Source organism: Danio rerio, chromosome 19, assembly GCF_052040795.2.
Source record: "Danio rerio strain M-AB ecotype USA chromosome 19, GRCz13ab, whole genome shotgun sequence".
Lineage (NCBI taxonomy): Eukaryota > Metazoa > Chordata > Actinopteri > Cypriniformes > Danionidae > Danio > Danio rerio.
This window is the reverse complement of record NC_141039.2, coordinates 14,576,211-14,648,299: the sequence shown is the minus strand read 5'-3', so window position 1 is coordinate 14,648,299 and position 72,089 is coordinate 14,576,211. Positions and strand designations below refer to the sequence as shown.

General features: G+C 36.0%; 1 long non-coding RNA gene across 1 annotated transcript; it reads left to right on the top strand.

Annotated features, from left to right (window-relative positions):
• Positions 1-12,459: 12,459 nt before the first annotated feature.
• On the top strand, positions 12,460-60,780 carry LOC101885092 (uncharacterized). Its single transcript, XR_015516602.1, has 7 exons — positions 12,460-12,579; positions 56,506-57,085; positions 57,725-57,762; positions 58,036-58,110; positions 58,408-58,574; positions 58,892-59,081; positions 59,476-60,780. It is a non-coding gene; the product is annotated as an uncharacterized LOC101885092 (long non-coding RNA).
• Positions 60,781-72,089: the final 11,309 nt, after the last annotated feature.

The window sequence follows — 72,089 nt, the reverse complement described above, 5'->3', positions numbered from 1 at the left end:
GAGCTGGCTCCAGCGGCTGACTGATGTAGCTCTCATAATGACTCATCAGGATCAGCTGTGGAGCCAAGCTTCACCAATTCAACTGCCATTTCATTGGCCCGTTTTCTTAATTTTTAGATTGATTGCCTTACAATATTCAATTATAAGGACCTTTCACTGCCTTGATTTACCAACAAATTTCATCTTTGATTTACATAAACATGAAAAAAACATAAACCAATTTCCTCATTGTTCCACTTCACTTGCTATTCTTCAAATATTTAATTCCAGATTCAATCCTTAATCTCTGATTTACTCTATAAAGGTTGTATCTCTATTTTTTAAGCTTGTTTTGCCAATTTATTATCTTCTTTATGTCCTCTTAAACCTAGGTGTGGATGAATCTATATAAAACCAATTGATATATAACTGACAAATCCTTGAATCTATCTGTTAGATACTAAAGAAATATCCTGGTGTGCCCATGTTTGATTGGTATTGTAACCAGTATCAATCAAAGCCCAAAGGAAATGACCTTGTGTCATGCAAGTACATTTGTTTATGCAACCAATGGCATTGCATTGCGTCAGCCAGTTTTCTTGCTTCAGGCAAATGCCACGAGTGAAGGCTAATCAAAGAGGTTGACTATTATGACCTCTGGCAAAACTTGCCTGTACCACTTTTCAAGCACTTCCTGAATCAGAGTATACTAAAATATACAGTACATACTCACAAAATTCTGAAATTTTCCTTGGTTGTAAACTCAGAAAAGCACACTTCTAGACTTTGACCATATATAAGAATTTTGCCAGTCTCCATCCCATGGGGAATTTCCAGACATGCAATGCTCAGCTAAATAGTGAACATTTCAGCATCTGTCAGTCTGTCAACACTGACTAAATGTCCTAGTGTTGAAGATATCCTGCGCAATCTCACCCTTTTTTGGCTGTAATAATATATTATATTTGCCCTTGTGTTTTTGAAGGCCATTGTTGATTTTGATGAGGATGGTGTTGGACAGGAAAACGCTACATGTCCTCAATCCTCATCTCACATTCACACACTCTCTCCTGCAGTGTCTCACATTTCAGCAGAGGGTTTTTTTCTGAGTGCAGCATGTTTTTTTGCAGATAACCGCCCATGCATGGAGACGTTTGAGCCTCCAGGTAGCAGTGTGTGCAAGTCTCAGCACCCTCTGGGAGTATCAGCGCTTATCTGTTTCCTTGTCACACTATCAGTGGGTTGCATTGACTTTGCAACTGCTATCTTGATGCTTGACACTGACTGGAGAATTTATACTAATTGGTTTCAGCTTTTAGTGTAATAGTGACACATAAAAAAGAATAATTGCCAGAGTTGTGCATCAGTGGTGGAAAGAGCACTGAAAAATCATAAGAAAGTAAAATTACAATTACTTGCTAAAGATGTAGGGCTATAAGAGTAAAAGTATCTGTTCTACTCAAAGTATGAGTAAAAGTATCACTTCTAAAAGTAGTCAGTATTGAATATTGTGCTATGAAAATCCTTCCACATTAAACCCTGCAAATTTTAAATGTAGCCTCCCTCAGTGCTGTTTCCTTTTAAGGGTGCTTGTAAGTATAAGTTATATTATTTGCTTTTCATGGACTATACAACTTAAATGTGAGAATGTACATTACTTTGATATATGCACATTTTTCACAAAAAGTGTGATGATGCATCTTTTAATTCTTGAAAGTTTTAATATTTAGATTTTTTTTTTAAATGAATGAATATTTATATGTATTTATGTATGCAACACAGGCTTATTCTGAAAACGTACCATTATACCCATTTCTGGAGATAGCCAAATACGTCTCAAGAGCTGTGCTTTTTTTTTTTCAGTTTTTGTTATAACGAATTCACCAGAGAAGACCTTCCTTCCCTAAACCCAACAAATAGTGTTTTAAAAAGCACAGATTGACCCGCCCACCCACTGTCCTAAACTTAACAGATTTTACCACATTCTCACTTTGTTATTTACTTGCTTATTTTATTTTTTTGGCTTTTGTTTGCATTGTAAATGTTTTCTGGAACCGTTCTTCTCTGGACTCTAACCCTGTTGTCTTAGTTAAGTCCTCTCAGTGTGACAAGTCCACTGATGTATGGGGCAATCTAACTGGACAAATTGGTAACAGCGGGAAAGCCAGGTAAGCAGTCAGCTGGTAGCGTAAAAAGGAACAGCGCCATACTGCCCATAGCATTTTATTTTAAAGATGAAATGCAGCCATATGTACTTCTGGCTACATAATTCACAATCTCCAGAAACGAATATAGGGCTACACTTTCAGATTGAGCATATGTTTGCACTATATCTTTGCATCTAATAATAAAAACAAGATACCGCTTGTGCGAGGCATTTGAAATGCAGTGTCTATCGGCAGGACAGTAATTTGATTTTATTCTTTCTTCTGGCTGCCGTTATCAGTCTCATACTTTTTTTTTTTTTTCTTTTTATGAAAGTCTAAAAAGAATATTTGTTGTACTCTCTCATTCACTGTGCTCTGAGTTTACCCATCTATGACACCTTCCGCTACTGAGAAACCTGGAAATATGAAAAGGGTCCATAAAATCTAACTGTGTTATGTAAGGAATTAAGTACATCCAGTTGGTTATTATACAGCTGTCTTGAGTACTTGATTCTGATATGATCGTGACATTCCAAGGTGTGGTATTCTAACATAACAATTAAAATAATGCAGACTCATTCATTCATTTTCTTTTCGGCTTAGTCCCTTTATTAATGATGGGTCACCACAGCGGAACGCTCCTCCAACTTATTCACCGTATGTTTTATGCAGCGGATGCCCTTCCAGATGGAACCCAACACTGGCAAACACCCATACACTCCTTCATTCACACCCATACACTATGGCCAATTTAGCTTCAATTCACTTATAGCGCATGTCTTGGGACTGTGGGTGAAACCAGAGCACCAGAGGAAACCCACTCGGACACAAGGAGAACATGCAAACTCCACACAGAAATGCCAACTGACCCTGCCGGGGCTCGAACCAGCGGCCTTCTTGCTGTGAGGTGATCGTCCTGCCCACTATGCCACCATGACGCACCATAACACAGACTCATCTCTGAAATTCACCTTTACTGCCAGTGAATTCATTCAAGTCCATATACTTACATCCACATAAAAAAAATGAACTGCTTATTTTGTCATACTATGATTTTTGACTGTCTGGTGCTGTCTTGTTGTGTTTTTATGTTGTCTTGTTTTGTTTTATCTTGTGACTGAATAATGTGCAGGTTTTTGTATGGTCCATCAGTTTTAACAAGGTGGTTTAATTTCTGGACATCTAGGATGGTTGTTTTTTAAAGAATTTTAACCGCCATTGCTTTGTGCTGAACTGCCATTAAGAATGTTTGTCTTTATTCTATAATAACAACCTCGTGGATGTACATTATCTCTAATATAAATCTCGACCGGCTTATCAACAGCCTGACCTTAAGCTGAAAGTAACGAAAACCTCTAAATGGAGCTGATGGAGTATACCATAACCTATAATTTATTCAGTCATAAGATGGTGTCAAACAGTCAAAATAGCAGTAGAGGCAGACAAGCATGTAGATGTAAACCCATTCACTAACGGTCAAGATAATTCGAAGAACCTGGATCAGTGATCTTGGAAAAACAAACCTTGGAATGTCGGAACTTACAAATCAGAATCCAATATTTAAGACAACTGTGTAAAAAGATATGTTGATGTTTTGGTAATGCACTTTGAACCCAGACTAACATACAACCTCAATACCTTCCAATACCACAATTGGAATTCAGTTAATTTTAATACAAATCCTTAAGTGTAATGCCAAGTTCAGACTGCATGATTTTAGAAAGTTTTGAGAAACCTCAGATAAATTGCTGAAATCACAGGCAAATTGGTGCTAGTTCATGTGAGTAACAATCACACAGTGTGAACTATCAAAGACGTGATCTGTAAGAACTGCAGATGCTAAATATTTGTAGCTGTCGGAGATTCAAATCATGCCCTGTGAAATGTGTTCTAATTGAAAATAACTTCTGAGATTACCTACAGCCAACTAGTATGGGTACCTGCAGGCCAGCGGGGGGATGGGGAGAAGTTGAAAAGGCTTATTTTTGGTCTATTTGGACCCAAGAAATGAAGGAAAAACTAGAGGAAATTTGAAAGGATGACCTGTGTCTGTTTGACATGTCATCTGAGCAATAAAACAACCGGGTCGAAAAAGAAAAGTTTAAGAGAAATTGCTAATTCCTTTTAAACCAGGTGAGCAAAATAAGTACATTTTCTACCCCTCTAAAGGCTTCTTTCTCAATATGTAGCTAATAAAAAAGTTGACAAAACAATGTTTTGCAATTTTCCTATTGTAAAGTTGTGCCGTGTGAAACCCCCTGTCGCAGTGTAAACACAGAAAGGGACAGAATGTTACACCAGATAGTCATGCAGTGTAATAACATTGGTGATGCGTGGTGATTAGAAATTGTGCAGTCTGAAACTCTTTATATTTAAACTTGGTCATTTAGAAGACACTTTTGTCCTAAGTGACAAATATGAAAGGCATTAAGCAACTCTGCATAAGGAATTAATATACACAAGAAGTGCAACTAGTATAAAGGTACTGATATTGTTAAGAAAAAATAGTTTTTTTTAGGATCTAGTAAAGTGCTCATGGAAGAGATAAGATTTTAGATGTTTGACAGTTACCAGTGAATCAGTATTTCGTTGGATTAGGAACATCATTGCTCTTACAAATGACAGAAAAGAAAAAGCTTCTGGAAAGTGAAACTGTTCTGAGACAGCACTCACTTACTGATCAAGTGGAGGCCAGCTGGAGGATAGCTTTGTCCAGAAGCTAGTGTCAAGAGATGAAAAGAGGTTTGACATGGGATTTTGGGGCATCCTGAACTGGAGCATTCTGGATCATTTAATAAGATTTAAGCTGGATGATGTTGTACAGCTGATCTCTGCAGTTACCAATGAATCAACTATTTGATTCATTATCATATATAAAAGTAAAGCTGTGTGTTTATTAGCATAGCAGTGATCAGATAAACCATGTGATTGAATGACGGGTCCCGGTGATGTACTGTAGTGTGAATTGAGTAGAGTAGAGGTCCAAGAATCAGTCCCGGAGGAACCCCTGTGGCCAGTTGGTGTGCTTTGTGCACCTATGTTAACCACATTACACCAACCCCTCAACATCAAACATGATAACTTCGTCATACTAACTTCTTCAATCTCATTATCTCAACCTCATTAACTCAATAACAACCCCTCAGCTTGCGAATTTCCTTTTAAAGTGCTTCAAGTGTCAAGCACATTAATACATTTTGTTACCTCAGCCTCATTACCTCATCCTCCCTACTAATCTCAGTATCATTAGCTCAGCTTCTTTGGAATAATTTTGTTTAAGAGGCTCAAATGTCAACCCAGCCTCCACAGGCTCATTTATCTTCCCACTTTTAAGCTGCTGAGAGGTGCTTTAAACCAATGAAGCAGAGATAATATCAATCACAAATAAAAGAGTCAATCAGTGAACAGCTTGAAACATGAGTATTTGTAATGTGAGGGAATGAGCTCTTTTTCCTCAGTTCAACCACGGACATTTTAGAGCAATAACGGGAGACAAAATATATAACTCTGATGTGTCCCCTGAGGGCTCTGGCTCTACTTCACATTACATGCTCATTCAATTACCTTCATCAGGATCAAGGGTCCACCACACACACACACATACACACTGAAGAGTCCGGCATTCAATTACAGCTGAAGGCGATATCTCCCGACTCTGTCTATTGTTCATTCATTGACTCTTTGCAGATAGTTTGGGACCTGAAATCTCTGTAGTCCCTATAAAAAATGAGCTTTCATTCCATCTGACTCCATTGGGGCATCTATTGTTTTCTTCTCTGGTCTTTTGTGAAATAAAGGCTAACATTGTTGCAACTGATAATGAAGCGTAATGTTGCTCACATCACACTCTTTTTAAGGTCCTACAAGGCTTATTAAGCTCTGTTCGTGGTATTTTAGTGAGCATTGTTAGGTTGAAGGGGGCCAGGAATGCAGACAGCGAGTGGCTGGGTTTGAAATACCACTGTGACACTGCAGACTTTGTTAGTATCCGCATGGCATCAAAATGTTAAGCAAAAAAACATAAAGCAAAGACATTCTTACCACAATGGAGTTTCCTAGGGTTAAGACTGAGACAAAGGAAGTATAAATGATTTATTAAAACACCAAATTGCCATCACGCAGAAATCTGCCTTTACGCTGAGAATGAATGCTCACTGGGAAATTTTAGCTAGACCCCCTCATGGATTGAGTCAGCATATTCTGGAATGAGTTATGAGCTCATGTTATTGAAGTTAACCTCTTCCAGCAGACACAGTGTCACTAAATAATACAACAAATTGTGTCTTTCTCTTATTGTGTGGTGGCGCAACAGTCTTTCTTATTTTTTCATGGGCTGGTTTGCTTTGTGCATCTGTGGTTGTTGTTTTGTTTTTAGTAAGTACAATAGGCACATTGCTACTGACCTTATTCTTCATTGTGGAAGTAAGTTATTTTCTGCGATTGTTGTATGATTTTAAATTCATCAAGCAGCACCAAGCAGCATAACAAGCAGTTTTATTTTTTATTTCTAACAATCAATGTAAGTGAATGAGCCCGTAAGTCTCAAGCAAATAAGGTTCCAATGGCTGCTCTTACTTGAAAGAACGAGGTCAGTAAAAACTTTCCCAAAGCATTTCTCCAAAAAACTTTTCCACATTTTCACAAGAATGAAAACATATGCCCCAAAGTTCTCCTCACTCTACAAAGTCAACAGTTTACTTTTTATGAAATGTCAACAAAACTGTTCTAATGAGAAATCATCAGTATCTTTTGATTTGTTTAGCCTTTTTAGCATTTCGTTTAGGCTAAGCAATGCAAATTAGTGTAACTAAACATTTCCAAGAATGCTGCAAATGTGAGGTTTCAGTGCTTTTTTTGCCGAATAAACTGTTATTACTGTCATTTTGATTTATTTGTTTAATCCACTCTTATATACATGTTCTGATTACATGGTTTAGCATTCTGAAGCCACCTAACAAAAAATTCATTGTTGTACCATTTTCATTTTGCCTATTTTTTTTATTCTACAAAATTTGCTTATAACTATAGCCATCCTTCATAAATGTTTAAAGAGCCCATATTATACATGAAATAGGGTAATATCTTGGTTGTAAGGGTCTCCAACAACAGTTTAATATGCATGCAAGGGCAAAAAAACACTTTCATGGTCTTATAATCTGCATTTATTTTTATCTAATTATCCCAGCGACTCCCGTATGAATCGTCCAGTGATTCATTTGTTCCCATACCCCTCCTAAGCGCGAAGCTAATCTGCGCTGATTGGACCGATGACAGTCTGTTGCGATTGGTCGACTGCCTTCAGTGAGAGAGTGAAATGCCCAACAGCTAATCAGCAATATAAAAGTAATCACAGTTCATACACGCTCGATAGTGTAGGCGTGGATTTTAGCTGCCAGTGGGTCAATGTAAATACAGACGACTAACTATTTTATTGAGCAAAAACTCCAAAAACAGTTGAGATCTTCTAGCTTGTCTCACTCTGCTCTTTTCACAGACACACACACACACACACACATATTGCCCTCGTCCTGCTCCGGACAACAACATGCGCGCACACACACAAACAAACACACACACACCTCTGGACGACAGAGCGCACACACACACTACCCTCCTCCACGGAGCTCTGTAAACAAAGTAGCACGCGTCGCGTTTTTAACATGGCTTTACACCCGATATGAGAATAAATCGAGTTAACCTCATAGTACACGCGGCTACAAGTAACAAATCACAACTAAATACATTTGCAAGCTAGAGTAAACGAGGCAACTTTAATCGCACATACTTACACTTGAGAATTGGAGGAAGAAACCCATCCTGACATGTCCAGCAGTAAGTTACTCTTTACTGATCCTTCCTTTAACAAACGCCGATGAAGTATTCTTTATAGCATGTAGTTTCCAGAAGTTTCCAGTAGTTTCCAACTGCTTGGCTATAATGCTGAGGTTTCATCTTTGGGTAGAGACTCAATAATATCCATCTGCAGTGTGACTTCAATCGACCGGCATGTTTGTGTGTGTGTGTTTGTGGGTGTGTGTGTCTGGGTTTCTATGTTAGAGGGCGGGGCCGCAGGTTTCAAATCTCCCAGGTTTGCGCGTGCACGTGAATAACTTGGTTTCGTTAGTACGTCATGGCGAAACACCTAATGACTCGTTATCAAGGCGACTTGTTTGTAGCACTATGAGTCGACTCTTTTATGAGAGCTGCCAGATCCTCCAGAGCTGCTGGATTCTTCAGGGGTGTCAGATTCTTCTGAGTCCTACGAATGGCCAGAGCCACCACCTAAGTTTCATAAATGGCCAGAGCCGCCACCTGAACCCACGAATGGATACCAGAGCTGTGTGACCACCCCCAGTGCCGCCAGAACCGTGTGACCTCCCAGTACCACCAAAGCCATGTGTCTTCCCAGTGCTGCCAGAGACGTGTGACTTCCCAGAACCATGTGACCTCCCAGTGCCGCCAGAGTCGTGTGACCTTCCAGTGGCGGCAGAGCCATGTGACTTCCCAGTGCTGTCAGTGACGTATGCCTTCCCAGAGTTGTGTAACTTTCCAGTGCCGCCAGAGCCGTGTGACTTCTCAGTGCCTGTTGAATCAAAGCCTGGCCCGCTAGGGTTGTCTGAATGGTCAGTTCTTCCTGAACTGAAGTTTCCTGACCCACTGGGGTTATATGAACTGCCAGTGCTTTCTGAACCAAAGCCTCCTCACCCACTGGAGTTATCTGAACCACCAGTGCCTCCTGAACCTAAAACTCCTGATAGACTGAGGATATTTGAACTGTCAATGCCTGCTGCTACACTCTGGATTGTATATGGAGCGTCTGGAAGCCGCTCCTAGGGTAGGGGCTCTGCAATCTAGCAGTTGCAGATTGATGGAGAACTACAAATCCCATCTCACACACACACACACCAATTCTAGTTCTCTCATTGATTGCAAACACAAAGCTGAAGCTTGTGAAGACTCAATACCAGAATGATAAATACACCCCACACACATTGCTGAATCTTGCTAACTGTTAAACTGTAGCATAACGAATGTCCTGTCTAGTCTTTCTGTGTTTTGATTATTGCCTTGTTTTCCTGTTATTGATTCATTGCTGCCTGTACTGACCGTTAGCCTATTTTTGACTATGATCTTGGATTACCTTTATGCTCCTGTTTGACCATTCTGGCTACTCCTATTATTAAACTGCACATGGATGCTCAACTCTGTTGTCAGTGTCCTAATGTAACAGCAATTATCCAAGCAGTCAGTCATATTACATTTATTGTATACTGTACAATACATATCTTACTTTATAGAGTTGTATTTTTAGTGGCAACTTTCTGATAATTCAGTTTACTGGCATTAAACCAATGTAATATCCATTCTTGCATGGCACTTTTAGTTGAACTGCTTTATTTGTTCTGCATTATTTAATTGTGAAATGGTTAAAGTAAAAGGACAATATTTTATTAAACAGTTACCTTAAATCTTTCCACTAAAAGACATAAGAAACAGAACTTTTCTATCTATTAAAATACTGATTATTTATTGGTCAGTTATGTTTTATTATTGCAGAAGTAAATTTCTAGACCAGCGGTGTCCAAACTCGGTCGTGGAGGGCCGGTGTCCTGGAGATTTTAGCTCCATCCTTAATTAAACACACCTGAACCAGCTAATCCAGCTTTTATAAAAGAAACTTCCAGTCAGGTGTCTTAAAGCAAATTGGAGCTAAACTCAGCAGGACACCGGCCCTCCAGAACCGAGTTTGGACACCCCTGTTCTAGACAATCAGAAAAACGAGCAGAACTATCTGCATTTTTTTTTTTTTTTTTTTTTTTGCAATCTGACAGAATTTCCTGAGGTAGATTGAGCTAAATCAACTTTGACTTGCTAGAACAATTAGCATTCGTGTGTGAGTATGTTTTGGGCTTCAAACTTCCTCCCCACCACAGTTTACTGAATTTAGCTGCCTCGTTGGATCCAGCGAGAGGCAAATAAAGGTGGAAGAATACACTCATCTTGTCCTCCTCCTCTCTGAAATGTAGGTGGCTTAGCTTGTGATAAAGCTGTGTCATAGCCAACAAGTCTCAGGAAAGAAAAAAAGAAACAGATTATGTTTGACAGGAGGTGAGAGGAATAGAAAGGGATCCTATGCCTCTCTTGTTGCCACGAATGGGCAATCTTGTTTTTTCCTATGCTAAAAATACAGGCCAGAAAAACAGACTCCCTCTGTGTCTGTTTAATTTCTCTGTCAGTAGCTGCAGAAGCTGAGGGATTGTTAATGGTTATTCACTTCAAATGACCATTAGTGAGGCACCCGCTGATTTCTCAGCCTCTTTGAAGTAGAGGTCGAGTTTTGGCTTTTATAAAGTTAGGACATGTCCACACTAATACGTTTTTGTTTAAAATTCATATTTCTTTCTGTATTTTGGCATTCTGTCCTTACTAAGATGGAGTAAGATTGGTGTTAAAAGGGTCTATTATGTATTATGTGCATATTATGTGTATGTTTTAACTGCTACTGTAGTTACAGAACAGGTTGCCCTGGCATACTGTACATTCGACTGCATTTTAGGTGTAATACGAAAGTTATGCTAAAATAACTTTTGTTCCTTTTTGTGCAACTGCTGAGCATTTACCACTTTATGAAGGATTTGCACAACCAGTTTGCTCAATAGCTCGCCTTCTATAACATTGGTCTTGAGACTTGGAGCGAAGCGGAATTCTAGTTCAATAAAAAGATGGTTTCAGAAACCAGAAAAACAATGTAATAGCATGTGGCCATGCTTTTCTCTTCTAGTTTGCGTTTGAAAACACAGATAGATTTAAAGAAATATAAGTAACGTACTCCAGTCGTCCATTTTAAAACGCTCATCACGTTGCCTTTTGGGGTATTAGAGATTGTCTGCATTTTAGAATAGAAATATCATGCAAACTGGTGTTAAAAACATAATGCAGAAAAAAACAAAGCCATTGTTAGGTAGATGTAATTTTGATTTAAAGAATTGCCCTGACCTTATTAGCATTTTAATCTAACAAAATACACTACGAATTACTTTTTTAATATAGCATTCAGTAAACTGCAGTGAAAAACATTTTAACAGTAACCTTACCAACCCTTTGTGTAATCAGTGGTGCTGCTTGTCAACAGGAAAGGCAGACAATTGTTTGGAGCCTAAGGGCCAAAAGGGGCCCCTGAGGGCTGAATCGTGCATTAAAAATGAATACCTTCTGGCTACTTTGTGTTCTGGATGGTAAGGCAATGATAAATTTTCAGTAACCAGACTCCCTACACCCAAGTTCAGACTACACAATATTTGTTTTGGTTATGATAGTCAATCTGTCAGATTATGTGATTTTTGTCTAAACCTTTACATGTTAATGTCAAATAGCCAGACTACACATTGCTTTATTATTAGTATTAAATGACACAACAGTGGGTGGTGCTTGTTTTTTTTACTGCAAGTTGAATGGATGTAGTAAAGTGTGCATTTCGTTCAGAAAGATGGGGAAAAGGGTTTGAGGAGAGTTAGTAAAATCTAACAGACTCCCCCTGCTCACCATTTCTGTTTGTTGTCAAAACTGACTGTTGGCGGGGCGTGGTTAAACATGTTAGTCATGCCTAATTCCTAAGATATACGTAATCTGTCAATTTAACTGAAAAAAAAACCAAACAAAAAAAAAACAGCAAGTGCTTTTACAGATTTCAATTAACAATTAGCAGGGCAAACTTTCTTTTAACTTTAACTAAACTTTGTTTCGCTTATGTGTGTTTATGTGTTCATGTGTGTTGTTTAGTGGCCCGTTTCCATTGACTGGTACAGTACGGTACAGTAAGGGTCGGTACGGGTTACCTTTATCATGGTTTGCATTTCCACTGCCAAAATGGTACCTTTTTGATGGCCGTGGTGTACGACAGAAAGTTTGAGATGATGACATTTTTACTCAAGGAAATGTCAAAGTAAAGCTGTATAGGTCAATCACATATCATATTAGAAGCACCTTTCACAAAACAGATGCTTTATACATGTTTATTACTAATCTTTCTATAAACATGATTTGAGTATAACTCTAGATGAATGATAGGGCGAAATAGCCTACTGTAACTTCTGCAATTATATAAAATAAATAAATTAATGCAACATATATAAACACATACAGACCCTAAAGCAGGTCGCACACCAGAAGCGCCGCTCGGCACCGCGACACGGTGCGCACATGACAGTTTAAAGTATCACACACCAGACGCGCACATTCAAATGATATTTAACATGAAACTAATCAGATAGCTTTCTGTGGCGCGGCTGAAAAATGAACTGCGTCCTGAGCCGTGGCCGGGCGCTGCCGACTTGCGGCGCCGGTGTGTGTATCCTGATAGAAACCTATGTTTAGAATTCTAAAATGCATGGCGCTGCGTGTCGCTGCGCGGCGCGCCGCCGAGCGGTGCTTCTGGGGTGCGACCTGCTAAACAGTCTCTGATATGTTACCAACTACAGAAGAACTACATACAGCATACATTTAGATCTTGTTTCGGGTATAAAAAAAAAAAAACACAACTTATAGCCCAGATAGTGCAAACCTCTCATCTGTGTCTTTAATCTTCACTAGCACATGTAACCTCTTGTTAGAAAGTACTTGATGATAATAATTAAACATGGCAGTTTGTTTATTTTTTATGTTGTAGGAAGCATCATTTGATGCTCTGTTTTATCCAGCTTCTCCTTTGTTTTTTCACACGTCACTCTCACGTTTGTCCCTTTCAGAAAGGATTGGATAACAGAAGTGCTTCAATGATGACGTGCACATAAGCTCAAGAAGTTTGTTATTTTTAAATACAGACACGCATGTGAGAGTGAAACCTCTCGCACTTTTAGACGGGCTTGTAAAAGACAACAACAAGACACAGCAGATTTTGTTCTTCTTGGCTTTGTTGCTGTTCATCGAGATGAAGACAAGGTTTGTTTGAGCTCGGGTCATAGCTTGTTATATGTATATACTATTACAGTGTAATGTCTCGGCTGTGTATTCAAAAATGGCGCTTTTTATTTGTTTTCATTTTCCTGCTTCTGCGAGTGACATAAACTAATAGCGTTCAGCTGCAGGTCTAGCTCTGCCTTTTGGTACCCTTTTTTCATGCTAGGTATCGTTTGCAAAGGGTAACCAAAATGTGGTACAGTACGGTTTGCTTTTACGTACCCTTTGATAGTGGAAACGGCCATAAAAGCGTAGAAAACCAAACCGACCCATACCGTACAACTAAGTGGAAATGGGCTATGATTTTCACTGCTGAAAGTCCAAACACTGAAGAGCAAACCCATCAATGTGCAGCTCCACAAGCCCCAAACCATGCAAGCCAGTGGTGACAGCCGGTTACCTTTAAATTTACATACATATTAAAACTATAGAAAATTTTGCACTTTATAGAAATATAAAATGTTTACATCTCATATTATTTTGTTTGTTTTAGAGTATTAATTTTAGTGTGATTTCCCCAGCTAGGACATGTTTCTGAATCAACATCTATCCTGATCCTGGAACAACATTCCAATCAACCAAACAGATTTAAGGGATAACTTTACAGTTTATGTTAGGTTAGGGCTTACAGTTTTGTTTATGTGCTTTTACATCATTGTTATCCAACAATTAATCCCTTTTGGATTTTGGGAATAATTTACTCTTAGGGTTATTTTTAGGGTAGAAAGTATGAGGTATGAATGATGTTTTCGAAGAGGGATGATGTTCCAGCATCAACATAAATGATCCAAGATCACATACTAGTTGAATGAGTAATACAAAGAAAAGCACAGCAAGATCTAAAGAGCATGCTGTCTCAAATATACTCAACAACCAAACTATCATGACAATTAAACCTTATTAACTCATTTGTCATGCTGATAAATAGCAGATTAAAGGTTTACTTAAAGTCTACGAGAACCTTTTTTTCAGTATGTTGATGTACTTTAAACAGAAACTGAATATTGAGTGCGAGCAGGGATTCTTTTTGCACATCATTTGTGTTAAAGAATATTTTGGCTGAAGCTCAAACTGACATAAGAGTCATTCCTGGCATTTGGTAATATTTCAGCTTGAGAAAACTCATTTTTAAAAATGTATTGATTGTATTTTTTAATAGCCTACACAATTAGGCACAATTTAAACTTTCAAAAATCATATTTTCTCATCTCAGGCATTAAAGCCTTTATATTATTTTCTGTTTTATTCTTATTTGGACACCCATTACTCTCAACCCTGCAACGGACAAAACTGAGTTATTAGTATTTTACAAAGCTTTTGTTATAAAACCAATATTTACCTATTGCTCATATGTCACTCAAATCAGTTTAATGGCTAAAATCTAACATTTTAAAATAAGTTTTACGTTTATATATGATCTAAGTTACAATTATACAATTAATGTATTCTGTTGTTTCTTAATTTTTCTAAAAAGTTTTTAAATTTAGATGTCTTACCCAAACCACATATTTACAATGTTAGGCCTTAACATGGTGGTTGGTATAATTTTTTTTAGATTTCCTTATTTTATTTCACATTAAATATAAAATCTGCTGCTGATATGGGTGCCATGTCTACGTAACCCCAGAAGAGATGTAGTGGAGATGAAAAAAATTGGCTGGGTGAAAAAAAAAAAAATGGGTGGGAGGAAAATATATATGTATAAGTTTTTGCGCTCCCTCGCAAAAATGTTTTGTGCTCCCTTGCAAAGTTTTGCGTTTTCTCGCAAAGATGTTTTGCGTTCCCTCGCAAAGATGTTTTGCGTTCTCTCGCAAAACTATTTCTACACAAACAATTCCTGTTTACTTCACTCACGTAAAACCTCCAGATTTAGCTGAAATTCTCACGTATTTAACCATTCTATCCCACTTTCTTTACATTAATACTGTGCGTCGATCGTCGCCTTTCATATATACCTCTGAACCAGTAAATGCATGTTTAAGCGCTGACTGACAGACGCGCTCTGTACAATAAACTGATCCCAGATCAGCATCTGTACGCGCCATTTAAAGTGACACCTCTGTTATCAAACAAGTGAGCAGCAAATGAATCTCATATTTTGTTTTGTTTGATAACAGAGGTCTCACTTTAAGAATACACAGATCTATAATGAAAGCATTCCATTAGAAACTGTTTGTGCTCATTTAAGAGAAAATTAGCTGTATAAAATAAAACATGCAGGACGGAGATGTTTATATTATTCAGTGTATTTGTCTGTTTAAACATACACCCGCTCCTTTGTGCTCCTCTGTAAAAGCTGATCTGGGATCGGTTTATTGTATGGAGCGTGTCTGTCAGTCAGCGCGTATACATGCATTCACTGGTTCAGAGGTTGCATATGAAAGGCGATGATCGACGCACAGTATTAATGTAAAGAAAGTGGGATAGAATGGTAAAATACAGGAGAGATTCTGCAAAAAACGGGAGGGTTTACGTGAGTGAAGTAAACAGGAAGTGTTTGTGGAGAAACAGTTTTGCGAGAGAACGCAAAACATCTTTGCGACATAACGCAAAACTTTGCGAGGGAACGCAAAACCTTTTTGCGAGAGAACGCAAAAACTTGAAAATATATATTTTCCTCCCACCCATTTTTTTTCTTTCACCCATAATTTTTTTTCACCACAGCCACATTTTTTCTCCTTCACTATGTCCCTTCCGGGGTTCCGTACATGTCTAACATATAATTGCATCAAAGTTTAAGTGAAAACACTGCTTCAAAAATTCTATCAGTGACAAAAAATAGTTTTAGTAAGTGTATATTTACTGAAATGTTTTTTTTTTTTTATTATTAAATATTCTTGATAAATTAGGTGAATATCTTAATCCTGTTACAAGTTTACAACCACAAAACAATGACATGTGTAACGGGGCTGAGTTTGATGGGGCACACTCCCTGATGGGGCTGATTTTTTAAAACAAATTGACCTCTGCTCCTAATGTGTTTTAAAAGAGAAGACCCACATGGCAGCAATTAAACAAGAATATGTTATATTGTTTTGACATTAAAAAAAATATATGAAAAAAAACAATCATAATCCATCTTAATTTTACATTAAGGGTTGAATTGTTATCCTGTGTTCACACAAGACGCGGAACGCGCGGATAAATCGCGCTATTCGCGCGTAAATAGCCTCGTGAACATTTGATGCTGCGTTCACACCAGACGCGGCACGCGCGTCAAGCGCGAGTGATTTACATGTTAAGTCAATGCAAACGCACGAATAGACATCCTGCGGCGCGATACGAGCGAGAGAATTGCGCAGTGCGCATGGCGCGAATGGCGTGGCGCGAATTGAGCATTTCGCGTGTTTGCACGCTTAATGCGTGTTTCGGGCGAATCACTCGCGTTGGAAAATCTGAACTTCAGCGGACATTCGCGCTGCGTTAACCAATCAGGAGCTTGCTCTTGTGGGGGCGTGATTGTGACGTATCGCCTGTTGTTGGTGTCCCAGGGGAAATCCCCCAGCAGACACCGACAAGAAGTTTATCAAACTGGGCTGGGCTCAGTCAGAAGCACCGCTGAAAATCTCCATCAGCCAGGTTAAGTTTCTATGAGCCTAGCCCCATTCACACAGGGCGTCAGCGTCAACGCTTCCCATTCACTTTGAATGGGTGACGTCAGGCGTTGCCGAACTGCATTGTGGATCCGTCGGCACCGCTTCAGAAGCGTTCCTCGCTGCAGAAGTTGGGACTAGCTCAACTTTTCAAGCGCCAACGGAAGCGTCAGCCAATCAGATACTCAGGACTCAGACACGGCTCTAAACGCGTTGCGCGTCTGGTGTGAACACAGCATTAAGTTTGACCCTATACCGTTCCTCACTATAATAAACATAAAAAATGTAAATAAATTTAAATAAATCTTGCCTTCCTTTGCATCATGCAGTTAAAGAGAGCTGAATGATGTCACTTTCTGTTTGTGATGTCATATAAGAGTGGAGTCTAAATTGCTATTGGTGGAGAATAGCCGGTGTGATGGGATTGAGATTATATTGAGGGACATAACTTTGTAGCCGTTTTCTTTATATTAAAAAAAAATCGTATTTTTTATTTTATTTTTATTTATCACCAGAAAAGAACACAAATAAATGGTTGTAATACTAAAAAAATAATTTGACACTGTGTGCATTCTGTTCAATTTTTTTCTACACACAATTTCAAAGAAGTTCCTCTGGGACATGACAAAAAGCTTGGTTTGTTACAGAGATATTGTATTTTTTTATGCTAAAAATGATTTTAATGTAAAAAAAAAAAAAAAGATTCAATATAATGTACAAAGTAAATCAATGAAAAATGCTTTTAAAATTTAATTTTAGTCAACAACCACTTTAAAAAAATAAGGGAGACTGAAATATTACAAAATCCTAGGAATGACCCATTAAGAGAAATGCCACTCCAAACATGGAAGTAAATAGCCAGACTTTGATTAAAGACTAACAAAAAACACTTTATTTCAGTGGATTACCTTGCAAATAATATTTGTTCACCTAAAGAATACCAATGTGCACTAATAAAATAAAAATAGTACATTTTGATTTTACACAAACCTTACTGCTGCTTTCTCCCTAATATCATTTTCCCAATGTGTTTATTTTTTTTATTGAGTGTAAAAAGTACAGCATATATTTTCCCAAAATTTCAATCTCATATGTTTTATCTTCTCGCATGTTTTATCTACTTATCTAAAGAACTCCTGGGTTGTGCATGAAATCACATCCAATGCTGTGTATGTTTATACGAAGTAAGTTGCAGGCTGCGGTTCACTGTTGCACTTAAAAGATATCCCCTTTAGCAGAGCAGAGTTTCAGTAGTTCCACAATGTTTACACTCTTCTCAAGTCAACCTGCGAATGGCTTACATATAGTTGTCTCAACACGTAGCATCAATCGAATTACACACCCCTTTTTTAAAGCGGTTTAACTAAATTACAAACACTAAACTTGTTGGCTCAGCCTCTGCGATCATAAAGTGTTGATGTAAGTAGAAGAACATAATCCTGGCAGCCTTTTAAGGAGCTGAGGTAAGTGAGTTCCTCTTTCTGAACGCTAAAATTTTCAAGTGTGACAAATAATGTTGCGCTTTGAGAAAAAAAAAAAAACTCAGCATTATCACTTCAATGTATACAATGACATAAGATATCACTGCTGCCTCTCTGCCTGCCACTGCACTCATAAGCTTTCTTCATTCTATGTCCTGTTCAGTGTTTTTATCTCAATGTATTTTTAGTGCTACAAACTGTTGGCTTCAGCAAAGTGACGCAGCAGCCAGTACAAACACAAATATTCAATGGCCTGTGGTGAATCAGACTCCAAGATAGCTTTGTATACTGGGAACAATAACAGAAGTTCCAACTATTCCTATCCATCTGCAGTGTGAGCAGATGAAGATATCCAGGATGAAAGGCTTTGAATGGCTTGAATTGTTTAATAATGGTGACCTTAGAGGGAATTGCAGATTTAGATGTATAAAGGGAATTACACATTTTTTGATGTAATCATGTCAGTCTTAGTTAATGTTCTGCTTAACCAGAGTAAAAACAGGGTACAATAAGCTTTAAAAGTCAGTCAGTATGCAATTAACATATATAAAAAATATATTTTATGACCCTATAAAGATCTCATTTATATCAGTGTCCTTGAACAGGGTTTACAAAATGGAGGTTGTAAGGGGAATTGCTGTAGCTCCTCAGTTATTGTTAAGCTAAATAGGTTTCATAGTGTAATGTTGAAATATACATACAGTTTAAGTCAGAATTATTAGCCCTCCTGAATTATTAGACAGCTTGTTTATTTTTCCCCTAATTTCTGTTTAATGGAGAGTAGATTTTTTCAACACATTTCTGATTTATTTTATCTTTGCCATGATGACAGTAAATAATATTTGACTTGATATTTTCAAAGACACTTCTATACAGCTTGAAGTGACATTTAAAGGCTTAACTAGGTTAATTAGGTAAACTAGGCAGGTTAGGGTAATTAGGCAAGTTATTGTATAACGATTGTTTGTTCTGTAGATTATCGGGAAAAAAATAGCTTAAAGGGGCTAATAATTTTGTCCCTAAAATAGTGTTTAAAAAATGTAAAACTGCTTTTATTCTAGCTAAAATAAAACAAAAAAGACTTTCTCCTGAAGAAAAAATAGTATCAGACATACTGTGAAAATTTCCTTGCTCTGTTAAACATCACTTGAAAATTATTTTTAAAAAGAAAAAATTGAAGGGGGCTAATAATTCTGACTTCCACTGTCTCTGGGTGCACAGTTAAACAAAATGAAACTAAAGTAGCAATATTTCTTATCAAATTCTTATTTGTCAAAACAAAGTTTCTGGTTTGAAGAGTCTATATTTTTATAGCCTATGCACTTATAATCTAAGCCTAAATTTATGAATCTGTCCCATAAAATTATACGTTTTTTAGATGTTAGCTTCGGTATGTTTGTCTTAAGAATATCTATAAGCTAGTGTGCTCCAAAACAGTGACAAAATTCACACACAGAAGATACAAACTTCCAAAACTTGCAGCTTGTTATTTCTGCTTAAATGGATCCAGGATTTTTTTTTTTTTGACATCGCCTCATACTTTAGTTTATCATCAAATCATCTGACCAAACAAATGCTTCAGTGTCTGAAATTCCAGCCTGATCTCATGAGAAAATGTAAGTATTTTACATTGTGTCAGTTAAGTGGCTAATTGTTCAGTCATCCGAAATCGTACAATTTTAAAAAAGGAGGCGTGGCACCTAACCCCACCCCTAAGCCCAACAGTCATTGGGGGATGAGCAAACCATACTAAATTGTACAAATTAGATTATATGACTTCATACAAATTAGACACTATGATGTATGTCAGATTAAAGAAGCGGGTCGCAGTTAAGTAATTTTATATGCAAGCAGTGTTTTATTATTTGCAATACATGTAGTTACATCATGCTCTTTATATAGTGAAAATAGCGGCAGATAGAGGCTACATTATAAAACAGTATCCAAAAATACCATATTGAGTGTAAATAAAGATATGTATCCATTAGATGTTCTCTTATTGAAACCATAATGCTGGCAATAGGTGGACTATTTTCTGATTATTGTGGTCACCGAAGATCATACACTGCATTCATACACCGGTTTAAAGTTCACTCTGCATTACACACATAGTTGAAGGACATTATCATTAATTACTTGGACTATAAATACACATTAAATGGCGAGTCTTGTTAGTGTTGCTACAAATCAAATTAATTTTTCTTGTTTTTGCCTTTCTTGTATTCGACCCTCACATTGTTTCAAGAGTTCACACTTAGATATTGTTTGACAACTGTTAGCAGGTTTGGCATGCTGTCCAGGGAGAGAACCCTGAGCTCGGAGATAGTTAAGCCCAGGGCTCCCGCCAGGTCCATAGAGCATATGAGGGGAGCAAAAGATCAGTTGGTTCTCGAGAGCTCCCCTGAGATAAAGGAGGAAAGGAGGGGAAGGGGTGGATGGGGGTTACTTTGTAAAAACAAAGATAAGGGAGTAGATCTAGCTAGGCTACTTATAGTGAGTTTGGATTAATCTGATTGGCTAACTAATGAATGTAGATGGGTGGCCAGCTGCAGTCATTCATATCTCGTGCTCCTCTCAAAATTAGTTTGTGAAACTTTACTTATCGTTTTTTTGATTATTTGCTGCCTGTCTTGACCTTCTGCCTGTTAAACAGATTATGCTCTTGGATTGTCTCAGTTATTGTGAATTGCTGGCTTTCAGCCCCTACCTTAATGATCTAAGTGCATTAATAAAAACTGCATTTAGATCCAACCCCTAGTCTTCAGGTCTCTATTCACAATAGACTACAATCTTGCTCTGTATAAAATTCTATTGTTAAAGTCTTAAATGATGCAAGTTAAAATGACTTGTAAAATTAAAAACGGATGCAACATATTTTTATTATTACTTTATTTTATTTATTTATTTTTTACAGTGAGTGGCATTCAAATTGCTATCAGATGCAAATTGTAATGTTTACAATGTAATGTTTTGAAATCAGTATTAATAGTCTCTACCAAAAGCTGGGCTATTCAGACTGTCTGTAAAGTCAATAAATGTACATTAAATTATTTGCAACAAATACAGGAATATTGTCAGCATTTTGCTAATATTGCATCATAATAAAAGTTATTAAAAGTTTGAATGTTTGACATTTCATGTGAAGAAAAGTCTGCACACTCAAAAAAATTATACATTTATTCTCTGCTTGGTCTAGCTTGAACATGTGATCAACTGAATTATCATTATCATTTATCTTTGATCAACTGCTTGACACTTTACTTTGCTTGTGTTTTTTTTCTTTTTCTTTTTTTTCTTTTCTTTCTTTTCTTTCTTTTCTTTTTTTTTTTGAAGCACACAGACTTTTCAGTTATTTCATTCTTTGGGATTTTTTATTTACTTTATTTATTTTTTTTATCACACCTATTGAATTGTTTTGGAGTCGCAGTGAGTCCTTGGATGCTTCTTTGAAATTTAATATGACCATTAACTTATATCAGAGAACAATGATCATGCATATGTGTATATTATCCTATATTAACTATAACATTAGCTTAAATGTTAGTGGGTTCTTCAAATGTGTTTGGTTGACCAAAAAGTCTAGAAAATGGTGCTTTATTCTTAATTAGGCTCATTAATTTCTCATTCTACAAAGTACTCTTCTCAGAAATTATTACTTAACTTATTACTTTAGAACTACTCAGATTGGATTAATGGTCATTCCAAATCAAGTCTGATTTGCAATTATTGTTATATTTTATTTTTATTTTGACATATATTGGTTCTCTTTAGTTTTACTAAGATGGGGTAATGTCTGGCGGAGGGTGTTAGAGATTCTGTGCAATTAAATGTAGAATCATAAAATTCTGTAATATGTGATTAATCTTTGGCCATTCTGCATAGTCCCTGGTCAGACACTCCTTATTAAATTCGTTTTATGTATGTCAGATGGGATGCCAGGAGTGCTTGAACCACCAGCTGTTATTTTAGTTTGAAGGTTGGCAAAAAATAAGTTTTAAAGTCATCAAGAAATGAAGCTTTGGTTACTTTTATCAATTAAAAAAAAAGTTATTTTATCAAGGTCAAAATAATTGATAAGTGCTGTGAAAAAATAATAATACTGCAATCATATTGCAAATATTCTCATACAGACTAGATTTGATTTTTCAGTGGAGGTTGGAGACAAAAACAGCAGGTCTCAATTTATTTATTTATTTTTTATCTAAGTTATTTGTGGAAAACAAACATTTTTGCTTTGGGCAGGATAACTTTTACCTCATCAGGGAAAACTACTGACTATCTGTTGCAAGATAAACAAATTTTATACAATAACTTGTACTTTTACTCTGGTAAAACCCTGACTCCATCTATTATATTATTGGTCACACTTTACAATAAGGGTCATTAGTTAATGTTAATTAATGCATTTACTAAGATGAACAAACAATGAACAATACATTTACTACTGTATTTGTTCATGTTAGTTAACGTTAGTTAATGAAAATACAATAGTTCATTGTTAGTGCATGTAACTCACGGTGCATTAACTAATGTTAACAAGCATGGACTTGAATGTTAATAATGCATTAGTAAATGTTCAATTATGATTAATAAATGCTGTACATGTGTTGTTTATGATTAGTTCATGTTAGTAAATGCATTAACTAATGAACCTTATTGTAAAGTGTTACCATATTATTATGTGAATATTAAATCCAAAACAACTGTCGCCTAGTCCAGCAAAATGTAAATAGTTTATTAGTGTACTTTTTAACTTAATGTAATATTAAGATCATTTTAACTAAGAGCATATTACATTGCTGCAATGCTCACCATTACCGCCTGAAATATTTTAACCTTAAATACTTTTAGCATATTGTAAATAATTCAAGTTCTTTTCCAGGCTTCTTTTGCTAGTTTCTCTTGGAAGCAGCTCTAGCTTTACTTTGGAGCCATGTAAACTAAAATATTCCACTAATGTCCTTATCTGGGTGGAATGATGTGTCAGGGGATGGTTAATGGCGTGGTGCTTTCTCCGGCTGCGGACCACCCAAAAACACATGCAGATCACAAATGAGCGGCTTATGGCTCACTTCCGACCTTCTGAACAACCACATCACTTTTGTTTTTTATAAGGGAGGCATTTGTGACCTCTCTAAAAGGAAATTGACAAAGTTTATAGACGCATATTGTAATCAAAATCTTAAGTCTACTGAAAATGATACTGAAATAGACAGACTTGTGATTTTATGGCGCTGACTTTTATAGATAAGAAAAGAGCAACACTTGAGTGTTCTCGGTTTTAACATCCTGTTTGATTCAGCAGTGATGCATTCATGAATGTTACATTGAAGTCACACCTAAGTAGGAGTAAATGTTGGATGAGAAGAAATAAAAATCTAGCTCCTATTAGAGTTTATTCTTTGGATATTTTGCTAGAATCGTTCACATTTCTGAGCCCACTCTGTGGTTTAAATATGATGTTGTATTGGAGGCACAAATGAAACAAATGTGGATAGATTAATATGATTTAAAGTTGTCAAGCACTTCATGTGTTTGGCATGTGTTTATGCTAATGCTGATCCTCTGCCAATGCTGTGAAAATCTGAATAAAAAACAGTCAGGTTTTAGGTTTATTTCATGTAAGTGATCCATACAGTAGATATTAGAAACCAGTATCTTCTTTAAAATATTCTTACGTTTCAGTTTGGCTGGGCTTTTCGGTACATTTACATTTATTTGTGTTTTTTAAAAGGTTCAGGTACAGGTACAGACAAAAATGATAGCATTCACATGGATAAACAACTCTTGTAAGAAGTCACAATCACAAAAGCTATGTAAGTTTGACAAACACAGAGTACAATGCATTTTACAAAAACCCTCTTTTGGCATAAAAACAAAGTATCTATTAAATACCCTTAGTTAAACATGCAGAAAAGGTGTGGCTTTTTGTTTCTCATCTACAGTAATTGCATTGTAGGGGTTTCCCTTTCAAATACCAATATTTACAGGAGAAGAGGATTTAAATAAATCATGCATAATTTACTGAGGGTTGTAGAAGTTACTTTACTTGTATTTGCTTCATTATTTAACATCAGGAGGCATTACATAAGCAAAAACATTAGCAAATAACCTCAGCTTTTGGTTTAAAAGCAAATTATGCTCTGGATAAAACCTCCAGGGTATTTATCATATAGTGCATTTAGAAATGTTCAATGGTATGTTGTAATATCACTCTATAACTGTTAAGATTTTAATGATATTATTTCTTTTCAAATCCCGGGCCTTTATGAATAATGGAATGTTTTTTCCGTTCTGCTGGCATCCAGTGTTGCCAAATTAATGACATTTCAGACCCCCTTAGCGCCAATTTTTTTTTAAAAAGTGACTAACACATTTTTAATTTGTTGTTGAATGTTGAAACAAAATCATGAAACAAAATGTTACTGGAGATTTTTGAAGACACTCGTGTGTCCATGCTGCACCGTTTCTGCTCTTGTCAACGAGCTGCACTCTGCGGGTGATGCCGTTGACCTCTCCCCCACCTCAGAGCACTCACAGGAGGCCCAGTACCACATAACCGTATCACACACCTGCAGCATTGAGAGCAGTACATTCCTTTGCATATCGACAGCAAATGTTTTAGCACCGCGAGAGCAAGGTATTTCTATGGTACTGGCAAACCGGTCTTCACGTTTTAAATTTTATAATTTAAATTGACCATTTATCCTTTTGAAGTTCTTCTTCACAGAACTAGCAATGTGAGCTAACAAAATTAAATGTTTGGTTTTGATTTCTTGAGGACTCAAATCATTTCATATAATTTTTAATTATATTTATTTAAATAGCCTACTTTTTAACATGCAGTTTATTTTCCAAAAATGCTAGGGCCCCATACCTGGAATTGCATAGGGCCCCAAAATTACTAAGGGCCTACTCACACTATGCCATCCGTACCATGCCCAGGCCCGTTTCCCGGATCGTTTGAGAAGTGTGAGTGCGCTGAATCGGGCTCAAGCACGGTTCACTTGGCCGGCCCTGGCCCGGTTGGAAGAGGTGTGCCTGAGCGCGGATCACTTGGGCTTTGGCGCGGTACACTTGTGTGTGAGCGCAAAACGCGCCAAAGCCCGAAACTGAAAGCGAGACGTGATTTTAAGTGGTTGTTTCATATGGATTTATTAATCATTCTTACTGTTCAGTGATCGCAAACTGCCGTAGTTTATTAAAGACGCAAACTCCTCACAGCACCACAGCTGCGCGCCTTCAGCAGACCTCCTCATTCCTGCAGCACGAGAGCTTTATGATTGTTTTTGAGCACCAAAAGTGGCGATCTGTTCGGCGAAATATCTGACTGCGTGTCCCCGCATCCCTAAGGACTGTTTGGCGAAATATTTGACGGCATATCAAACGACTGAAACGACATAACTAGAGAAATCTCCACTGTGCTACTGGGTGAGAGCGTATGGCAAGCCGTTTTAGCATTTAAACCTTGTTCTGACTATCCATTAGAGATATCTCTAATTATATTTTGACTAGTCATAATTATAATTCGACTAGTCAGAATGACAATTAGAGATATCTGCAATTACAATTGTACTAGTACGAAATCAGATTGGAGATATCTGCAAATATATTATGACTAGTCATATTCCTCCATTGACTTCCATTGAAAAATATTTGCAGATATCTCTAACTGAGTTTTGACTCGTCAAAAATCCAATTCAAGATATCTACAACTGTATTTCGACTATTAGTAAATTAATTAGAGATATCTTCAAATATATTTGCAAATATCTCTAAATATGACGAATTAAAGACATCTTCAAATGTATTATGACTAGTGAAAACTCAGTTAGAGATATCTCTAATTACAATTGTGACTAATCAAAACTCATTTAGAGATATCTGCAAATATTTTTCAATGGAAGTCAAAGGAGGAATATGACTAGTCATAATATATTTGCAGATATCTCCAATCTGATTTCGTACTAGTACAATTGCAATTGCAGATATCTCTAATTGTTATTCTGACTAGTCGAATTATAATTATGACTAGTCAAAATATAATTAGAGATATCTCGAAATATATTTATGGAGTCAGAACAAAGATTTAAATGCTAAAAATGCTTGCCATAGAGAGCGCTTCTAAACAGCGCAGCAGCGATGACGTAAGCGTGCCGAGGCCCGATATGGTGTGAGCGCGGGCCGACGGGGGAGACGGGAGGGGGGACAAGCGTGCTTTGGCCCGGTTCGAGGCAACTTTACCTAGTGTGAGTACGGCCTAAGTCATCAATTGTGTATGAATGTCACTTAGTAGCCATCATTTGGTATATCACCTCACAAAAACCTTTGTTTTTTTTTAAATGATTGCAGTTTAAAAAAACACAATTCTTTTTTGTTATTTAATTCGTAACTGCAGACACAGTCGCTTCTCTAACACCAAAACAGAATGAGAAATAAATTGAAAAGCATTCCAGAATAATATTTCTTTGAATTTCGACATTACATTTACATGCCTACACTTGTAAAAATGGTTGACAGTTAACAAATTAATATATTTTTAATATAATTCTGAGATTAAAAAATACATTCTAAATGATAATTTGCCCTGTTGTTTATTACATATTTATTTATTAATTTATTAATTTGTTTATTTATATATTTTTATCAAACGGGACACTTCCTAATCTTTCTATAATGCTATACATTTAACCCTTCGATTAGCATCTAACAAGCAGCATAATTCTTGTTTGCAATTTAAAATATATTAAGATCAAGATTAAGAAGTAATGCATAACTCACTAAGAATGTAACTCACCGTTAAACAGAAAAAAAAAGAAACAAGAGGTGTGGCATGCTGGTTTTTGGCATCTGTTTCCATGGTGACTCATGTCATCATTTGCCTTCTGTTGAGAATGTCTTTTGTGTTCAAGGTTAGAATAAATAATCTGAGTAATCTGACAGAATTTACTGCCAGGAATGCTTACTGCCAAGAGCCAAAGAGTAAGCATTAAGGTTTAGTGTTAATCAAAGTAGAGTTCAAGATTAAAATGAAAGTTAAACCTGCTTTCTGGAATACACCCCTTGTCTTGACCCATATTGTGCCTATTTTTTGCATGGACCTTATAATCATCAGCTCTGCTTGTTTGCAACCCAATTATGTGTTGATTTATGCACTGAAATGGACCATGAAAATGAGCTACTGTTTTCTGTAGTTCTGTAGAACTTGTAGATCTTTACCCTACCATGGGCACTTCTATGGGGTTGTATTCACATTCTAATTTGCCCTGTTTAGTAAATCTAGTTTTATTATTATACAAAATTCAATGTGGTTGCTTTAGTGTAAGACTTATTGCCTGTGCTCATATCTTTTTTATTAATTTGTAAAAATATAGTCATTATATCTGTATGGGTTTATGTTAGCCTGAGGAGATTTGTTTTACGATAATGATCAGCTGAATGTACATTATCTCTCTTATTCTATACTTACCAGATAAATAAATAAGCATAACATATAAATTAGATAATTTATTTTTCATGTAAGTTGAAGGACAATACAAGAATAAATGTGAGAAATGACTAAGATAATTATTTGCCTTGGCCAGCTAGTCATTATCACAAAATAATCCTGAGTGGCTGATCAAGACCTCCAACACAAAGCAGGATTAAATGCTCTGTAGATTTGCCTGACTGACAATTCACATGGGTATCCGTTGATTTCCTTGGATTAAACAGTATAACCGCATTAAACCCCAATGTTTTCTTTTTTTTTTTTTTTTTTATGTTTTCAATGGCTGGCCTTGTTCCCAGGATTAAAAGTCTTTTTAAAGGCTAATCACTTAAAGCATATTATTGTTTAAGGATCTTCTGAAAATTCTGAGCTTGCACAAATTCGCATTGATTTTAACATTATGTTTTTGTTCTGGGTGTATAAATAGTGCTGCATCTGCTCTGTGGGACAAGAAATATGGAAATGTCCTAAACCTAGACTGCTATTGATACATTTTATCATATCAGAAACTGTTATAAATTTACTGATTTACTTAATGCAGTAGGCCTCAACGGTTGACGACACCTGCATTGGATCCAGTTTTGGATAAAGGATGAATGATTCAGCCAAGAACTGAGTCATCTACACAATGCAATATTAGGCAAGAATACTGATTAGGTTTATTGTGAAAGATATTATCCATCCATTATTTCTGCTGTTCCAAGAATCCTGATAGTACAGTTCATTGTTTGCATCACTCAAATGTCCATGTTTGCTTGACACATACCTTTTTATTGCTGTCTATACCATAGACTGTTATACAATAAATGTTTTATATGCTAACCAATCAATATTTGGTTACACTTGATTTTGATGGTCCGTTTGTTGAATTTAAATTTTATTGCACCTACATGCCAATAGTGTAAATTGACATGTACTTGCAAAGTTTCTTATAGTCATTTAAATGTCTGTTGAAGGAGCAGTATTAACAGATATTAAGCCCTCTCAACAGCTTTTTGCTATATATATGTTATTTATTAAATTTAAATTATTATTTCCCAACTTCTGGTTGGTCCCGACTCCCCACAATGTCAGAGATATCAGATTTTGCAATCCAATCTCAAGGCAGTTCTTAAGCTTTTGATTCAGTGGCTAATTTGTATAAATTTTTAGCCTCACATACATTTTAGTATGATTTGCTGATTCCCCAATGACAGTTGGGTTTAGCGGTTGGGGTTGGGGGGCAAGTCTCTATTTAAAAAAAATCACACATTTAATCACAGATTAAATCATATGAATTTGTAGAGTAAGTTTTGGTTAATTCATTAATATATTGGTGCATGCAAATAATCCTTGAAAAAAGCCATTGGATGAATTTGGGGAATTGTTAAAGTAACTGAATCGGTCACTTTAATAATTAGTTTTGAAAGGCAATTTCATTTTGAGTCTAATTTGTACATGACATTTTATTCATTTCACGTCATATTTTCTGCGGGCGACGCAGTGGCGCAGTAGGTAGTGCTGTCACCTCACAGCAAGACGGTTGCTGGTTCGAGCCTTGGCTGGGTCAGTTGGCATTTCTGTGTGGAGTTTGCATGTTCTCCCTGCATTTGCGTGGGTTTCGTCCGGGTGCTCCGGTTTCCCCCACAGTCCAAAGACATGCGGTACAGGTGAATTGGGTAAGCTAAATTGTCCGTAGTGTATGAGTGTGTATGGATGTTTCCCAGGGATGGGTTGCGGCTGGAAGGGCATACACTGCGTAAAAAGTGCTGGATGAGTTGGCGGTTCATTCCGCTGTGGCGACCCCAGATTAATAAAGAGACTAAGCCGACAAGAAAATGAATGAATGAATGGTCAGACTGTAAACTACTGAAATATCAGGTCAGATTACTTACCATCCTTTCAGCACTTAGTTGCAAATTATCCTAAATATGTACCCTTTTGAAAAACAAACATGGTTTTATCATAAAAATATTAAACAATAACAACAACAAAAACAACCAAAACATGTTTCTCGTAGTTAACGTCAAGAGCTAAGGATTAATGATTCAAACTAAAAATGAGAGAGTATTTTCTATGACTTCTTATTTATTGAAGAAACATTTATTTTCTAGACATTTTTACAATGTTGGTAAAACTAAAACCCAGCACACCTCCTCCATTACTCTCAATCATAGAACAGATGACTGACCCTGTACACCTCCTTCATTACCCTCAATCATAGAACAGGTGACTGACATTCCCATTTCCACATAACCCTGTGACCCTCCATCAAGATCATGTGGAAAAAACGTTAACAATAGCAAAACACATTAATAATTTTTTTCTACAACCAAATTATCCAGAAATTAACAGTGATTTTCCCAAGTCCATCAAACCATGTTTTTCTTTAGTGAGTAATTTAAAATTTATATTTTTAATTTATCAATGTTAATTAATCGATTTTTTAGTTTTTTTTATTTTAAAAGTGGGCAGGCAAGAAGTCCCAGTCAACAAAATTGACTGCAATGTATGAGGGCATGTTTGATGTGTGCTTCCCACTGCTGGGTTGCGGCTATAAGAGCATCCGCTGAGTAAAACACATGCCGGAATAGTTGTCGGTTAATTCCGCTGTGGTGGCCCCTGATAAATCAGGCACTAAACCATAGAAAAATGAATGACTGGATGATTTTAAAAGTACTTTAACATATTCCTTAATAGTTATTTAACTCTAGCTGATGATGAGAATAGCTTCTCATTTACACCACCATATTAGAAGACAAACCTTGTGGTCATAGAAAAGATGTTTATCTAAAACATAGCTGTGAGTTTATTTGTGATTTGATTTCATTATAGCATGGGATTGTCCACCACAGAGCCCACACCGTAAACCTATTGAGAATTTTTAGGATGGGCTGGAGAAGACTGCATCGTCCAACTCTCTCAGCACAATACAAGATCTTAGTGAAAAATGAATGCAACTTGGGGCAGTGATAAATGTTGTGACATTGCAGAAGCGTACTGAAACAATGTCATGGCAAATGCTTGAGGCAATCAAAGCTAAAAGTAGTTCAACAAAATGTTACAGTTTATGTATATATTTTTTTCTTTTTCTATTTTAGATGGCCATTGGCAGTGTGTATCTATGCAATTACAAAATTTGCAAAACACAATCCTCACCTCTATATAGTAAACACAGGGTTGTTATTCCCATCCAAATCAATGTGTGAAATCAAAGATACAATCAGTCCCATCCAAATAAGGATTACTTATTTCAAAATGTCTAATTCTGCTATAGCCTCAATTAGTGCCTAAAATGTATGTTAAGAGCATGAGCCATTGAAACGAATGCTGTCTGAAAGCATTTCTTCTTGGCCAATGACTCTCTGATATGACAAGTCAGCGTTTCATGCTCCCATTTCAGCGTAGCCCAGATAACATGCACCAAAGACTCTATTTAGACAATCAGTCACTCACAGACAACCTCAGCACTTAAGTGTGACTGTTTGAAACCAAGTAACGCTCATTCTTTCTCCAGCTATCCTCAATTCAGTAATGTAAACTCATTGTCAATTGTTGTGGTTGGACAAGAAACACTGCTTGCAAAATAGCTTGGCTTACATTTCCCCCAATCTGTCATTTTCCCGCTGAGAGATGTTTGATGCTTAATTTCAGTTGGAGCGTGAAGTTCTTTGTTGGGATCTGATGGAGTTGTGTAATGCTTTCTGAAATGGTTGGGGGATGAAATGTCAGGCTGGTGGGAAGTTAAGCGGGGTAAACCACTGGATATAATGATGTGGGCTATCTTGCTCTAACTGGACTCATCAGAGTGAGGAACACAAAGGCTTGCGTTCCGTTGAAGCTGAATGTGAATGGACAGATCACAGGGATTGCAGATGAAAGTGCTTGCATGGAGAGAATCATGAGCGAACGGGGCACAAGGAGAGAGAGAGAGAGAGATGGTTCAAGTTAAGAAGATATCAAAGAAGGGACAAGGAACACTGTACAAAATGTGTATTTTATTTTGCTTTATGGAATTAGAAATGCAGTGTTTCAAAAACTAGGGAGCTGTCAACATGAAAGCAAGCTCAGAATAGACTATTTAGACTGGCTATTTTTGTCTGTTATGATAATCTCTATGTCAGATTATGGCATTTTGAGTAATTAATTTGCATCATGTCATGGACAAAAAACACGACGACATTGGTTTCCCAACCATTATTTGCCACATTATCAACCCATTAAGCAATTTTGTGTTTGACAGACATCTAAACGTAGACATCATGGCTAAATCAAGACTATGTTTGTAGGGTTACTAGTTCACATGTCATTCATTTCAGGCTATTTGATGACTAGACTATTTTTGGACTATTGTTAGACGTCAATTATATTTTTTATTTTAAACATCGGTCCCGCGCACCGCACAGATAGTTCACAGTATACACACGCACACACATAAACACACACACAATGGCACACACACTCCCTTAAAGGAGTCGCACCCCATTTTCACTCGTTACAGACACTTGTCAGATGTTATTTTAGAGAGCGGGCCTGATGTTGACTGACTGTTTACACAAGACGCGCGTGCTTGTACGGGCGTGACATGGAGCCGATCCGCGAATCCAGCACATTATGACACAAGACCAATCAGAGTCACTTGAGGGCAGGTCTTTTAGAGGAACTAGGAAATGTATCAGTCGTTTTCATGTTAGCTTAGTGGCTGTGTATAATCAAAGTGAGATTTATGAAAAAATAACATGATTCCTTCCAAGTAAAACATAAGCACACATCGCTTTGCATCTTATTAACACAACCGAGCCTTAAAATTACATTCTGGACCACCCCTTTTAGACCTCATCGTCACTTCAAGTTCTAATCATTATCAAACTCTTAACTTAATAAACAGCTGTTAATAAACAGTTGTAGTTAAATAAATCAATGGAGCACAACCATGCAACAGAACTCAGATAAGCTCGGAAGAAACAAAGCTTGTTGTTTTCAGCGACAGGCTTCAGCCACTGTTTAAACTCATCTTTCTGCAACCAGCAGTATGCGTCTGTTTCGCTCTATGGTTTCACAAATTACGTGACATCACCAGGATGGAGAAGCTTAGCCGGACTCGCCCCGGCCCAAACTAATCACATGGATAGAGCACACCGTTGTTATTATTAGGAGAGGAAAATAAATATATTTATGCTTTTTTGGAGTCAAACCCTTTGAACAATGCTTGAACAAAATTTAAGACCTCGTAAAAACACAATTAAGGGTGCTTTCACCCCTGTGAATTGATTCATTTGTTCCGTAACAGTGGTTAAAATAGTTGCATTGTTACTCTTTGTTCTTGGTGTGGTTAGCTTTCACACAGCAAAGTTTATAAAAGGACCAAAAGAGCTAAAACAAGTCATGTGCGAGTAAACTCTCTTCAAATTGGTCAGAGTTTCACGGTTTATTTTGCAGAGTCCCGCTTAGCTGTCAGGGGGTGGTGGTTTGGTGGTGTTTGACAGGGTCCGCACGACATGTTTATAGAGCGAGAAGGGATGCGGCGGGGAGGGGTGAGAAGGGTGCCCAATGTATTTGAGGACCGGGAGGGAGATAGGTGCGATTTCTGGGAGATTATCACTCGTTTGTGGGCATCTGGGAGTCTCTGTACATTTGCAGGAGAGTCCTGGAACTTCCGGAAGACTCGAGATGTCTGGAATGACCTCTCACCCTACTCATAATTCTCTCTTCATATTGCTGTATGCCTATTACATATCCATAAAACACTGTGATATAGTCGGGCTCGGATCATATCACTTTCTCACTGCAATCGATCTGCTCCGGAGTTCGTTTCAATCAAGCCGAGATCACCTCATTCAGGCGATCTCGAGCCGATTGTTTTAATCGGAGCTTGATTGCTGAATTCACATATGCCAAACGAACTACACTAACTTGGCAAATGAGACAGGTTCCGAAACAAAAGTCTAGATGTAAAAGCACTCTAAGACTTTTAAATACCTTTTAAGGGCCTTAATTTTCTCATAATTCATTTATCAACTTTTAATACTTTTTAAGAACCCACGGACACACTGGGTTGTACAGGCAATGGTCAAATACAGGAGCAAAACAGTAGTAAAAGGGTAATCCAATAAACGTGGTCAGTATACAGGCGAGAGGTAAGAATTTAATCAAAATGGAAAACAAGGTAAGAATCAAACCATGAAGAAAACAAACAGAGAATACCACTTTGTAGTGTTCAATAAAGAAACATCACTCTGCAATGTGTGATTGAAAGTGGCGTGTTTAAAAATTTTTTGTAATCAGTGTAGATGAGCAGCAGCTGTGTCTGTGTGAGAATGTTCAGATTATTGTCAGCTGTTGCAGGAGTTGATGGGCGTAAAGAGTTCTGGGAGTTGAAGTTCAATGAAATGTGATCCCTAACAGAGAAAACACCGCTGGCTCTGTTTCAACTCTAGAGATTGAGGAGTTCCGTGTGCAGGGAGGGGGTGAGCTGAACATGCAGGGGTCTCATGTACCAAGACCTTTGTTGAATCGGCAATTTGCGTGCAGTCTATCGCTCCGATTACATTGGGAAAACCAGCAATCGCAAGAGGGATCTGGATGCAGATCTGGTGCAGTGCAATCTGAGCTGCATCCAATGCTTTTTAATGCGCTTACCTAACCCCACCCTTAACCCTACCCGTCACAGTGATGTTACTTGCTCCATTGATTGCATTGTGTCTGACAATGCATTGCTGAGTGATGCAATCTCAGCTTGCATCATAAAGGCTGCATCCAGATAATATTGGAAATCGCTGCAAATTGCACTTTAATGTTTGGCTGGTCAACTGCATTGTATGGAAACCTCATATACCTGCTAGACATATTAATGATCCCGTCCTATCCAGCGGGTTTTGCACAGCTCAAAGACGACTGGCTTAACCCTAAACAGCATTCCAGTTCCCTTTGGACCACTTGCCAGGGTACTTTGTTGGTGCTATATTTTGTAGTGTGCAATTTAACATAATTGATCCTTTGAGTAGCCAAAGGAAAAAAAAAAACACACACAGGAAATGCACATACACCAGACATGAAGTTGGCGGGGATTAACGCACACTTACGTTAATTTCATTGTTAGTAAATCCAAATATGAGCGTAAAATCTGGCATATGCAAAGTTTTTGTGCAAATGCAGCCTTGATACATGAGGCCCCTGGACTCAACCAGCACAGTAGGTGGCGATATGCACAAAGTACGCCAAAAAACTAAGAAAAAGAAATAATAATAATAATAATAATAATAATTCCTTACATTTATATAGCGCTTTTCTGGACACTCAAAGCGCTTTACACAGGGGGGGGAATCTCCTCATCTACCACCAGTGTGCAGCATCCACCTGGATGACGCGACGGCAGCCATTTTGCGCCAGACCGCACACCACACACCAGCTGATTGGTGGAGAGGAGACAGTGATGCAGCCAATTGAATATGGGGATGGTTAGGAGGCCATGATGGACAAAGGCCAGTGGGCAGATTTGGCCAGGATGCCAGGGTTAAACCCCTACTCTTTTCGAAGGACATCCTGGGATTTTTAACGACCACAGAGAGTCAGGACCTCGGTTTAACGTCTCATCCGAAAGACGGCGTTCACTGAGCAGTATATCGTCCCCGTCACTATACTGGGGCATTAGGACCCACACAGACCGCAGGTTGGGCACCCCCTGCTGGCCTCACTAACACCACTTCCAGCAGCAACCTAGCTTTCCCATGTGGTCTCCCATCCAGGTACTGACCGGGCGCAGCCCTGCTTAGCTTCAGTGGGCAACCATGTGAGAGTTGCAGAGAGCTAGCTGCCGGCAGAAATCACCACTGGCGATTACAAGAGAGTACAGAAAGTAATCCTCAGTGGAGACAACACCGCTGGTGATCACAACTCCTGCTATCATCATTGCAACCATAATATTGTGTGATAGGGCTGCAGTGAATGACAGTAATATGAAGTCTCAAGACACGAAGCTTGTGCTGAATGGTAAGTTGTCTTATAAAAAGCCTCCAGGTATAGGTTTGTATAAAACCAGAATTGTGTTCACTTATTTAAGTGACGAGCTATATTTCCAAAGCAGAACTAGTTTAAAGTAACATCTTCAGGTCAAACATATTGTTGCAGATGTTGCAAACGTGCCAGTGCTGAGATAGCATCAACCAGCAATGCTAATCAAAGGACATTGAAAGCAAAAAATAATAATAATAATAATTTAAAGCTCACTGATTCCTTTCCATCACTAAATGGACATCCCCATCATGCACACCCATCAATATTGTTGAGCACCATATCAGTTACTATCAAGGCAAACTATTGATACGAGAATATATGCATTGTACAATGGTGGTTGTATGACACTGAAAATACATTTTAATAAGCCAGAAGGCACTTTCATTGCACTTACTGGAGACCACATGGACATATTGGTAGATAACCAAAACTACCTTGGTATAACAGTGCAGCTAATCCTAATGACAGCTTAATTTGGCAGTCATTCACTTTTCGTAGGTTACAAATAATAAATAATAAGAATAAAATAAAACCAGAGGTCTAATCCTCAGATTGATTGTCCTGAATTTAGTTCTTTCAGCATTGCGTATTGACAGTGGCATCATATTTAAAACTTGAGATTAATCTAGATTAATCAGAGCATAATTGCAAGTAACACAATACTATTTTAGTAACACTTTACTTAAAGCAATGACACCAATCATTGACATGAATATGAAGGAATATTAGGGATAATATTTTTCTTGAACAAACCACAGCAGACCAAATAGAATTTTTGAATTTTGTAAAATGTCAAATAATAATGACAGAATTATTTGCAAGGAGGTTGAGATTTCTGATTTCATTGATATCTAGCTAAATTTATCATTTTCCAAGATCTCCTACTGCACCATTAGGAGATGACTGATTAAAATTGTTGTCATTCAGATTTTATAAGTAATTTCTCTAGCATGAGCAAGAGTTGGTAAGGATCCCTTTTAAGTAGTACACCCTTCATATTTCCATTTAAAATTGATAAGAACATGTGGAAAGGATGTGTCTAAGAAGAGAGAGAGAGAGAGAGAGAGAACAACAAGAATAGACTAACGAAGACATAACGTATCTTAGTAAGGAAGTAAAATAAGCTGCAGAGGGTTTGATTATTCCGTTTGAATAACAGAGTAACTTCTCTCTTCAACTTTGTGGACTAAAACATGATAAACATACGGTTGAGCTAGAGGAACCCCCTACAGTGCTGTTACGCCATCCACACACACAGGCGTTGTGGGGTGTTTGATCCCCACAATCTAGGCAAAACGTGACCCTCAAAATAAACTATTAAATCAACATAAATAAACTTAGAGGGCCAAAGAGGAAGTGAGGCAACTGCAGGAGGACAGAATAACACATCCACGTCTGAAATCTCATACTCACATTTACATTACTGTAGATGAAACCTGTGATTTTTACTGTTCTACTTGTGCCAAATATGTATTAAATACTCTCTGTCCCTCTCCAAACTCACATCAATAGCATATAATTTGTATCAGTGAATCATTTAGATTTAAAGTGCTTCTATTATGTTTTCTACACATTTTAGCTTAATATTTTACTTTTTTTTGTAATGTTGCCGTTTATGAGTAAAAAAGCACAAAGCCCATTTCAAAGAGGGTTATTCTCTTTATAAGCAATCACTCCTTGTTAAAAAAAAAAAGAAAAAAAAACTGAATGCTGGAAAGATGGTTTTCGAAAATTTGTTGCTGGTTTAATAACTAGCCTGAAGTAGCACATGACCAGCTTAAGCCAGCATACATGTCCAAATCTACCTTATATGCGAATATAAATTTATATAATCTACTGTAGGCGACACAGGGGAGCAGGCATGGCTGTCACTTCACAGCAAAAAAGTCACTGGTTCGAGCCTTGGCTGGGTCAGTTGGTGTTTCTGTGTGGAGTTTGCATGTTCTACCTGCGTTCGCGTGGGTTTCCTCCAGGTGCTCCGGTTTCCCCCACAGTCCAAAGACATGCGGTACAGGTGAATTGGGTAGGCTAAATTGTCTGTAGTGTATGAGTGTGAATGAGTGTGTATGGATGTTTCCCAGAGATGGGTTGCAGCTGGAAGGGCATCCGCTGCATAAAACATATGCTGGATAAGTTGGCGGTCCATACCGCTGTGTTGACCCCAGATTAATAAAGAGACTAAGCTGAAAAGAAAATGAATGAATGAATGAATGAATGAATGAATAATCTATTGTAGTTCCAAATTAACAATAACTTATATTTAACTAAAAAGTTGTATTCTTTGTTTTTTTTTTAATTATCTAATTTCATTCAAAACGAGACCTGTAAGAGACTCGTGTAGGTTCTTGCAGACTCGTGGACTTCTTGAAGGCGCTATTTGACTGCAGACTAACCAACACATCTCAATAAAGAAATTCTTCTGCTTGTTCTAGTCTACTGGACTGGGTTCTCTCTTCTTATTTCATTTTTACTTACCAGCATATGCTTTTTTTATTCATTTCTGAATTCCCCCAATTTTCTTTGAAGAACATTCTAGTTAAACTATCCCAAACTGAATTAACTCCTGTCAGAAAGGCACAACAATTGAGGTGAGATGTTAGTGTTTTGCTGCCTTCTCCAACAGATGACATTTTACAGTTATAATGACTGCTGCAAATGGCTTATTCCCTTTATAAAACTGAGGTTGCCACAGTGGAATGAACCACCAACTTATCCAGCATATGTTTTACACAGTGGATGCCCTTCCAGCTGCAACCCATTACTGGGAAATTCCATGCACACTCATTCACACACATACACTATGGACTATTTAGCTTACCCATTTCACCTATACCACATCTTTGGACTTGTTAGAGAAACCGGAGCACCCGGGGAAAACCCGCGTCAACTTCACACAGAAATTCCAACTGACCCAACTGAGACTCGAACCAGCAACTTTCTTGATGTAAAGCGAAAAAATGCATTAGTTAAAAGTTGATAAATTTTATATTGTTCTCACCATGAGACACATGCATAAAACTTATGAATTCACTGTATACACATATTCCTAATCCGATCTCATACACTATTAATGTACTCATGACACAAGAAACCCTGCAGCAGCTGAAATACATCATTAACCACACTTCACCATGCCGTGTTATATAAGCACCGGGCAAATCCTTATAATCCTAATATGGCAGATTTCTAGAGCCATTGCAGTTTCAGAGTCATTCTAAGCAAAATGTGAGATTATGGACCTCGTGTAAAATGAACACATTGACCTCAGGTAGGAAGGAAAAAAACACAATCTGTTTATTATGTCAAAAGTAGACAGAAAGCATTGAGATAAATGAAGAGCAAATAAAGAAACAGCGAGCTGCTTGTCAGATTTTTAAGGGTCCTAATAATCTCGTGTCTACTTTAATGTGTCTGAAATGAAATGTGTGGTTTCAAACTGTGCTCAGCTCAGAATTCACATAAAACTGTTCCAAAACTAAAGGATCCGAATTTCTACCCTTATTCACTTAATATTTCCATGCTTTTCTATTGCTAACTCAACCACATACCCACTTACTATCAATTGGCTTAGCCCCTGATTTATTAGGGGAATTTATTAGGAATGAACCACCAACTACTCTGGCATATGTTTTAGCAGTGAATGTCCTTCCAGCCACAAAGCTAAGCTGTTTGATATAAGATTCCTAATACATATTATTATAATGCTAGTATATTTTTTATACATTTCTAGATAGGAACTATTATAGTGGAGGATGTTATTTATTAGCAAGTAAGCTTGCTTGTCACCCATTTGGTTACTAGTATGTTGCTATGCAACTGTTAGTGTGTATCATCAAATTGCATATTTAATATATAGACAGAATACTATGCTCGATAGAATGTAGTTTATCAGTAGCTTCTCAAACATACATGAAGAAAAAAAAAGTTTAAATAAAACAGAGATTATAAGATATCTAAAGTGACACCACAGCTTTGCTAAATGCAGCAACTGTGTTATAAAATTACCAATGAGTGTGGAAATCATGTTATCTGTGGCTAATGGAAGTTTCCAAAATGCTTCATTTTTTTGTGGACTGCAAATCAAAAGCACAGCTTCTAACAAACAACAGAACATGGCTTTATCTCTGAGGGAATCTGCCATGTTTTTGTGTGTGTGTGTGGATCAAGCTTGGTCAGAAAATATCCCAGCATAGAAAGTAAAACCTGAAACCATCTTCAATATGTGGAATAAGCAACTTAAACAGAGAAAGACAAACTTTGTTGTTAAGTTGAGAAAGACTGAAGTACACTGAAAATCCTAATAAGTTGACTGAATTAAATTAATTGAGTAAACTCATTGCCTCAATTTAATTGAGGAATGGAGACTCCCAAAACTTGCATATTTAAGTTTTGTAGACTATACCTTAATTGTTCAGTTCACCAAACTTAGCAATAAGTTGGGTGAACTGAAGAATTTAAGTGTAGTCTATTTCAACTTACTTAATGTTTTTTTTTTTTAACTCCAAATAAGTGAATTTTTTTTTTATGCATATGAATATTTTATTTTTTAGATGGAAAATATGTTGAATTAATGAATCATGTACCCAAAATAAAGTTAAAAAACCCTCAATATCTTTCAAACTTCTCTCAAAACAAAACAAAAAAATGTCTTAGCTGTTGGATGATGGTCTTTTCTTTAAAGAGCAATGAAATGAGCAGGGTTTTTTCACACCTCTACTTTGGAAGAAGCCAGGAAAGTGGGCGTGCCCTGCTATGTTTAGGGGGGAGTGTCGTAAGAGGGGAAAAAGGGAAGGTCAGTAAAAATTTGCATAAAAATGGGAGTGTCGGTTTGAGTACACACCGATTTTCACAGAGGCAAAAATGAACAGACGCAGGGGAGAAAGACAGTGACTGTGTTTACATGGATATCAGTAATCGAATTATTTGCCAAATTGTTAAATGTTGGACCTTCTTAGCAATAAGTTGGCTCTTTCATTCAGGAATTTCATTTGTGTCCCTCACTACAAATGAGATATTTGATTCGAGGAATTGCTGTAAGAGTGTATTTTTCATGCAATGTTTGATACCACACGGCGAATGAGAGAAAAAAACCTCTCTGTAACTTAGATGCACTTAGTAGGTAGCGTCAGAAAGCCGTGTGTGTTATTCCTGTCACAAAATGCGGCGAAAATCCTACATGAAGGTAAGTTTGATTCTGGTGATTACATGTTTACACTCGGAGAGCAGCATTTACAGCAGATTTTTCAGTCCATAATATTGTTGTGATATTAACATATGGTAAACTTTATTAACTAAGAAATCATTCGACTAAGGTCCGTCTTTAAACACTGAAAGAATACTGCTGACGATACAAACTAAAACTGTGGTCACACTAAAGTTTGTGTTTGTGAAATTTTGTTGTACGGCGCTCCGAAAAGGGGCAGGATCAAACAAGATGATTAGACATTTAAAAAAGCGAGCGATTGCTCCATGTTTTAAATTTCTGTACAGAGAGGTCATGTTTTGATCCTCGATTGGTCTCACACAGTCAAGTGATGCGATCTCGCAGGTCAAAGTTCACCAAGCTTGAACTTTGCACCGCAGCAACCTGCGAAACTTGACGCGTTTCCAGTCTGACGTATGAATAGAAGTCTATGGGAGGAAAAGCCCAGTGTGACCGCAGCTTAACTTTGCCTCTATATCAGGGGTGGCCAACCCTGTTCCTGGAGAGCCGCCTTCCTGCAGATTTCAGTTGCAACCCATATCAAACACACCTGCCTGTAATTATCACGTGGTGTTCAGGTCCTAATTAATTGGTTCAGGTGTGTTTGATATGGGTAGCAACTGAAATCTGCAGGAAGGCGGCTCTCCAGGAACAGGGTTGGCCACCCCTGCTCTATATAAACAAACAAAGACCACTAGTCGCTCACTTACCAAATCTGTAGAGACAGGACATTCAACACCAACTGTAGCCGCATCTTTATTAAAAGGAGACAAGCGGCAAATCCAGATTTTACCATTTCCAGATGAGAATAGCTCTCGGGTATAAAATGTTCCTTAAATTTGTATTTCTGTCGAGCTTCACGTGTACCGTTATCCCCACGAGAGTCTAGCTGCGTGTATTCCAGCGTGCAGACTGGGCGTCTGTGCCAGAGTGAGTCTTATTACGTCTTACAGTGTGTTGCATTAATGCATGAGTAAGGCTTGGTTCAAACCAATCAGCGCGCTCTATTGCGCAACTTCATTAATATTCCTTAGTGTCACCGTGTTTACACCACAGAGACGCCACGTTGTGTTGGCAAAACAAGCGTGAAGTGTTGCTTTTATAGTTTGCTGTCATAAGTTTCATTTTCATTTTCTCTTTGTGAGAGCTCATCTGGATCACGTGTGGATTAACGGTGTACGCGACGCTCGACAAACAATAACTTACGTGTCTAAGGAGGATTATTGTTTACCTGAGAGCTGTTCTCATCTGCAAACGCTGAAATCCGGATTCGCTTGTAGTCTTCTCTTCATAAAGACACGGCTCTAGTTGCTGGTGATTGTCCTGTCTCTACAGATTTGGTAAGTGAGCGACCAGCGCTCTTTGTTTATTCAGTTTGTTCGTATCGAATTAAGTTAACTATTGCACTGAGTGCAGAAATGTTAGCACCGCATTTTGTGACAGGAATAACACACGCGGCTTTCTGACGCTACCTGCCGTGTGCATCTAAGTTTCCGGGAAATGCTGAGTTTTTATTTCTCTCATTCGCCGTGCATTATCAAACATTGCATGAAAAATACACGCTTAGAGCAGATCCTCGAATCAAATATCGCGTTTGTCGAGAGGGGCATGAATGAATTCCCTGAATGAAAGAGTCAAACTGCAGTTAAAGTCCAACATTTAATAATTTGGCAAATAATTCGACTACAGATGTCCATGTAGGTTAAGCACCATTACTTTCTCCTGTGTGTGTATTTTGACTGAAACTCGTGCGTGCCCAAATAGACACTCCCACACCCTCCCACTTTAGTTCCTCCGACACTCCCCCCTAAACAGAGCTGGACACGCCCACTTTTCTGACTTTTTCCAAAGTAGAGGTGTGAAAACACCCTGCTGAAATGAGGGGGTTTCATGGCCCTTTAATGAAGTTGCACCGCATACATAATAGAGCGCGCTGATTAGTTTGAACCAAGTCTTACTCATGAATGAATGCAGCACACTCAGAGACGTAATAAGGCACTCCCAGGTACAGACGTCCAGTCTACATGCTGGAATACACACTAAGATCTCATGGCCGTGACGCAGTTTCAAATATTCGTTTCAAACTGGAAGTACGAATTTGCTCAAAATAACACAAAAACAACCATTTTTTACTTTTTAGTGTAATATTTGTGTCCTATTAGTGTTTTTAGCAGTGTGGGACACATATACGACTTTCAACAACTCAAAAAATGTGCTTTAGTGTTTTGTGACACTAAGTTAAGCATCAAAAAAATAAACTGGTCACTTATCCCGAGTAAAAAAAAAACATTGAGTGCACTGAAATATGTTGATCTACTTTTGATTTAACGACTTGCAGATAATTGAGGAATGAAACTTGAAAATGATGGTATACAAAACATCAAATCTTATTCAAACAGCATACCAATACATTTCCAAACATTCCGTTATCTGGACAATAAGAAAATCCTTAGGCTGAGCTTAAAACGCAAGGTTTCCCAACTAGGACTTGACAATATAAAGTTTGAAGTAGCTCCAACCATGCGTTCCCTCTACCACAACTGAATCTCTTCTTTTTCTTCTTGTTGTGATTTTTTGGCGGTTATCAACCAGCTTTTTGGAGCATTACCGCCACCATCTGGATTGAAGAGTGAATCAGAAGTTAACTAACCCATGTAATTCGTATAGTGAAACAAAATGCCAAAAAACAAAAACAAACACAAAAAAGCAACAAACAACTTTTTCCAAAATCCTTTTTTTCTATTGATTACTCTTAGCCAATACGCTTTCCATCTGCATATTTTAGCTATATTACCAAAATTAACTATTCTACAAAATACTAAATTCTATTACCTTAACCCAATGTCTTTCAAAAAGTTACAAGCATATCTAAAACACACGTCACCTGTGCTCAACTTTAAGATGTTTTCTATGTTAGGTTCCACTTGTTTTTCCTGTAACTGTTTGAATAATCTATTTATTTCTGTTTGATATATTGGCAGTGCATCAATACATGTTCTAAAGTCTCCTGGTTGTTATTACATTCACAAATCCCATCTGATGTTTATTGAATCTCTTCTTCATTCACCCACTCACCTATTATACATTTCAGATGTTTGACCAGCGCCATCTAGTGCCCTGTAGTTCCAATAGAACAGCATTTTTATTTCCAGAGCCATATGTATATATATATATATATATATATATATATATATATATATATATATATATATATATATATATATATATATATATATATATATATATATATATATATATATATATATAAATATATATATATATGGGGCGATGTAGTGACGCAGTAGCTAGTGCTGTCGCCTCACAGCAAGAAGGTTGCTGTGGTTCGAGGTTCGAGTCTCAGCTGGGTCAGTTGGCGTTTCTGTGTGGAGTTTGCATGTTCTCCCTGCCTTCGCGAGGGTTTCCTCCAGGTGCTCCACAGTCCAAAGACATGTGGTACAGGTGAATGGGTAGGCCAAATTGTTCATGGTGTATGAGTGTGAATGAGTGTGTGTGGATGTTTTCCAGCGATGGGTTGCGGCTGGAAGGGCATCCGCTGTGTAAAACGTGCTGGATAAGTTGGTGGTTCATTCCGCTGTTGCGACCCCAGGATTAATAAAGGGACTAAGCCGAAAAGGAAATGAATGAATATATATATATATATATATATATATATATATATATATATATATATATATATATATATATATATATATATATATATATATATATATATATATTCTGCAATAAAAAAAAAACTACCTGTATGTACACTGTCCCTCATTCATCACATTGCTTGCATGTTTTGAATGCTAACAAGCATGATCTTTATTGTCGATCTGCTACACTATGGACATACAGTGGAACTAAATGATGTCAGAATGAAAATGTTAAAATGCAGAGAGGTTTGTGTGACATAGGTTAAGAGCTCAGCTCAGCAATGGACTGTCATCCTCATGTATGTGCAGAACAGCTTGTTGTAAATCCTGCAAGAGGCAGGGGCACATGGGTTACATGAGATTACTGGCATACTAATCGGGTTTATTCTGATATCTGTAATCAAGTCCTCTGCTCAGATGCAAAGAGACTCTTTCTTCACCTCTGCTGTCTTGAATAGTGAAAGTATGATTCTGTGCAGTCATCATGAACCATGAATCTCAGATCATTCGAACAGATCGATGCTGCTAGAAAGCCCTCTGAATGATTGATGGAGACTTGAGACTATAGCTTATAAAAAACAATAGCAATAGATTGGAATTGAAAATCTGAACTGTCTGCATGGAGCTGAACGAAAAGAGGGTTTACAGTTAAAGGCAAAATTATTAGCACTCCTGATTTTTTTTAAATGATGTAAGTGTTGTTTAACAAAGAGATTTTTCTACACATTTTAAACAAATAATTTAATAACTTATTTCTGATTGCCATTTGCCAAAGATAAAACAAATGTGTATATTATTAATAAGGGTAATACCATATTATTAGACCTTATTGATATATTTATAAATAAGACTTTCTCAAGAATGAAAATATAATAAGAAATACTGTGAAATATGTCATTGCTCTGGTAAACATCAATTGAGAAATGTCTGAAAAAGAATCACAATTTCACAGGAGGGTTAATAAATAGTTAATTTTGTTTTCAACAGCATACTGGCTCCGGATGTCATGGAATGGCATAAAAACATTCTGTCTTAGATCTGAATATTAAGATAATTTAAAAAAAGTTATTAAAAGGTGATTCATATCACAATGAAAACATTTAATAGGTCATAATTTTTTGTCATTTAATTTAATTTCTTCTAAGAACAATGTGTTATATTCATACCTATAGAACATGTAATCATAACAAATAAATATGTAGTCTTATAACGTTGTCTACATTAATTTGATGAAAAAAATCTTCTATATTATATTATATTATATTTATTATGTTATATTATATTAAGTATTATATTATATTATATTATATTATATTATATTATATTATATTATATTATATTTATTATATTTATTATGTTATATTATATTATATTATATTATATTATATTATATTATATTATATTATATTATATTATATTATATTATATTATATTTATTATATTATATTATATTATATTATATTATATTTATTATGTTATATTTATTATGTTATATTATATTATATTATATTATATTATATTATATTTTATTATGTTATATTATATTATATTAAATATTATATTATATTATATTATATTATATTATATTATATTATATTATATTATATTATATTATATTATATTATATTATATTATCAGTTCATCAAATCATTCCTTTACCCCTGAGACTTAATCAGCCTTGCCCTTTGCCTCTGAAGAATGACATATAAGCTTCTGTTAGTATGCAGACTCAAACTGAAAGATTGTTTCTGATGTTTCTATCCTCTTAAAGCCCAAGGTGTTTTTTATTTTACAGAGAAAACCTTTTTGAACATGTTCTGATAGTCAGAACATGATAGTTTTTCCCCATTTTGAACAGTTAAAAATAGTGTTTGGGGCATTTCATATGCCCCTGTTTCAAAACAGCTGCAAGATGACATTGTATGTCTGTAACAAAATATAAAACATTCAAAGTATTATAAATAGCCACTTAAGAGCTAAAAATGTGCTGTCCATATATGTGGCCACTAAAGCCCTATATTGTAGATTGCTTGTCTCTGTGTTGCTTAGACATAATCTGTGTTATAAAAAGTGCTATAGCAATAAAGTGGACTTGATATAGCACCATCGCTTATTATTGGCCTGTTTAGTGTGATGCCTGATAATTAGACATTACCTACTTACTTTTAACTCTTTGGCCTTTCTTTCTTTTTTGCTAGGTGTGTAATTTTATTAAGCTGGATGAGCCATCCAGCCACCCCTGCATGTACAGTGGTTGAAAGATGTTTTATATTTTGTGAAACTAAAGAAGATTAGATACTGCCTTCAAAGACATAACAGAACATTTTTAACATATGAAAGCCCTTTTTTCTTATGTTAAAACTCTCCATCTTTCATTACTTGAATTGTAACATTGAGTTTGTCGCATAAATGTAGACATCTGCAGCTGCCCCTCATTTAGTTGTGTAATTGGGTTTTATTTGATTTAATTGTATTATTATTTTAATTTGTTTATTTATTAGTTTTTTTTATTATTTTAGGGGTCATTTGTTATGTTTGTTAAATGTAAAAATGTTAAATAAATCATACATTAAAAAAAGAAATAAAGAGGACTTGACAATGTGAGTCTGTGTACCGTTGCATTTAGCCATACTGGAAGTAGCATTACAAAATTACATTTGTCAGTTTCAACCAAGTAGAAACTATAAATTGAGAGAAATGTATAAATTTTAAGTTAATGCAAAGCAAAATTATACTTTGATCTTAAGGTAAAAAGATTAACAAAGATTTGTTTGAATGGAATTGTTTTCTTGACCAAAATAAATACATGAGATTTAAATAAAATTTAATTGTAAAAACTGGAGCAAAATTAAGCTTGAAATTAAATGCTTGGAGTTAAATTATGTTTTAACAATTACATTAATTTTTTAAATTTGGTTCAAAGTGTAATTTTTTTTTCAGTGCATGTCCATCTGTGATAACTTATCTCATGGTCCATCAGGCTCTACCTTGGCCTTTACTTTTCTTAATGCCACCTTAAATTACTTTTCTTAAATTCCACCACAGCTCCTCTTTCATCAGTTCTGCCATGGGTCACCTTTCCTTTGGGTCACTCTGCTTGCTTGTTTGGAAGATGTTTCTCAAGGTTTTTCCCAATATCAACTGCTTAATGGTTTCACCAGCTGGGCTTGCAGGTTTGCTCTGTACCATTGACTTCCATATATTTTTCCATAAAAATTTCCATAAATCAATTTTTTTATTGATATAGTTTGTTCTAGACATGCTGTTTCATTGAGTGTAAAACTGATTTATTTTATTAAACCATCTTGTTGAATCAATCTATATTTTTTATTATTTTTGCCAGTAAAAAAATGTTTCTATTAATGGCAGCATATACTCTTATACACACTTAACATATACACTTCAAAAGTATAGGACAAAAAAACGTGACAATTTTTTTTTCATGTTACTTTAACTTATTTTATTAAATAATAATACTAGTAATAATAATAATAATAATAATAATAATAATAATAATAATAATAATAATAATAATAATTATTATTATTATTATTATTATTATTATTATTATTATTATTATTATTATTATTAATATAAAAACTATTTTAAAGGTTTGACATTTTGATTGATGTAAGCTGAGATGACTAGATAAGTAAACTAAACAACTGTATGCAGCAAATAAAAAATAAAAAATCTTTTTACTTCATACATTATTATTTTTTAAGAGATTTAATTCCTATTTAAATAAGAATGCAAAGACTGCATGTGGCCTGAAACAACAGAATATTAAAATGGCCTTTATATGAAAGTGTAAAATATGTAGTATTTGAAAGTTTAAAACACCTAAATACTTCAAATAACAAAAGCGTAAAAATATACTTGACATTTCTTTGCTATTTAAATATGTATTACTTGTATTTTGTTATTGAAAGTAATTTAGTTTAAAAGTAACATATTTTGATGTCTATAATTATGTAAAATATCAGAATTTATGCAAAAATTAAAACAGTTTCACTTCACGGTCAAAGTTTCCCTCTGGATAAAGGATGTTTAAAGGTTTTCATGTTTATTTAATGGCATTCTGATGCTTGAGGCTCAACATGTGATATGGCACAACAGTACATTATGCAGCTAAAAGGTCTAACCTCCAGTGCAACCCTCTGATTTACAGATGTTATGCTAGGACTCTGCTTATGAAACAAATATGTTGAAATGTGTCTGTGTGTTTTTTAAATAAAGCCTTTATTTATATAACTTACTGTAATTTCACTGTGTGAGCTAAAATCTGATTTTAGTGCAGTGTTAACATCTTTACTAAATAAAGACTTTGTTTTAGTCTAACTGATATAATGATGGAAAAAACATTTGCAAGAAAAAGTTTAAATGTAAGTTTAAAATAAAAATTCACTTGACGAAACTGAAATAAATCTGCTAATTAAAAATTAGCCAATAACTCTTTTCCCTGGTTTACATGCAAACCAGTAGCTCAACAAAGTAAATCACATTTAAAGACTTCATACATAAATTATTTTAAAGTAATCAAAATGTAATTATTTGCATAACTCTAGTTGTTATTTTGGCTGTCATATGAAAAACTAAAAAACAAATAGTTTTGTCATAGTGAATCTCTTGATAAATATACTGTAAAATCATCTCAAGAAGCTGTAGTTTGACTTTTGCTTTTGCTGCACAGTGATTTTATATATTTTTTTTAATTCTTGGGATCTTATTCAGTTACTTAAAAAATAAGGTCTATGCATTTACATGACTACATACAGTTGAAGTCAGAATTATTAGCCCCCCTGAATTTTTTCCTCAATGTCTGTTTAGTGGAAAGAAGATTTTTACACACATTTCTAAGCTTAATAGTTTTAATAACTTATTTCTAATAACTGATTTATTTTATCTTTGCCATGATGACATAGATAATATTTGACTAGATATTTTTCAAGACACTTCTATACAGCTTAAAGTGACATTTAAAGGCTTAACTAGGTTAATTAGGTTAACTAGGCAGGTTAGGGTAATTAGGCAAGTTATTGTTTAACGATGGTTTGTTCCCTAAAATGTCCCTAAAATGTTTTCTTTTTAAATTAAAAACTTAATGTATTCTAGCTGAAATAAAAAAAAAAGACTTTCACTAGAAGAAAAAATATTATCAGACATGCTGTGAAAATTTCCTTGCTCTGTTAAACATTAATTAGGAAATAATTAAAAAAGAAAAGAAATTGAAAGGGGGGCTAATAATTCTGACTTCAACTGTATATTAAAGGCTTACTAAGCATATTATCACAATCACCAGCGATTATTTCATACAGATCCCTGGAGGACTACAATCCCGTCTCCAAATGAACCACGAATACCTACAGGCACCACCACACACAGTACAAGTACTGATTATAAAGACTATATATATAGAGCACACTCACACACACTTTGCTGAGTCTTGTTTGGTCAACACCCTGTAACATTACAAACACATTTCTCTGTGCTTTGACCCTTGCGTTGTTTAATCCTTTACCCTGTCTGGTGCCTGTATCGACCATCTGCCTGTTACTTGACAAGGCCTTTAGATTTCTTGTTTGCAGCTTAAAATACAGCTTAAAGTGACATTTAAAGGCTTAAATTTAGATTAAAGTGGGGGTAATTAGACAAGTCATTAATGATGGTTTGTTCTGTAGACACTCAAAAAATATTGCTGAAGAGGGCTATTAATATTGACCTTAAAATAGGTTTAAAACTATTAAAAACTATATATATATATATAATCAAAAGTAACTAGTAACTATTTGTACTTTTTTTTTACTCTTTCTCAAGTAACCTTTAAGATTGTTACAAGTACTTTTACTTGAGTATAGATTTTGGATGCTCTACCCACCTCTGCACGTGGACCCTCAATTTCGTTGTCCAGTGCCCACATGTTACACATATAAGAACAGGCATGTAAAATACTCACTGTTTGTACAACATAGAGGGACATATGTTGTTTTTGTTGTTGTTTTTTGTCAAAATGGTAACTACGCTGTTTAAACAAACAGCATCAGTTTATAGGAGTTTGTACATACATGCATGTGACAGGAAGCTTGTGCTGTGAGATGGATTAAAAGTAATAATATTGTAAATAATTTTGTAATCGTTTAGTTTGTTATGGTTCACTTTTTAAAACTTTTCCATTCTGTTGCAAACCTAGTACCTGGTGATTTTTTTTTGTTTTGTTTTGTTTTGTTTTTTTACTTATTTGTTTAAATGCAAACCAAGCTGAGTAAAACCGAATCAACACCAAGGCGAACTGCACCATAACATACCATGCAGTAAAAAGTGGCTTAAGAACCATGGCTTTAATCGTCTATAGAAGAAAAAACCTCACCTAAATGTTGGATGGTCTGGTTATTTGCATATGATTTATAAACAGTGCCTCTAGAAACCCCATTCTTGAATATAAAGTTCATGACATTTGCCGCTTCACCTCAGTTCAGTTATATCCTCTGCATACATAACCTTTAAGCTCAGTAAATAATACAAATGTGCAGCGGCTAATGACAAAAATAATGGGTCATTATATATGCTGAAGGTGACAGGGTATTATTTTTTATTATGAAAACATGTCTGGCTAATATTTCACCCTAAAAATGACAAGCAGGCATGTTTGCCCTACAAATCTTTGGAATTCACAGCTACAAATGATCTTTAATTGTCAGGAAATTAACGTCACATGTTAAGCAAAACATAATTAATTTAATGTTGTTACATGCTTAAATGGGAAAACGTTCCTCCCGTTTGTCTGATAATATTCAGGTTCGCATTCTGCATTATTGTAATATTTTATTCATCTTTTTCACCCCAAGTCCAAGTACACTCATCATAAGATGATTCACTGAGGATTGTCAACAGAGCTGTGGGACTTTAAAGATTATAAAAGCCACATTCACCTGAAGCTGCGTCAAATACTTTGTCCTTGATTTTCCCACCACACTCTCCTGTCTGAGTCAGATTTGCATAGATTTGAAGATGGTATGTTCAGAACACCTTTCAAGAATTAATCTCATGGGTATAGACTGCCGCAGTCTTTCAGGAGCTAAAATCTAATTTATTTTCTCTCTTCATAAAAGTCCCTTAAGACTGACAAAGTGAGACCTGTGAGTTCTGGGGTGATACAAGCATAATAAAAGCCACAGGTCATCTGGATCTGACCTTCATATTAAAGGGATAGTTCACCCAAAATTCTGCCATCATTTATTATTCTTTTACCTTGTTCCAAGTCAGTTTCAGGCTTTTTTTCTGTTGAACATTCTGTTGAACTAAATACTTACATGATTCCAGCATTTTTCAAAATATCTTCTATTGTGTTCAACAGAACAAAAAGTCTTGTCAAGGGTGTGTAAATGATGGCACACTATTTTACTACACTACCGATGAACCTGAAAAGACACAAATAATGAGGTTGATGATACCATCTCACAGTAAATGTATGCTGCTTTCATATATTTTTTTAGAAATGTCCTTCCTTCAAAGTCATGATAATCAACTTGTTGCACCCAAGTGCTTTTTTTGTCTGAAGAGAAAAAATGTCTTTGAAGATGCCTTTGCAATGCATAGTCAGCCTGCTGTAAATGGGGTTTATGCATACAGATTTGTAATTTTTTAGTTAGCCAGCCCAAGCGCTTTCAGCAAACTGCCGGTCCATTACAATATCACCACCTTTAAGATCTGATTTCTTTAAAATTCAGTAATCTTCACTGAAATATGTTATAAAGTTACCCACTTTATATCAAATAGACCACACAAGAAGCACTGCATTAAATTCAATTTGTGCACCGTCTTTAAAATATGGACATTTTTTTTACCCTAATATTTTCAATAGAGTTTCTGTGCTAGCCTGCTGCTACTTACGCTTTACACTGTATTTGAACTTGTTTTATGCTTGAACAACTAAATAAATGCTTAACTGATTGTGTTTTAATTACATTACAACATAGGAACATCATTAAATTGTCAATAGTCACATAAACCTTTCACTGGAAATTTATCATTGGCTGACAGACACCATCTGTGCATATACCCCATTCTGGAATGTCAGTCAAATACATGCTCCTTCTATTTATTATTAAATAAAATATTTTTCAAATGATACAGTCTATGCACTCTAAAAAAAGCTGTGTTATTTCAACCCAAATTTGGGTAAAACATCCAATTAATCCTATGACTGGATTAATTATTTTCTTTCTATTTTTAACCCAAGAGTTAAGTTTGTTTATGATGCTGTATGTTCATAGGTACTGTATGTAAAATAAAAGTTGGAAAACTAAAGGTGAGAGTTAAGGATGTGTATATACACTGTAAAAATGATTCGTAGATTAGTAGTTTTTCATATTTTGTGATTCGTGTTTTATTTTCCCTATTTATTTATGCTTTTGAATTACCTTGATCTTATTCCAAAAACTTTTAAAAGTAAAGAGTGAAAAGTAAAAAAGTAAAAAATTATTACTAGTTTTATTAGCTTAAAGTAATAAATTGTTTAAGTTGGTGTTGTATATTATGTAACAAAACTCTTGTAATATATTGTCAGTGCATTTTGTTTTATTTTACAGACGTATTTTTCTCTATATAAATAAATAATTTTCTCTAAATATATACATTGTTATTTCAAACTATTAAAATGCCAATAAAAGTCACTTTGTTAAATTGTAAAGAGAATTTTTAACATCAAAAAGTTGACAGAGCAGATATCAAGGTCCCATAATGCAAGTCACAGGTCGTTTTGTTAGGTACACCTTACTAGTACCAGGTTGGACCCATTTTTGCCTTCAGAACTGCCTTAATCCTTCGTGGCATAGATTCAACAAGGTGCTAAAAATATTCCTCAGAGATTTTTGTCCATATTGACAAGATAGCATCAAGCAGTTGCTGCAGATTTATCGGCTGCACATGAATCCATTATCCCGTTCCACCACACCCCAAAGGTGCTCTGTTGGATTGAGATCTGGTGACTGTGGAGGCATTTCTGTTTAACGGATAAACAAATTCCTTAACACATTTTTAAACATAATAGTTTTAATAACTATTTTCTAATAACTGATTTATTTAATCTTCGTCATGATGACAGTAAATAATATTTGACTGGATATTTTTCAAGACACTTCTATACAGCCAGCCTGATCTCACGAGAAAACGTAAGTATTTTACGTTTTGCCAGTTTAGTGGCTAATTCGTACGAATTCTTACGAGTTCAGTCGTACGAAATGGTACGATTTTAAAAAGGAGGCGTGGCACCTGACCCCACCCCTAACCCCAACCGTCATTGGGGGAAAAGCAAATCGTACTAAATTATACGAATTAGATTGTACGAATTCATACGAATTAGCCACTAAATGAAAAAGTTACGAATTGCCGTGAGATTGTGTTGATACAGCTTAAGGTGACATTTAAATGCTTAACAAGGTTAAATAGGTTAACTACACAGGTTAGGGTAAAAGGGCAAATTATTGTATAACTATGATTTGTTCTGTAGACAATCGAGAAAAAAAAAAGCTTAAAGAGGTTAATAATTTTGTTCTTAAAATGGCTTTTAAAAAATTTAAAACTGCTTTTATTCTAGCCGAAATAAACCAAATAAGATTTTCTCGAGAAGAGAAAAATATTATGAAAATTTTCTTTGCTCTGTTCAACATCATTTAATAATAATAATCATTTAATAATAATAGTCAAGGCTAATAATTCTGACTTCCACTTTATTTGGCTTTTATTTTTATCTGTATATTGTGTGGTAACCATTTTATAACTCCATTCAGCCATGAATTAGTGACAATACAGAACAGCCTCTTATTTTTTAGAGTTAATGTTTCTACGATTTATGTATATAATTTTAACAAGTCAGAATCTCATAATTACCATAATTACAAGAATTCAGCTATTATCTCTGTATTTTTCAGTAGTAAATGCAACTTCACAAGGGGTTCTTGGCTAATGTTCTACTGGGAAATTCAAATTTCTGATTGCATATATTTGATACATGCCTATGATTATAGTTATAGATGTACAGTAAAAAAAAAATTTTTTTTCAGTGAGCAGTCGATTGTTCACGGACCTGCTCTGAACGTTCTAATTTGATGAACGGCTTACTTGTAATGGCCCATAAATACAGCCTGTAATGTGCAAAATTGTCTAGGATTCCTCTGCAGATTACAAATTAAGATGTGGTATCTAAACAAATTAAGCTATGGGATCCACCCTCAAAATGTTTACATGTTGACTGACTTAAACAGAGCTAGCTTGATTGGTTCAGCTATGTTTAGTAAATAAAGTGTTGACAGCTAAAATGAAACTCAAAATACTTTCAGAACAAAATGTTCTGCTTTTTGTCTTGCTGTCTTGTGACATCTTCTTTCAATAGTTTGTTCCCATCCAACCTGATTTCATGAGAAAGCATAACTAGTATAAAAGATTTCAGAACATACAAATACAGTTGGCAAACTTGATGTGCCCTTTTTTATTTTTATTTTTTTATTTTTCAAATATTTTCCAAGAGATGTTTTATCAAAGACATTTTCACAGTATTTCTTGTAATATTTTTTTATTTCTGGAAAAAAGATATATATATATATATATATATATATATATATATATATATATATATATATATATATATATATATATATATATATATATATATATATATGCCACTATGTACTTTTTTTTTAGATCTGCTGTTCTCATTTAAATCCACCTGAGGCTGCTGTTGACTGACTGACTAAGTGACTGACTGACTGACTGACTGACTGACCAATCCCCCCACCAACCCCCTTCCATAGCCCCAACCGATAGTGTTTTCAAAAGCAAAGATTAAACCTCCCACTACCTTCCCTAAACCCAACTGACAAAGTTTTCAAAAACAATCCTAAATAAGAAAAGCTAAAGCCCTCATGGCTGCCTATTTTTTACCACATTTTTTTTAGATCTTACCATGTTCTCACCTTGTTATGTACTTGTTTATTTTATTTTACCTGCTTTTTGGAACCTTTCTTCACCAGACAAGAACCCTGTTGTCATGGTAATCTCCACTCTGTGTTTCAAATCTGACAACATAAGTGGCAAACCACTGGGCACGTCGGTAACAGTGTTAAAGACGTCCACATGAAGGTAATGCCTAGTTCACACTAGAGGATTTTAAGCCTGATTTGAGCCCGATTTGGAAGTTAACAAGCTCGCCGACAGATCGGGCTGTGATCGGGAAGAAATCTGCGGGTGCTCGGCGCTCGCCGCTCTTTATGTGTGAACTACTGAGCAACACATCAACGAGGCTCGCTGACGCGTCGCCGACACCTCGCAGACGGAAATCCAACATTCAGCATGCTGAATATTCCAGAGCAGTCGGCCGACTCAACCCCACGTGCACTGTCAGAAAAAAGGGTACGGTTGGGGTACATTTGTGAACACTTGGGGTACAAATGGTGAAGTTGTACCCTCAATGGTTCAAAGTAGCACCCTAAGATACTTATATGTACCATTTAAGGGTAAAAATGGTACAAATATGTTCCCAACTGTCAAAGGGTCCATGTTTGTGCCATTTAAGGCCCAAAGAAAGGTACAATCACTTTTGTGAAAAAGGAGCAAGTCAACGTGTATGAAATGGTCCTTCATTTATGTTACGAGTTGTTGGTTATTTGGAAGAAATGCACAAAAAAACTGTACATTATAAATTAAATTATTTAATTATATAAACATGGCCTTATAAATATTATAAATTAATATTTTTGATTTAAGAAAATGTTAACATAAATCCCCCTAAATGTAAAGTGAAATGGCTTATTATACACAGACCTTTCTTTGATTATCAGATTTAATAAACTACTAGAATGGACATACAAGTATAAAGTAGATATATACAATAGGAATTAAAGGTAACCAGCTTGGTAAACAAAGACAGAGTACAACATTGTAGCATTAATAAATTAATTAATTAATTAATAAAACAATTATAAAACGTAACAGAATAATACTGCCAAAATAAGACAGCTGAGAACAAATAATAGATTTAAAAGACCAAAAGCTGGCCGTTAGATATACACAAAATGTATTAAATATAATGTTTTAACTACAAGGGGAGATTGAATCCAGCGGCAGATCCGAGATTGACTGGCCGAAGTAAAAGCTGCTGTCGGCGGGGGAGAGAATCATAAAGCTCCCGCTGACAGAGTCCGCTTTCACTGAAGCACATTGTCAAAGAAGCGCTGTATTTTTAAATAAACTGCCGATTCGAGTTTAAAATAACTACATTCTCGCCTGAAATACTCTTAAAACTACATTTTGTGACACATTAGATGATATTTTTTTAAACTTGCGGGTCTGCAAAGCGGGGATTGTCCATTGACTTTCGCTTAGCATTAGCAGGCAGCCAGCAGATTTGAATTCGTGTTGTCCAATAGGATTTTGCCCGCGCCGTGCATTCATAATGCCAGCTGATTACGTGCGACGGTTAATCTCCAGCTGTTGCACTGTTCTGACGCTCTTCTCGCCGCCGATGGAGGATGGACCTGAAGGACTCAAAGAAGCTGGAATACGTTCGTGAAGACGAAGCACAGACATTTGCAGGTACGTTTAATGTTAAATAACTTATTGTAAATATCCGTTGGGTCATATTCAATTCATAATTGACGTTACTTTGCCTTGTGTATGTAACTTCGTTATGATTACCGTCGAGTTACCTGCCGCGTGAGGGGACCCTTTTGTAATTTAAGGTTGACCAGAAATGAAAATATGATTTTTCACATAACCTGGCCATGAGACAGAGCTCGAGACGCTGAAAAAAACAGCGGTGAAACGTCCAGAGAAACAGTTCAAACACGTTTCGTTTTGTTTGGATAATGTTGTTAAGCCTTTATTGCATACGTTATTTATAAATTCAGAATTTTCTCAGTGTTGGAAAGCTAACGTTCATGCTAACGTTCATGTTTACTCAGGACAGGAGTGAAGTGAATGCCTGTCCCCTTTATGTCTGAAACAATATAACTTTAGTTTATGCATATCTCGAACCACGTTCATTTATAGCAGTTGTATTTTGTAACGTATTTAAATAACGTTATAAACGCATGTTCAAGAGAGTCCTAATCATCTGTCGTGTCAGATCGAGGGGCAGGTCTTTATCAAACCTTTGAGTTGCTAATTTAAAGCTTTTTTTTTTTTTTGCTGTTAACCTGAAGTTCACACCGATCATGATTTTTTTTATTTCAGAAAATGAAGTGGACGAGGAAGCAGTAGAGTGTAATAACGTAAGTATTTAGTATTTTGTCTTTCATCTGTTTGTTAATAATTATATATATATATATATATATATATATATATATATATATATATATATATATATGTATATGTATATATATATGTATGTGTGTGTGTGTGTGTGTATATACATTTTCCCTAGGAATTCATTGTGCAGTCTTAAATTTAATCTCCCTTTTTCTATGAACTGTAAAGTGAAGTGTTAAAGTTAAATTTGAATTTTTATGATTGCCATTATTTTTGACTTATATTTGAACCAATAGGTGATTCCTGCAATTGGTGAGGATGCATCATCATTTGAGGGTAATGCGAATGTCCTGCGTATCCAGTGAAATAAGGTGTGTGACCCTTTATTAAAAACACCCTTGTCAGTGAGATCACACATTTTAAATCAGTTCTCAGTTTAAATTAAATGTTTAATGTCAGTATAAGCCAAAGTGTAGGATCAAATGACTATTATAAATGTTATGACTATTGTAAAAATATTTTAATTTTCAAGCTTTGTGTTGAACACATATGTGCATTCAAGCTTACAACTATTTGTACAGTGACAACTAAAAGGAAATGGCAACAAAGAATATTAGATATAGTTTTTATTTAAAGTGAATCACTAATTTCCTTTTTGTTTATTATAGTCATGGTGAACCTGACTGAATGCATTCATCAACCATCTCCAACCAAGTCAGAGCTTCAAGGACAGCTTGTGCTAAAGGTACCTGAGCTTGATTAAGAAAAAAAGCATCTCCACTGGCCAAAGTCTACAAAAAAGCAGGAGAATAGAAGTTTGCAGATGATCTAACAGGTATTAACATAAAACTTACATAATAATAATTTTGCAGATCAAACCTTTATTTCTTGGATGGGATCATTAAGTGCCTTTTCAAGCTGCATTTAGAAAGTTCAAACTCATAGGCCTTATATACAAACCCTTTATATAGAGAACATGTCTCAATTTTTTTCTTTAAAAAATGTAATTCATAAAAATACATTAAATATCTTTTATTCAGCATTTGCTAAACGTTCCAATATTTTTTTTCTTTATTTTAAAAACGGGTCCTTTTATATTATAAAATTATTTAAGAGTACTTTGTTAATTTTTTGTCTTTATTTTATTTTAAGGTGGTGCAGTGGGTAGCACAATCGCCTCACATCAAGAAGGTTGCTGGTTCGTGACTCGGCTGGGTCAGTTGGCATTTCTGTGTGGAGTTTGCATGTTCTCCCCATGTTGACGTGGGTTTCCTCCAGGTGCTCCGGTTTCCTCCACAAGTCCAAGTCCAACAAGTCCAAAGACGTGCTACAGGTGAATTGGGTAAGCTAAATTGGCCATATGCATGTGTGTGAATAAGTGTGTATGGGTGTTTTCCAGTCATGGGTTGCAGCTAGAAGGGCATCCGCTGCGTAAAACGCGTGCTAGATAGGTTGGCGGTTCATTCCGCTGTGGCGACCCCAGATTAATAAAGGGACTAAGCCGAAAATAAAATAAATAAATGGATGATTTTATTTTACAATAGATTCAGACTTTCGTGCTGCTCTAATTCTGCTCCCCCATATCTTTAAAGAGAAAGTTGATTGCTTACAGTAATTACACTGGAAGAGGTTTGGGTACTGTTGGTTAAACACTTTGTAATACTCTGATAGATGTTATGCAGTTCTGACAGATTTTACATTGTTTATTGATGTCTTTTTTCTTTTTCTTTTCACAGTGGGATGATGATGATGCTCCCTACCCACCTCTACAGATGGTTGAAAATCCTTTGCAAAGTGTTGGAGAATAGGAGTTAAAAGGCATTATTACATCCTTCCCCGTTTACTGTGTTTTCAACTTGGCTTATCCACGCTACATAAAGAATGCAAAGGATGAACATCAGCAACTCCCCGAGATGGAGCAACAATTTAAATTTGAACATCAGCAACGGTGTGAAGATGGAGATCCAAAATTACAAGAAAAACAACTCAGTGCAGCTGTCCGAGAGAACTGGTATTACTGGGTCTGCATCAAACAGCAATGCTTGGATCTTTGCATTTACTTTTTTGCATGCGTTTCGAGTCTGCATCAGTATTTTAAGACTAGCAGCTATAGACATTTCAATAACATTGCCCAAATCAACTGAGAAGCACAAGATGACACAATGCTAAGAATTTTTTCTGCCCAACATCCTTGATGAGATTGACGCATTCAGGTGTTCAAATTGAACTCTTTTTGTGTGCATGTGAGACTGCTAATGGAGAAGAAATGACTCTTTCCTAATGAAATACATTTTAAATGTCAATACTGCACTGGTTTCTGTGTGGCAAGTTTATAATACTGCTGTTGTATGATTCATAGTTCCATGCAAATACACTAGGAGTTGACTTTGAATGGGGTGTTATAAACCAAGACAGATGGACTTTCAGGCTCTTTAAACATACTCTGCTGATAAACTGTTTAAGAATGTTTAGAAATTTTAAATCAAATGTGTAATACTGTTTGATCAAAAGTGTTTTTGAGATCTAAAATGATTAAGGGTATACAGTAAGTTTCAATTTACTGTATGGAAATAGATTGCTTTGAGATTCTTGATGCTTTTAGAAAAATGTAGAATGCAGTGCACTAACAAAAATATACTTCATGAGGTCTAGTGCTGTTTTAGAAAGATTACTTTGTTACATTGGTAAAAATGCTCAGTGAAATGGGATGTACTGGTGTTAAAAAAAATAACATTAAGCTTTTTTGCTGTTTCATAAAATGTTTTAATGTTTAAGCAGCAATTTTTTTAAGTTTATGCATCTGGTATGACATTGTGATAGTTTAAAACTTTCATCCTCTAAAAAGGTGACAATGTAATTTTTTTTGAATCTTTCAATGAGTGTTTGTGATAAAAGGTTACAAGTATAAAAGTACAATTATCGTGCAGTTTGTACTCATGGAAAAATATTGCTTTTTATTATTTTAAAATGATGTAATGTTTAAACATTCATCCTGTAAAAATGTTGATATTTAATATGTTTAATAAATGTGATAAATGAAATTTAATGTGTATGGAGTACAAATCTGAAATGAAAGGGTACAAAATTCATCCCTATGGAGGAGAAATTGTACCTTTTTTAAAGGTACATTTTTGCACCAGAGCCCAAGTAAGGTACAATTAGTCAGCAGAGGTACATATTTTACCCATTAAGGTACATACTGCTAGGGTACAAATATGTACCCATGTGAAAGGGTACAACAGGTGTACCCTTGAGGGTACTGCCCCAGTGACAAGCCATTGTACCCCTAAAGGTACAAATTTTGCACATTTTTTCTGACAGTGTGTGGTCAGATGTAGTGACGAGCTACAGCCAATGAGAGAGCAGATCAGCATGAGCTGAATGCCTGTGTGTTCAGGAGCTCAGCAGAAACATCTGTGATTGGTCAGAATGGGCATCGGTGCACTCGCTTCATTTTGCGTTAGTACAGACATGAGAGGAGGCTATATTAACAGTGGAACTAGAATTCTGTAACTATTAGAATTACCATACTGCTCATTCTGACCATTCTCATATGAAACGCCATATTGTCACAACATATTTACATTCAAAGCTATTATTGAGATATTAAAATTAAGCTTTGAATGTCTGGCATCATATTTAATGACACCATTACCCTAAAAATATAATATTTTTTTGGTAATACAGCCTATAAATATGTAGTTAAGATACTAAAACACTTAAAGGTCTTGGCTTTCATTTTCACTTTCAAACAGGAGCTATTACACAGCACAGAATATGCTGTTTTGAAAGATATCTGAAGTAAATTGATGTTTTTGCCATCAGAAAGTTTTGTTTATGTTAGCAGGAAGTTGCCAGGCAAGAAAATGCACACATATTTAAAGTCACAGCGAAAAGTATCAGACATGCATGCAGTCATTTTGACCAATATGGTAATTTAAGGCAGAAATGCTCAGTTCTTTACTGTTTTGTAATAAAAAAAAATAACAATGTCAGAAAGAAATATACTGATAGTTAGAAAAGGGCAGGGTGTTATAAATATGTTAGTTTTATTTCAAAGAGTTATAAAATTACAAAAATTAAAAACTCTCTGTGTATCTATCCACTGGAACCTGCAGATGAGTGATTAATCCGCTCATAAATCAGCTGATTTGACGATGTTTTTAAATGCTTTCTCCAAAGCTTGAAACGCTGTCAGCGATGTCATCAGCACACAAGCAGCCAATAGTGTTCAGCTTTTTCTGACGACTCCTCCCTCAAATTTTCATTGGCTGTGGTTTGGTAGCTTGAATGAGCTGATGGGGAATGAGATGTTGTCAGATCATGTAGTGTGTGACCCCCCTCTTGTGGATCGTTCACAGAGTGTTGCGTAGTGTGAACACCACAGAGATTAAAAGACACAAAGTCAAGTCATGTAGTGTGAACAGCACAGCGATCTGCTGATGTTTAAAATCCTGTAGTGTGAACTAGGCTTAAGCAGTTAGCTGGTAGCACAAAAAAAACAGAACCTGGGGGCAACCTCATACCGCCCCATAGAGTTAGTTTTAAAGATGAAATGCAGCCATACGTAGCTCTGGCTACATAATTCATGCTCTCTAGAAATGTATACGGGGGTACATTTTAACAATGAGCCTGTGTTGTTTTTCCCCCAGATTGGCTATAGAACCAACCACTGTTGTCCCATGACTTGCACAATTGAGCTCACATGCCTAGATAACCGACTTCAAGCTGAATACCACTATTTCACCGAATAACTAGTGAAACCTTATGCACTGTCATCATGGCATTAAATCTATTGTTTAAACTTGCTAAAAAATCTCTCTGTCAAACAAAACTTGGGGGGGGGGGTATAAAAGGCTTTTACATTTAACGGAGGGCTAATGACTCTGACTTCAACTGTTTATGCATGAAGCATTATTGTCCACCCCTAAACCTAACTGTAAATGAGATATGAACAGATTACAAAACATATCAATAAGCTAAGGGTATGAATTGAATTAATAGGAATTAGCCATTTGGCAAAATGTGAAATAGTTGCCATGTGAGCATGTTGTCACACCTGGATCCCATTGACTGCCCGTGCACAAGCCAACAGGACTGTGCCTCTGGGACATGCAGCAGTAAAAAACAATTACACCAGGCCATTTATACAACCCTCCTGTTAACATCCTGAACACACACATATAAACAAACTCAAGCAGCATGCCATGACCCTAAGTGCTGAGTTACATGATGTATTCAAAAACTCTAAGTTCAAATTATAATCGCTTTTAGAAATATGATGATCTCCAGTTCTCTAGCTAAACAGGCTGTATTATAACTTACAAATAATATATATTTTTCCAAACTCTGCATCTGGCTGTGTTTAGTGAAGAGAGGTGATGTTTTTAAGGGACTTCTGTGACATGGTAAAGGTGCCAAGAGGACCTTTGAAACTGTGCAAGTTTTTACTAAAGTGTTTTAATGCATTGCAGATGCTGATTGTGGCTAAAAACATGTGCCAGTGGATAATATATCTGGTAAAGTAAAAGCTGCAATGCTGTGAGATGAAGATTTATCTTAAGATGGAAACTATGGTCCAAAATTCCCATATATCCCAGAAACCTGGCCAAAAATAATGACTGCATTATCATTAAGAAGAAGGAAAAACTGGTCTGAATAAGATGACACATAGGAAACTAGGTGTGGTGGTTATGTAATCAAAATCTTAAATACCCACTATATGTTACTGTTATAAGTTACTGGGAATTCAGTCGAGGGAAATAGTTTATATTGTAGGATTATAATGTAGGATTTTTTTTAAACTATCAATTAAATTATCAAACTAAATGAAATTTACAAATGCAGATATACAAATGAAATGTAATTCATTATTTTTATGTGGAACTTTGCAAACAAACTAGGATAGAAGAATTTGTAACAAATCTGGAATAACTGGAAAAACACTTTTTTTTTTAAAATAAACATCAGTATATATAATTATTAAAGGCCCTGTATCTACAAATCTTCATATAAAACCATATATAAATACAGCAATTTAATCACCAACTTGTGACCAGCTTGAAAGAAACTTCCAAGCATACTAGGTTGTGTAAGAAAGCCTGCAGCAGAGATGTCAAACTCAATTCCTGGAGGGCCGCAGCCCTGCACAGTTCAATTCCAACCCTGCTCCAACACACTAACCTGTAGGTTTCAAACAAGCCTGAAGGACTCTATTAGTTTCATCAGGTGTCTTTAATTATGGTTGGAAATAAACTGTGGAGGGCTGCGGCCCTCCAGGAATTGAATTTGACATCCCTGCCCTCTAGAATTATTTTTGGGTGAAAATTTTGCCAGGAAGTCAAAAGAATGTACTGTTGATGCATTCAGCACAGAATACAGATAATACTTCTGCATGTGAGTCTTTATGGTTATGTTCAAATATGGTTATTTACAAAAGTGTCAACCACATTCTAAAGCCAAAGTCACACACCGAAATTTTAAGTATTCTCAATGGCTTTCTCAAAAAATTCGCACTTTGTGAACAAACCATACTGTACTGCTAGTTTTCACTACATGCAGTGCAATAGAGTCACTCTGCTGCACAATTGTTTATGCATTTTATACAACCCAGGCTTATTGAAAAAAAAAAACTTGCCTCAGCCTATACATTTTTGTAAAATGTACAATATGTTGTTCCGGGAATGTGCTGTTACATGTTTCAGATGAAAAATCCACTAGAGGGCGCTGTCTACATTTTTTCGAATCTGAAATAGCTGACTTAGGATCCATTTTAATAAACGTGTCAGATACACATCCTTTTTCAACATGTTCATGAGATGGCAAGGCTTGTCATACAGATCACCTTGCAAACAACTAACCTAAGCTGCATCTCAAATAGCACACTATACACTATGCACTATGTACTTATGCACTTACATGCTCAACAGCATAGTATATGTATGTAGTGTCATCCCAAATGGAGCAATAATGTTTGTTTACCAAGCGGAAATTCAAACCGTTTCCCTGATGACGTTTGCCAAATCAGTGAAATAAATGACCAAACTACCAAATAATACCTGCCATGAGTATAAACGCATTCCCCACCAGAAGGTGCTATAATCTCTCATAGGAGAATTTTGCTTTCAATATCCAAAATAAATAAAGTTATCCAACATGTGCGCCCGATAGCTCCGCCCCTTTCGCAAGGTGAGCAAACCTGTGGTCGTTGAGTGCGTGAAGTGTCCATCATTCCACTTCATTTTAACGGCTGAATGAGTGCATCATCCAGGTAATTAAAGTGCACTTATTATTTTTAGAGATTTCAGTGTGAACGCACTATATATGCACACTACAAACGGTGTAAAATAGTGCTCAAGTATGCGATTTGGGACGCAGTGCCAGTGTTACGTTCACACAAGAAAGAGAAGGATGGTTATATTTAAAGGGTTTTATTTCATAACAATGCAGCTGATTCAGAACGATGAAGCAGGAGAATGGTGTTGCTGAGAGTGAGGAATCTCATAAACAGTTCACAAGGTAAACATTAGAAGGTGACCAATCTCACACACAGTTCATCAGGTAAACATTAGATCCTCAGTTAGACAACAGATAAGTCACTTCCCTTGTAAGTTGTATTAACTTCCATATGCGAAGAGAGACATCCGTAGAAGAACACGAGAGACATCCATGGGAGAAAAAGAGGGAGATAAGGTGATGTGAACCATCCAACTTCAATTCCAGCCAAAGAGTGAGTGCAAGAGGTGAGTATTTAAGGAGTGCAGTGATTGTGGGTGCAGGTGCAAGGGATTAGTACTCAGGTGATTGGGCACAGGTGTGGTGAGAGGTGGCTGGTGAGGGAGAATGGTGATTGGAGCAGCAGAACTGAGCTTTGAGTGTGACACCTAGATCCTTGCCTAAACCTAATCAATAACATTTTTTAAGCAAATGTTACAGAAAAGTTTATTGCAAATATGTCATTTTACCTTGATTTACTTTGATTGCTTTTAAAGGCTCAAGAAACCCTCAAGTACTTTTTAGCAGATTTGTGTGTATGTGTTGAGCATCAGTTAAAACAATTTCAGCACCTGTCAGCTTTAATTATAAGGAAAACTGGATAAGCTTTTGTCAGCTTTTGTCTGCTTATTTCATCTCCCGGGTTTAAAATAATTTTTGGGACAGGATCAAAATTGGTGGCGTAGCGCCATGGATGGGCAAAAATACATTGAAATGTGTTTTATAATAAAATACCAAATACCTAAATTTTAAGTTTATCAAAATACACTACGAAATCCAGCAGCTACAAATGTATCAAAATAAAATTATGTATTTTGAAAATACTACAAAATACATTTACAAGGGAACAAGAAATTTCTTCACAAACTTCTATCAATAGACCTATTGGATCAATCCCTTCACCATTAAACTAACGTAGTGAAGTAAATAATGTTTGACAGCAACAATGTTTCTTTGAGCAAGTTTAAGTCAGCTTCTCTCATCTTATTCTCTTCTTCTAAACATAAAAATGTAGCTTGTCTTATCTTTGATTTAGGATATATTTGGTACAAATTTCATACAGAAAATATTGTCTTGAAGATAATCCCATTAAGCACTGTAAAAATCATTTAATGCAGATAATGAGTAGGAATAATATACTATATCTCTTGATAGTGAAAATTGACACCATCTTTTAAAAGTCTTATATTTCAATTTTTTTAAATTGAAATCTTCAATATTCAACGTAAAATCACGATTTCTGAAAAGTACTAAAATCTCCAGTTTTAGTCATGTGTATTTTTTTTGCAATTGCACTCTACAATACAAAACATACTGTACTTTAAATATAATGTACATGAAATATACAAAGACATTTATAATATTATCATAGATGTAATTACAATGTTTAAACAATGTAATTACATTGTTGTTACAATGTAAATGTAATTTAATGACATAGTAATTACATTCGAAATAAAAGTTTGTAATTACATATGTAGTGCGTATATTTACGTGTAAATACACAAAAACTGCACCTGAAATCTACAAAGGAACATTTGAGTTCATAAATATTATCTTGGATGTAACTACAATATAACGACATAGTAATTAAGTTCTGTTTATATTTCTGTATTTAAACTATAAATAACTAAATACTGTAAGAAAGAAAATGAGTGTGTATGGATGTTTCCCAGTGATGTGTTCAAATGGGTTAATATGTGAAAAAAAGGGATATGCCCACCATATAAAGGTGCCCCCCCCCCCCCCCCCCTTCAGCTTTTATAATAAAATAGAATCAAGCTATCAAATCTCATTAGCCGTTCCTTCACTGTATATAACTTACACATTCTGATTAAAGAGTAGCGAATAAATCTCTAATTTGTTTAGATTTTTTTTGTTTAATTACATTAAATACCAGAGGTGTCACTTTAAAAAATGCACACATCTAACAATATAATGAAGGCATTCAACTTCTTTTCTAACTTTTTATGCTCATTTAAGACGAAATTAGTTGTGTTTGGAAAAAAAACACAGAGATCGACATCTTTAGATAGTATTATTATTAATTATGTGTATATGTCTGTTTAAACACGCACGTAAATGCCAGACTTTCGCTCCGCTTCAAATCGTGTGAATCCGTTTGGAAAACAATTTCTATTTATCACTATGGAGTGCATTAGCTTGCAGCCATGCTTATATGACTGTTCTAAGGATTGCATAGAAGGTGTGAAGGCACCTATAAATGAAAAGGAAGGGGAATCGGGCCGATTTTATATTTATTTCAAAGTTTTTTTGTGCCTAACCAAAAAGTGAAAGCACAGAACAGACTCACGTTTAAGAGCAAGGGGCTGCCCCTGGTGGTTCGGTGGTATGAGTTGCGTATAGGGACGCTCGACTCTTAATGTTTCTTGCCACCCTTCAGAGAAAGACTGAAAATATGGGAGAAATAAGGGAAAATAGCTTTACATGGATGATAGCGGGATAGAACTGTAAAAAACGGGGGAATCCCGGGAAAAATGGGAGGGTTGACAGGTACGGATGGGTTGCAGCCAGAAGGGAATCCGCTGCGTAAAAACATATGCTGGGTAAGTTGGTAGTTCATTCCGCTGTGGAGACCCCAGTTTAATATAGGAACTAAGCCGAAAAGAAACTGAATAAACGTAAAAAAGAAACATTTACATTTATAAATATTATCTTGTATGTAACTACAATGTAATTACAATATAATGACACAGTTATTGCTCAGAAGATAAAAAGCTGTAAGTACATCTCAAACAATGAGAATCCAAATTAAATTGTCAAATTATGTAATTACATCTTACATTAATTACATACTTGCTGTGTAAATTTACATATAAACACACAAGTACAGGGATAGGGCAAGAGACCTGCTGCACTGCTATCCACTGTGTCTGCATTCAGAGATGGGGACTGAGGAGAGAAGTCCTCCTCATTTATAGTTTCATATAAACAAAATTATCTGTATATAAAAAATGTGGTTATATATTGTATGAAATTACGAATACCAAATGTAGCAGGGCATTAAATTACTCGCTGTTTATTTATTTGCATTTTAACTTTGTAAACTAACAAGGTTTGTGTCTCATTTTGTGAGCCGACTGACAGTTGTTCACTTTCCCCTGCTCTGCCGGCCACCCCTAATCCTCCCTCTGCTCACAGGTGTCACTCTGGTAGACAAGGAAAGCAAGGATGATTACCTTTTATCAGTTTTATTTAAAAAGACACTTAATCAAAGCTAAGAAGCAAGAGAGTGGTGTCAGAGCTGTTTGCGATCTTCTTCAACAGCTTGTAATGTAAACATCTGATGTTGACGATCTCAAATATAGATTCTTGGGAACATCAGCAGGTGAGTATACATACACACAGTTCATAAGGTAAATGGCAGATATTCTAGTAAACACCAAATGAGAATATTCACTTCCCTTGATCAAGGATCCGAAGGCACATAAGGAACATCCATGTAGAAGACGAAGAAGCGAAGGTGAGGACAACCATCCGAATTCAATACTGGCCCAAGAATGGGAGAATGAGGTGAGCTTTTTATAGTGTCCTTGATGAGTGGGAACAGGTGCAGGTTATTGGTGAGGGAGAATGATGATTGGGAGCGTATGAACGAGACATGGGTGTGACACCTTTTTTGTTATTGTATGGATTTATATATGATTTCTTACACTATTTATTGTTTCAAACTACAAGAAAATGTTCAGCATTCAAATGAATGAAAAAAACAAAAACAGTCGAATCTCAAAATACTTGATGTTAATTATTGGATTTTTTTTTTTTTCATGAAAAACCTGTAATATAAAACAGAAGGTTTTGACTCTACATTCTAAAGTTCTGAGTTATATAGTTCTATAATTTTTATTTTTTTTTAAAGTCAATATAAACACGTCAGCATAGCAAAATTGGGTTTGCTGAAATGGTTAATCTTTACTTTAATTTCTGTGTGTCCAGTCTCATGAACAAATGTAACTATTTTACACATTGTCTGAAAAGAGGCTACTTCATACAAATGCAGTAGAATTTTAAAAAGGTGCCAAGCCTCCATACTCCACCCTAAAGCCCACCCCTTATTGGGAGATGTGATTCAGCAAATCATACTAAAATGTATGAATAAGATCATTAATTAATACAACTAGGATAATGAATAAAAAAAGCGGGGCGACACAGAGGCGAAGTAGGTTTTGCTGATGCCTCACAACAAGAAGGTTGATGGTTGGAGAAACATATTCAATTAGGGCCTACTCACACAATGCCATCGTGCCCAGGCACGTTTCCCGGATCGTTTGAGAAGTGTGAGTGTGCTGTATCGGGCTTAAGCATGGTTCACTTGGGCGGCCCTGGCCCGGTTGGAAGAGGTGGGCCTGAGCACGGTTCACTTGGGCTAAAAAGCCTGAAACTTAAAGCGAGACGTGACTTTAAGGGACTGTTTCATATGGATTTATTAATAATTCTTACTGTTCAGTGAACGCAAACTGCCGTAGTTTATTAAAGACGCAAACCTCTCACTGCAGGACAGCAGCGCACCTTCAGCAGACCTCCTCATTCCTGCAGCACGAGGGCTTTATGATTGTTTATGAGCACCAAAAGTGGCGGATCTGTTCGGTGAAATATCTGACTGCGTGTCACCGCATCCCTAAGGACTGTTTGGCGAAATATTTGACTGCATGTCACTGCATATCAAACGACTGAAACGATATAACTAGAGGAATCTCCACTGTACTGCCAAGTGAGATCGCTTCTCACTGAACAGATAAGCAGCGATGACGTAAGCGCGCCGAGGCCCGATTGTGGTGTAAGTGCGGGCCGTCGGGGGAGACAGGAGGGGGGACAAGCGTGCTTTGGCCCGGTTTGAGGCAACTGTACCTAGTGTGAGTACGGCCTTAAATTCAATTCACCTTTATTTGTATAGCGCTTTTACCATGTAGATTGTGTCAAAGCAGCTTCACATAAAAGATCATAGTAAATTGAAACAGTCAGTTCAATTTTCAGAGTTGAAGTTCAGTTTAGCTCAGTTCAGTGTGTTTTAATAATCACTACTGAGAGTCCAAACACTGAAGAGCAAATCCATCGATGTGCAGCTCTACAGATCCCAAACCATGCAAGCCAGTGGCGACAGCGTTGAGGAAAAAAAAAAAAGTGCTGGATAAGTTAAAGTTTCATTCCGCTGTAGCGATGCCAGACTAATAAAGGGACTTTTGCATTAAATAACTACTGTGTTTATCATCCTCTTGACTATAAATTCAATTTCCACATTTGTATTTCTATGCTCTGATCTCACATGAAAATAGACATTGGACAATAATTATTTTCAAGGTATACAGCGGTTTGAAAAAGTCAAGGTTTTAAAACTGCCAAAATAAGATTTTTTTTCTCAATTGTAGTATCTCCAGCCGAAAAGATATCCAAAGATGTCGTTTTAAATTGTAAAGAAATCTGTGTTTTTGAACTAATGAAGAAAACAGAGGTCAATGATCCATTTGAATTTTATAGCCTGCCATGTTCACTGCTCCAAAATATTTAAATGTGTTTCTCAAATTAAATATATAGTGTTTAATGGGGGAAAAGTTTTTTTTTTTTCAGACATTTATGTCCATTATGTCATTATCCAAGATTATCATACCGTCAGAAACTTATACTGGCCCATGCCTACATGAAAATATCACAAACATTCCTGCCCTCTGGAACATGGATTCATATAACGCAGCATTAAAGGGTTTAGAAAAATTTCAACCAGCAGACACATTTTCCGTGTAATGTAGCACCGTGCTGGGCAGCTCTGCCGTTGTTTGAAACATCATATTCAGTTTCACACACTCAAAAAAAGAGTTCTGCGATTTCGTCCTCTGCCTCCTCTCCTCCTACATACAAATCTTCCTCATTGAATTTTTGGCAAAAAAGGCCTGGGATTTGCCTGCTAGCTTTACAAGCTGTTAGAATCGCAGAAGCCATCTTGTAAATGACCAATTAAATGAGAAGAGATCACGAGAGACTGCATACCTGCCCGGAAGGAGCCATAAAGCCTAATAAGGGGGGGAAAAGTTGGCCCCTGACAAAAACACTGCTGAGGATAATTACAGCAGGGGAATTTCTCTTCCCCTCCTCCTTCCTCTTCCATTACAGAAACTTACTGAACCAAACGTCTCCAGCTTTTGTCTGTTTTTTTTTTATGTTTACAGTTTTCACATGGCAATGTACAAACTGAGTTTTTTTTTTTTTTTTGTATTTTACTTTGTTTGTTTGTTTGTTTGCACAAACAACATTTTTGGTTTAAAACATTGAATGAATTCATAAGAAAAATGTATCATGCAGTCGTTTAGTAAAACAAGTGAGAGTACAAATATAAGTACATTCTCAATAAATATGAGGCCATAAAAGATGCATGAGTAATAATAGTGGTTATTATCAGTTCATTTGAGTTATGATCTTCCAGATTATACCACCAGTAACAGATTACAAATACTCAAATTACTGTAACTGGGTAGTTTTTCTCAGGAATGATATTTTAGTTTAAAAAATACTTTTACTTTACCTTGAGTACCATTTTTAGTGCTGTATTGCTACTTTTACTTCACTACTTTTCTTCCACCTGCAGTAATTACTTTATTTTTCTTTTATCTATAGTGATTGGCTGAGTAGAAAAATCTGTCCTGTGATTCCTGTCCAATCAAATCACACATATAAAGTAAATTGCATCATAGTGAGCAACCTCAAAACATGGGTGCCATATAAATGCAGCAAACTGTTTGAAAGCATTAAAAGTGTCCAAGGAGATGGTCAAAATCTTTACGCACAATGACCCAGAGACTGTTTGGACAGCCTGAAAATTGGCATATAGTCTTAAACAGTAACT